The 62,625-nt window shown below is 41.3% G+C and overlaps 1 protein-coding gene across 1 annotated transcript; it reads left to right on the forward strand.

Moving 5' to 3' along the window:
• Nucleotides 1-19,648: 19,648 nt before the first annotated feature.
• LOC117547347 (heparan sulfate glucosamine 3-O-sulfotransferase 3A1-like) lies at nucleotides 19,649-50,188 on the forward strand. The gene is made up of 2 exons (XM_034217977.1): nucleotides 19,649-20,522; nucleotides 49,452-50,188. The coding sequence occupies exons 1-2, from the start codon at nucleotides 19,960-19,962 to the stop codon at nucleotides 50,071-50,073; spliced, it is 1,185 nt and encodes a 394-aa protein (XP_034073868.1). The 5' UTR covers nucleotides 19,649-19,959; the 3' UTR covers nucleotides 50,074-50,188.
• Nucleotides 50,189-62,625: the final 12,437 nt, after the last annotated feature.

Consider the following 62,625-nt stretch of genomic DNA (forward strand, 5'->3'; position numbering starts at 1 on the left):
CCTCAACACGAAACAAGCGGCAGCTCTGATGTGTGAGACAGAAAGAAAAGGGCAGGCCAATACACAAGTCACTGTACAAACTCAGCTGCAGGAGAGATACACATGTAGCGAAAGATCTGATGTTGAGCTTGGAATGAATAGCCTTAACAGAAGAAGGCTTTACTCTGTGGGCCTTTAACACATCCACAAGCACAAACAGGGCATGTTTTCCTCTTGCGAAGTGAATATAAATGATGATGGTGAGTTTTCAATCAACACTGGCGGCTGGATGGGGCAGAAAGCATTTGAGGGTTTTATCAGCGACGAGGGGCTAATTTGCACATGATTACGAAAGCACACAGTGCAAAGTCTCCGAGCGACACAAGAGATCCAGAGAGGGCAGAGACGCTGAAATTGAATAGGAGACGGACAAGTGGGGCGGACATGGAGACAACAGTCCTGCACTAAAGGACTTGAAGTGAAGTACCTTAAAGCAGCTATTGCTTACGTTCATTATGGCCGATTACTGTGATGGAGACACTCACAGAGGCCCCACTATTCTTAGGAATTTGAAGCTGATTTCACTTAGAAGGTAAATATTTATCTTCATGTAATCCTCGAATCATTAAAATGTCATTAGACAAGGATACAATATTGAGAATCAATACGGAGTTCATCGTCCATGGTAAGCACACTGCTGAACTCCTGAACCCTCATTATCCATAACCACTGAGATATCATTCTTCTCTGCGATCATTTACATATGCATCAGTGTTATTATTTCTATTATGGTTATGAGACCCCTGCCGCACATGCGTTCCATAGAGCACTTAGGGTAATTAGGTGTAAAGCTTTTTCTCTCAGTATTACATGGGGTTGCATATTACTGTGGTTTTCTCCCTCCTCGCTTCCCCGTTGAAAAAGAACAATGCATTTCATCGCGTATGCTGATTTAACCTGCCTCCAGTGAATCCTTGGGTTTTAATACCATCTCTCCAGGCTCGCAGATATGAGAGGAGAGGAGACAGGATGACTGATTGAAACAGAGACGAAGAAAAACTAGCAAGAGAGGGCAAAGAAAAGTGGCCACTACAAGTTTGAAAAAAGCGCACGCATCTCTCTGAGCTCTCGGCTGTATTGCATACAACTGAAAGTCGCCCAACTCTGATGTCCCTTAATCTTCCTTTGTAGCTAGATGGAGAGTAAAATGCCCTAATCTACTGTACACCACTAATCCGTACAATATTTAACATAGCAGCACACAAGCTAAATAGAGCAATAAAGGACAGCAACCTCCCTTTGCTGTAAAAGTTAAAGTAGGCCAACCATAAATCCTAAAGTCTCCACACTTATAGCAGGGGGGAAAAAACACACCAGGGAGCCTGATCTGACACTGAAGCTCGCTGATGTGCTACAAAATAGTTTACATTAGAAAACATGGGGTTTCATTTAGCCAGATAAGCTCAGTTCAGAGGTCTTTGCGTGGGGCTCAGGCTCCCTTTGCTGTCAGTACAAAGCCGAGCTCAGAGGAGGAGGAGAAGAAGAGGGGGGACAGGAGAGGAAGAAAAAAAAGGGAGACAGCCTCTAATTAGCTATGCAAATCCCAAACACTGGCGGATTGAGTTTTAAAATGAAATTGGTCCTTTGGATCTTCTCAGCTTCTTCTTTTTTTAATCTCTGCCAATGTGACCAGTTAAGCAGGGATGGCTAGGAACGGTGAGGATGGAGAGGTTCCTTATTAGAATCAGGCCGGATATAAGACCCTAGTGAGCAGTTATCCATACATACACATACACATCACATACACACAAACACACCACACACCCACACAACACACACACACACACACACACACACACACACACACACACACACACACCACCACACACACCCCACACCAACACACACACACCCACACACACACACACACACACACACACACACACACACACACACACCACCACACACACACACACACACACAACACACACACACACACACACACACACACACACACACACACACACACACACACACACACACACACACACACACACACACTTACACAACTTACGGCTAAACACTGAGCTGTCGGGAAATAGAGGTGTCATCAGTTTTCTGTCCATTACAGCTCAGTGTTCCCATGAGGATCCTACCCAGGGGTCTAAAACTGTTTACTGCTTGCTTCTGCAGGAAAACACAGAGATACAGAAGTGTGTATGGCTTAGTCTCTTGAAGCAATCCGAGCAAAAAGTAGGACATCAACGTGGTAGATGTGGCATTTGACAGTATAGTTCTATGTGTTTGCTTTTGCTGATTTCAGAATGCAAGAACGCTCACCAAAAGGATCTTACCTCAAACCTTTATATTATATTTTGACCAGACCGAAGCATGATCTCAGTTTTTGTACAGCACAACGCATATTTCCATTATGCAAGCTGTATCTAACAACCTAATTTCACCGTAAAAACGTGTTCTCCTTAGCCAAGAAGTTATTAACCTCAAACTGTGTGGCTGAAATCCTAGCAGTGGCTGTGGTGAGTGTTTAGGGTCCTCAAGGGCCAGGGGTTAGTATTAAACCATGTAACAAGCCAGAATGTGGCTGTACATTAATACAAAAAAAACTGGCCAACTCAATTTTCTCCCTTTGCGTCTAATCCTTAATACATTAGGGTTCTGTCTGAGCAACAAGCCTCACTTTGTAATAAAAAAAGCTTAAATCCCGGCGGTTTTGAAAGAGCACGTTGTTGCTCTCTCATAAAAGCTTGGATGTAATTGGACCAGTGCGTGTCCTAACCCCAACAGATCAAAGGTTAGCAAAGCAGGTACTCATTTAGCATGACGGGGGATTAGCAGGCTCAATACACTGGTTTGGCACAGAATATGTGTGTGGATCAAAGTGATGTCCTAATGCATGCGTGACTTGTAATTAGGTTTTCGAGTGGAGAGGAGAAAAGAGGAGAGGAAAGGAGATGAGAGAGAGTGAGGAGAGGCACTCGGGTTCTGACATTGATGAGTTAGAGCTGTGCATGACACAAGGCAGCCCAAGTGGAAAGCCTTCAGGTTTGTTTAGGGAGAGCTGACATCCCGAGGAGTTGCCGTATTGCAGCATTTGGAGATGTTCCATCTGTCTACACCACTGCACACTCATGCTAGTAATAAAGATTGATTTAAGTGTAATGTAAACTGTTATATCCTGAGGGCACAATGTAAACAAGAGCTACAAAGAAAATATATGCATAGTGTAAATAGTACGCCTCGATCATAACACTCAAATGTGCACTAAAACACAGTTTTCCCACCCCAACATGTTTGTTTTACAGTGTGGTGAAAAAAGGGGCTCCAATTCTATTATATGTGGCTATTAAACAATTTAACTGTTGGCGGTTTGTGCTCCACATAATAAGAATACTTGGTGTGACTCTATAACATAACGTTTAAACAAAACATACTCCATATGAGAATGTTGAGCTAATTATATGATTGAAGTTTATAACAACCTGGATCTTATTTTCATAATTTGGACCATTATTTCTATTGGTTGTAATAACATTTTATTCAACAAGATAATTGCTATGATCTGAGAACATAGCGACATTGCTAAAAATAAGTCAGATGTGACAATAAACATTAGCCATTAGAAGATCGAAGAAGTTCCAAACACACCCGCAGGTTAGTTGAATTTATTTGGAGAAGAAAATGAAGGGCGAACTGCACAATTATTCCCCAAACCGAGAGTTGTAAACATTTACCAGAGTTTGCATGTGGTCTTGTGCAACGTGGAAGCATGAAAATTGAAGGTGAATGATTTCATTCTCCAAACAATCTAATGTCAAGTTGCGGTGCTTGTGTGGTGCATTTTCACGTTTGTCCAGCGACTGTATCTCTTCTAAGTGGTAGCATGGATTAGATCTTCAAACTACCTCCGAAAGTAGTGGATTGGATTTGTAAAAAATGTATATGTTTCATTTTCTGGGCCGACTTTCTGAAATGAATCTGGAAAAAAGCCAAAAAACTGATTTGGGCCGGGAGTCTGAGCAAGATCCTACATCCATGCTAGTAGTTCTGTGAGGCTGTACTTGAATGCTAACATCTGCATGCTAACGTGCTAACAATTCAACACATCAAATGTTTATTATGTTCACCATCCTAGCTGAGTCTGTTAAGGCTTGTTGACCATTTATCATCCTTGAACACAAATTGTTTGCTCATAAAACAAATATGAGAAAATGAATGTGTTTTGGAATGATGATGGCGCTAGATGAGGAGTCAGAGGATAACCAACGTTTTTTAAATGTATCCAGTCTCTTGCAAGTGTAGCAATTTATTCAATAATTGTCGATACACTCAAAACACCATGGGACCTTGTATGCCATTACATAGCAATTCCACAACTGCAGCATGTGAGGCAGAATAATGTGTGTTGCTGTCTCTGTTGCTACTTGAGTGAATTACTTGTCAAAACAAGTTATAATCAAAGCTAAAAGCATCTCCTAAGTGGCACAACTGCAAAATGGAGTCGGCATGGCTTCATATGTCAAAATAATGTGTTCTACATTGTGTTCAACAGCAGCGCAGTAAACAGTACAAATGATGCACCCTCGCAGGAGAATATAGCATGAAGCAATTAGATGTTATAGTGCATCTCCAGCACGGTTAAAAGTATTTTTTTTACATCCTGAGGTGATAAACGACCATCCTAAAAAAAAAGAAGCCTTATCCTTCCGACTCGGTAAGTATATGGAAGAGCACATTTTCAAAGGCAAGACAGTAAATCAGCTGTGAAGACTGACAGCTGAGGATGTTGTGCGTGCACTGTACACGTATGCTCATGTGCAAAGGTTTATATTTGCTCTTATGTGATTGTGTATTCGTCCCAGGCCCGGAGTGGGTGTGGCGTCTATAAGGGCCGCAGACGAGACAGGGATTCATCCTGTCTGAATGCAGCTTATCACCGGACTGGCTGTCTCCCTAATGAGATACCAGCAACCCTGCATTTTAAATGTGGTGGACGGAAATCATGTGCATAAACAGAAGAATGAATAACCAATTATTTGTCTAGACGAGATCAAAGTCTCTCCATAACAATGTTTAAGTGATGACTGCCTCACTGTTTATCTGTTGATTTGCAGCCTTTTGAAGGTGAGTTAAAAACACCTAGACAGACATATATATGCACTGTTATTCTGTGCTAACACCACCAAGGTCCCCTTACAAAATGTGTTCTGATTAAATGAAACTGCATTGTCAATAATGTCTTAAGGGAAACACATAACAAATACAATTCTAACCTAAGTCATTGGAATATCAGATGAACTTCCACCAAGAGCCAAACCATGATGTTTTATTAAACCTAACCAAGTTTTGTTGCGTTTTTTGTCTTTGTTTCAATTTACATTCTTTATCCTTGTTCACTTGAAACGTCATTGAGAATGCACTTAAGTTGTATGGGAATGTAATGGAGACAAAGTTGGCTTTACTGCCTTTATTGCTACATATTTAGCATTTTTGTTGTCACTGATTGCATCAAGAAACAGGTGAGATCGATCACGTTGACATTACTCCAAGTTCCCTCACTCATTACAAAGGGAGAAAGCAGGACTACAAGCATTTGGAGTCCAATGAGCCATGTGCCCACACTGATGCCACGAATGCCCAAACCACGGTGACAATGAGCGACAGTCCACATTCAGAGGATCATCCCCATTAGCCCTCATTCTGCTCGTATCCATCTGCACATTCCTCTGTTGGCCGGGTGTCGAGGGGTGATAGGCTACGCTAAATATGATGCATTAGGTGCCAGTGAGTAAACAGAGGCTTGCAAATATGTTATTAGCGCCCCTACACAACAGCGTCTAATGGGGATCCAATAAAGAATAAAGGCTGCAGCATGTTGCAGTTTTTGCATTACTGACACTGAAGGGCATTCCTTCCAAAGACCAGGGGACTAAAAGAGGGACACTGCCAACTGCTGTGAGATGCCAGTTGATACAAAATGCCAAAAAGAGTGAAGAGCACTAATCCGCAATGCTTAAAGAGCGGAAAAATGTGTGTGTGTTTTTAAAGCTGATGTTTTTCCAGCCCATCTGGAGCCGTCATTGTCCTGTCTGTTGACCTCTGTCATGAAACGGGGGACTGTCTGCAACTGTGACGCAATGACAGCAGACATTACGTTTGAGTGACAACGGGGAGTGGATGCCAAAGCATGAAATAACAAAGTCCTCAACTTTGGATCACACTATATGGTTCTATATGAGATATAGAAATACATAGTTTAGGAAGTTTGTTGGATAATTTAAAAAATAGTCAATTATATTGTCCATGACATATTTTCGGGGTAGTTCAGGGGTAATGTCAGTTTTAATTTCACATAGTTTATGCAAAGGTAGACATTATATTAGCTCAACCTCTGGTGTTATTAAGCCTGGTCCCAGTCGAAAATATGTATGCACACCCATTGGCGCCATTAATCATCGGCTAACAAACACCAAGCTGTCCCAAATGCACCGGGCATGCAAGAGGCCTACGAAATGCCTCATCTAAACAGACTTTGACAGAAACTCCAGGATTTCCCAGGTGTTTGGGAGGCATGACATCACGGGAGGACACAATGAGGACTTTGAGAGGTGCCGGTGAGAACAGTCAGCAAAACAAGCTCGGCTCCATACATCAACAAAAAGGCCCCTTCTAAATAATATGGAAAGTGGAGATGAGAGCCAAAGTAGTTCACAAGCAGCTGAATCCAGTTAACGCCTGGAAAAAATTATAGAAACATTTGAAGAAGGGGGATGGGGGGGGGGGGGTGAACACCCCAATGTCTGACAATTTGGAGGGGTGTGTGTGTGTGTGGTGACAGCTGAGGGGGGTATGTATATTCAAAGAAACAACATTCTTTCTCACAGAGTGACTGTGTGTGGACATGGACTCCTAGCTTGTCTATTTTTTGATTCTGGGACTCTGGAAAACAACTGGGTATTTGTGTGCGAGCCGTAAGCTGTCAGCTTTACCTTATTAAAATGTCATTGACTCCTAAACTGCATATTTATGCAGTGTTAACCGGCGCCCGATGGCAGAGCATATAGTTTCGTTCTGGCTGGTAGGCTGAGTCAGACGGATTGTGTCACCCAGAGATAAGCTTTATTACACAATGTATGCACAGGGGCTGTTTGATTGATGCTACTCCATTATTATTATTATTATGTTCTGGCAAGGTAATATATTCCAGGCTTCCATAAAAGACCAGTTCTAAATTAGTTGTGTCAAATTGTGGAAGCAGAAGTGTTGGCTCTATCTCTCCTATCTGTACATCGAAATGAGGTTGTGCTGACATTGTGGTGGAGGGGGGCAGAGGAGATGTTCAGTGCATTTGCAAAAGCAGGAGGCCCTGGATTTGTTTCCCATTAAATTATAGCTTTTCAGTCTCTATGTTAAATAGACTTTGACACAGTTCTAGGGTATCAATTAAAAAGAGCAGGGGAAACAAACTGATGAAGTAAAACTAATCTGAAAAAAGAAATATCGACAGTAAAGCATCCTTGATATCCATGTTGCCTCTGCCAAGGCCAAAGGTGCATTAACATGTTCCTTGGACAGCATTTCTCGTTTTTTCCCGATTTTGGTGTGTTCAAGAACTTAGAAGCTAATGAGCGAGAGAGGGCAGTTTTTATTTAATTCTGAAATTTGAACATCTCTTAACATCCCGACAAATCGTAATGGATGGTACAGAGACCATTCACATCCAGGCTAAAGATTTGAGCAAGGAGCCTGGTCAGAATGAAGACAGAGGGTGCTTCTCAATGTCAAGGAAGGATCCTTCAGAGCCACTATTTCAAGGATGCTACGTCATCGAATCCCACCGAAGGACTGTTCCAATGTACAGGATCCTTGGAATTCTAGCGAGGACTGAATCCTTCGTTGCAGGAAATTTCGAGGCTGCTCATGTGTATCCTCGGCGGTCTTAAATTACCCACAAAATCTTTGGCGGAAAATGGCTGAATCCAGGCAGTACACATTTAAAATGTAAGTATGTTCAGTGGCGTAGTAAATGTGCACATGACTTGTGTTTAAAGTTTATAGTCAGTTTTTTTGCCCGTGTGAACGCAAACCGAACCTTCTGAAAAATGAAACAATGTAACAAACTGTCGTCTGGTGCGCACCAGAGAAGCAGACTATTAGGTTTGAATGAGACCTTAGAGCGTAAATAAATAATATAAAATAAATAATTTAAATGAACCTTGTTTTGACTTTGTGGTTTATGCTATAATGTGCACCAATATGTGTAAAAAAGGTTTGCAGACATCAAGTATGATATATGAATACCAATGTTATTATTGATTGGTGATGGTGATTTTATGATTTTCTTATGGCTGCTTATCCTCCAGGACTTTTTCAAGGCTGCAAATAGAAGGAGAACATTTTATGTTAGTTTAGTGGTTCTGTCCTGGAGAGATGATCATTTTACAAAATACAGTTACTTAAGTACTTCTTCGCAAATCAGTTATGAGTCTTCAAACAAATCGCGCTCAATTAAAGGCGGGCCCTTGCATATGACGCACACCTGCACACTTGCTAGCCGGTTCCATTCTTCGTTCTCCGAATGCTAGGAAGGATTCTTGCCTAGCCTCTGAATGACCTGACTCGAAAATACATACTTACCAAGGAAGCGTCCTCGACTTTGAGAAACGGCTAGAGAACCAGTTCTAGAACTCATTTCTTTCACCTACTCCTCTGAATCCAAGTGGTGTACCTGCTGCCGATGTTAGCTTGGAGCAAGTAGCAATTGCCTCTGCGCTCAACATGGAAACCGACTCTGCTGTAGTTCCATCTCTGCTCTCTTCTGTTACCACTGCTGATGAACCTCCTGCCATCACTGTCACCAGAGATGGTATGACATTCTGCCAGATTAAACCAGCGAAGCCGTCTACCCCAGAGACAGATTCTGACAAGATGTTATCCCTACAACCTCCTCTGATCAGTGTCACTGTTGCTACAGCACACCTCAATGAAAACACATTAACAAGTAAGAATCACACAGTGATAATATTAAACTAAGTGAGTGAGTATAATCAGGGGTGCACATAACTTTTTTGCCCTGGTTCTCAAAGGAGCACCTGGAGATGTTGCTTGGTGCTCATCCTTAAAGTGAAATAAACTGTAACTTTTGAGGGGGTCTGGACTTTATTTGCCAGACACACGGCACTAAACACACACACTGAGGTGAACACAGAACACACATGCAGAGGTGAACATAAGACAACATTAGCACGACCAGTAATCCTACAAGCTGTCATCACTACCCTTCTGACTGTTCTCCTCACTGTCTTCCTCTCTGTCAGACATGGTAGCTGGTGATGTAGGCCTACTACTTTCTCTCTGGTTGAGTCTGCGATTAGCTGCTTGCATCCACAAGTCAGCAGCTGGTTTTGGGTCGAAAGTCTCTGTTGTCATCTTAGACAAGTGGATGTAATCAAATAAGTATGTGAACATAACCAATAACCTACCATAGCCAATAACAAATGAATGTAACTTATTTTATTTGTGTTGTTCATTCATATCTTATTTTACCTTAACATTTATTTATTTATGCTTTTTTTTTTTAAATCTCCAGTTTTAAAGGATATTTTTGGTTACTGTCCTATAGTATATACATTGGAATGATTTCAAACCTGTTTATCCCAATAATTATAAAGGAGTGCCTTGGAAATATGTGTTTACATAAATTGTGACCAAACCGTTTGAACTTAGACTAAAGTGAACTATCTAAACACTCAGAGTACTTTACCTCACTGAGCTGTAGTTAACTTATCAGCCTCTCAGTCTGACTGGAGAGGACTCTCCCTCCACATCATTGTAGAAACATCTTCTTCTTATATCCGTTAGAGCAGCTAGCACGGCACCAGATTCTAATAACAACAGCGCTGGTACCGGTGCACCCTCCCTCTCTCCCTCGCTTTTTGGCTGTGAGCTACGGGCGCCAGATAAGCCAACATCCCCCATTTTCATCACTTACAGCGCCCATCGTACAGGGCAAATGAAACGTGTAACCGGGGTGAAAAGGGTGTTACATTTACTTAATTATGAATATTGTTACATCAAGGCCGAAAATTAGGATGAGCCCCAACGGTCAAAATGTTGTTTTCCCTCCCAGAGCTGCCAGCGCAGCACCTCCCCAGGTCTGGCGCCCTAGGCGAACATCTAGCCAGTGCTACGGGCCGGCCCTGAGTTCATATCATGGTTCATATGCAACTCGCAAATATCTTTCTCTCTCTCTCTCTCTCTCTCTCCTCTCTCCTCTATCCTCTATTTTCTCTTTTCTCTCTCCCTCTCTCAATGTTGGTACGCAAATGCGCTTTGTTTCAAATGACCCGGTGCTCTTTTTTTGGCGGAGGTGCGCATGCGCACCTGCGCACCAGTTATGTGCAGCCCTGAGTATAATACTTTTCTGTTACACAGAACGACAGCTTTTTAGGCAGTCTTAAACTGTTTGTTAATGTTGTAAGGATTAATCTTTATTAAGTTATAAAACAGAAGCTTTAACTGCAATTTAAACTTTGACAAACCAATGTGTGATAACAGTACCATTATATTGCTTGCTTCTTAAAATTAGCAACCCTAGCTTTAAGATTTAATGTGAAAACAGCAGTTCGATCCCACCCGCCCCCAGTCAACACGTCGATGTGGCCATATACTTAACCCAAAATTGTTCTGTACGCTTGTGCACGTTAATGAGTGTATGTAAGTTGCTTTGGTTGCAATATACAATGTATTTTAATGATAGAGTTGATGTTCTGATTCAAAGGTTATTTTACGGGAATTAAAGAAAAATGCTGTATCCACCCAATGATTATGATCGAGTTGTTGGCCCAAGCTTTACCCTTCAACCAAGTTTAATGAATATCGGGCCTGTAGTTTTCCGTAATTCTACTGACAAACAAACTAAGCCAAAAATATAACCCCCTTGGCATTCATAAAAAGCATTTTCAAAGCAATGGGACTTCTCATGCATCTGCATTCCCTGTCCTCATTACGTATCTAGGGGAGTTGACGCAACCTTGGCCAGGCTTTTTATTTTATCACTCTCTGTCAGCCTATGAGTGGTAAAAGTTGCGTTACAACACCATGTTTTATTCTCATTCTCCCTTCTTTGGCAGCTCATCAGAGTGAGAAGGGATCTCTTCTCTTTTGGTCTGATTTAAAGCTTTGTGGTAAGGTGTGTGTCGGGAATGTAACACTTTGACCAGGGTATGAATTGGAAGACACCTACACACGTACATACACAACATATTGGCGCTGTGTTTTTAGCCTATGTGGGTTGAGTGAGCAGTACGTTTGGGGTATAAAGGGGAACGCTCCAGGGAAACATCCACATACCTAACTATTAGCCCAGATGTGGATCTGTTTCGATGTCAGAGCAGTCACATCTGTCTGGGCTCTGCGATCAGTGTGTGTGGGTGTCTCCATGTGTGTATAAATGTGTCTGTGTGTGTCAGTTTCCCAGCAGATGTGGATGTGTATAAGTGTCTGTCTGTGTGCACACTATTTGTCTGCAGCCTCGCTGGTGCTGATGGATCTCAGTTAATGTTCTGCAGCACAGGGACTCTCATCCCTTAATAGCTTTAGCAGTTACACCCAGTGAAGGGTCCACCTGACTTCAGCAAGGCCCCGAGTAGTTACAATTCTAACAGTTGAGCAACGTTTATGGCTTTGATTGCCTTACTCTGCAGTGATTAACTTTAAGTGACTTTGTTGTAAAGATAGACATTTAAGACTCAGATGAAGGCTGTGCTAGACGTAACAACATAACAAGAGGTTCCAAAGCAGACAGAATTTAAAGCTTTGATCGATTATTACATTGAAGTTTAAACATTTACCAAAGGCGTCCTCAAACATTAGTGGAATTAAAAGCAATTGAGACACTTTACATCTTCTACTTGTTTTATAGTGGCTGTCCTCTTTAGTGTTTATTTGTTTCAAAAAATTGACCTTTCCCCTAAATGGGAATCATTGTTGGATTATATTGGGAAACTCTTCCAATTTCCAACCTGGGTTTTGTCAGTTCTTTTGGCGGTTTGTTGACAAAAAGTCATAATATCTGGCCTCTATTGTTATGATTTTTACTATTAATTAAAAAAATAACACTTCTACTGTTGTGAGCCCCAAAGCTTTATGGAATTGCAATATTAAATCGAGTTGAGTTACCGTCTGAAACAAAGATTTTAAAAACTGTAAAATCAGTCATTGTCTCTTAAATTCAAATTACCACATGCTTTTAAATGTTGAACACTCTTCTAAGCGGAATGATCTGTTGTGATGTCTTCTTAACACATAAAGTATTTTCTCCTTTGAAGATATTTTTGTCTGTAGTTGTATGTGTTAGTATGCAAATATATCATTTTCTTGTGAATTTTTAAAGGCACACGTCTCCAGGAATGTAAATGACGAAGCAGCGTCAAGTGTCTTCCTCAGTCTCTTGTCCTAACATGCAATTGAAGTCTGAGCTAGCTAATTGGCCCCACACTTAAAATACTGAAGCTAACCTTTACCTCAATACCTGTTTTTAGACTAACGAGTAGTCCTGATGCATGGTCAAATTACGTCTCTAGAGTTTTCATATCCAACATAACTAAAAGTCTGATATTTTATGAGCTTCTTCAAGGCGTAATACTGTAATAATTCTCGGCAGACAATTGCTATATTTTCCAAGTCAAAACAATCATTTTGAGGAAGAAGCAAAGTGGAAGCCTCATGCAAACACCAAATTGTCACTGCTTTTTGATTACGTGTCACAGCCAACAAGGTATCCACCAAGGAAGAAATTGAATTAGACTTCTGAAGTATCTGAAAAAGAGGTCCTTAAATGGCCGATAGCTCAAATAATTTTAGAGGCACCACTGGGCCCGGATCTGACATTAACAAATAGTCTTCATTACATATTTTCCATGTGACCTGGCGAGATCCTGTCTGATGCAAATATTTCCATGGAGGGGTGAAAGGTTATTGCTTAACCTACGTATGAATGATAAAAAAAAGCACCATTATCGGTAGTGAGAGATACAGAGTTTATTGTCCAATTGACAAAGAAAAATCACCTGCGGAACATCATTTCCTCCTCATCAACCCCGTTCTGTAATGTAATTTAAACTAGGAGTTCAATTAAATATTTATACATACCTTAACTTATATAATCAGATGTACTTTGTCATAATGATCAAATAGATGAATTGGAGTTTTTGTTTTAATCACTAAGATAAAGCTTTTAATAGACTTTGGACCCAGGAATTGATACGGTTGCCTGTTGCTATAGCAGTTATCAGCACTGCTAACAAATTGCTCAGGGTATTAGTCGTCCTCGTGCCTTTCGGGGCATCTGGTGACGACATCAGAAGAAACACAATCCCTTTAAGAATCACCTCAAACACACTCACAGACACGCTCTTGTTGCCAGTCTTTCCAGTTCTCATGACCTCTTTGACGGGAAGGATCAATCTCAGGTGTTTTCAGAGTGTGTGGTTTCTAGCCTGGGTGCACCTGAGCACAAAAAACACATCTTAAATCTGACAGCAATGAAAGGTTAGAGTTAATATCACTGCACATCTCCTAGATGGTCCCGGAGAAGATGGAATGTCTGTGGGGTAAAATGTAAGGAGATCAATTTCTTTCCTGACACTTCAACCGTCCATTTGTCATTAGCAATGGAGCCCTCAGAGGTAAGGCAATATCCGCCACATCCAGCACCGCAGTCTTGTCTATGGCTGCATCTCTGCTCATATACCCTTTAGGGAGTTCATTAATGTGGAGAAGGGTGGGCTAGGGTCTCCAAAAGCAGCCTCTCCTCATACATCACGCTGCACACCGTCCCGTTTCCCAACTCTGACAGCAGCTGCCCCTGTCGTCCTGCGCTTTGCTTTCACCGACAATTATTCTAACTATGCAGCCTAATCACACAAACTGAGGGTCTTGTTTGTCTTGGACGATGTTCCGTCTCTCACATGTCCATCAATGTGTGGAAGCCGGGGCTGAATTGCAACCTCTGTTAAGACCACACAGAGCTCATTTACAGACGGAGGTTTTTGAGGTGTCATGCCTGGGATTGATATCGTTTTCAAAGAAAACAGGTGAGGGGGACATCGTGATATTGCCGGTGTGTGATGTGAAATAACTCTGCAACAAAAAGGTTGATTTCACTGGGTCTGATAGCTATGATATCATCAAGCCCCAGTTGTGGTTTTGCAATATGCTTTAAAACCACAATATCCCATATTCAGTGCTACAGCTAGAATAATTTCCATATGGTCAGTGATACTGCATTTTGTCAGATATTTGACATGAAACATGGTCATTTGCCAAAATAAAGACTGTTGCATGTACTGCACTGCATCAGGCCGAGGCCACAGAAACGTCAAACGGTTATTGCATCCAGGCAGAAAAACACCTGATTCAGCGAATGATTGCTTTAATCGATTCTGCTTGGGCTCCATCATCCCATTACAGCAGTGAACAGCATGAAGATATCCTGGCCAGATTGGAGGCCCTAACCCTCAATCCCTCACAAATACAGGCTCAGTTAGCAACGTGTTTAATTCAAACTCACAGTTGGAGGATCTGTGCTTTGTGATTACCCTGCCCGGTGGCTAAAACAACCCACCGCCTAGCTGTCTTCTCTGGATGTACGAGCAGATATTTATCTGCAGGAAATGGCAGATCAGACTTCCACATATTGCTTTCTAATGAACACAGCACGCCATATCCAATGGGTCTCTAATGGGCTCACATGTGATGCATCATCTGGGCTGGTCGTTTGGACGCCAATATCAACTTGATATCACCCAACACTATCTCCACGGCTAGGCCTTGTCCCAGGCATGAAGCCGGGTCAAAAGGTCAACACAGTGTGCTTTTTTCCTGGACTTTGTGTGATGATGCCATCTCCTTTTCCTACAGCCTGGGTATAGGGGGCTGAGGGCTCTAGATGATAATGTGGAGTAAACACTAGTGTTAAAGGCCGCTCGAAATGTGTAAATACTCTGAGTGATGGGCTCCTTCCTGAGCAGAAGCTTCTGCCAAAGCGATTTTTTTACTAAAGAGATTTTTTATTTTAGTTTTAATTGGAAAGAAGAGACACCGTTCACCAATCAGGATATTGCAAAGTTTGAATCCAAATCTGTTGTTGTTTTTTTGCTTGGAGCAGGGCCAATGCCACCCCCACACTGTGACATACCATTTTATTTTGAATTTAAAACAACTTTTCAGGTGTTTTAAGTTTTGAATATTCATCTCTTATTGAAATAATCCAGAATTGTATTTCCATGGTAAAATTTGACGTTTTACTCCATACTTAAGCTAGACTCAACGTCACCATGACATTATTTTCCTTTTGCCAAGTGCATTTGGAGATTAATTTGGACAATTGTTCTCCTGTTTGCAATAAACCATAGCCAGCCATATGTGCCATTAACCTTTTTGTACCCACACCAGCTTGTCTTTAAACCTGATAACCGTCTGTTAGAGATGGACATTTAGCCACACAACCTTCCAACTGGAACAGCGCCTCCTTCCCTCCTTCCCCACGCACCCCACCAGCCTCTCTCATAATCAGCTGCATCCTGCTGCCTCTTGGAGGAAGGAATGTGACATAAAATGTTTACACACCACATGCTGTGGGACTCATTTCGGATACAACACAAGCTTTGGGATCAGACAGGAAGGTTGTTTAAACTTGATTTTATTCAAAGCTGTGTATGCATACATTAATTAAAGTTCTGTTTTTGGAGCATAACAAATGGCATCAGATTTTGTAAGATAATTTCAATAATTATAAGGTGAAGGCTTTCCCGTTTAAAATATGTATTAACTATATATAAACTTAATCATAACGCCGCAATTTAATTTTCCATTTAAAAGGCAGAAATCCATAATTGCGTGCCATCTCTTCCTCCTTTGCTTGCGGAAAACATGAGCAAACACAAATCTGGAGATAAGGCATTGATGAATGGAGTGTAATTGCCTGTGTGCTTGATTCAAATTGGTTTTATGTTGACATTGAGTCTATTTAGAGAAACAGCCCCACTTCAGATGAGCATTAATCTGATTAAGAGCACAATTTATTTGGGTTTCCGTGCTAAATAGAAACTCTTCCTGTTCAGCGCGCGGCCTGCCAATGAAGCAGAAGACCTCGATGAATAGCCAACAGCTGTGTATATAGAACGAGTACATTTCCTCTCGAAAAAAAACAGCCTGTTTCAGTAAAACATTGAGTCATTGCTCACACACTATTCACATGTGTGCAAGTACAGTATTTGAAATTCTGTGTTTTTTTCTTCTAAATAACAAATTGATTACCAAAAAGGGCTCTTTCTCTATAAAATATTGCATATAAATATATATTTTTTAAGTGTTACAGCTAGCTGGGTGGTAGGAATTGTGCTGCATGTCATGTGTTACCTAATAATACCTAATTAAGCTCTTGAGTGAGCAATGCCATTTCAATTTCACTCAAAAAGAAATGGTTTTAAGAGATGAGACTCCGGAGCCAAGGAGCTGCCCGGCTTTTGTGGAAATGTGCGACACTGATCTTAGTTTAGGCACGGAACATGTCGTAAATCACATCCATACAATTTCCACGTGTAAATCTTTTTACTAGCAGCATCTGTTTCCAGCCATGTTTGCCCCGTGGAGCATTGTACCTTTTTCTTTGGAACGATATTTCAATATCAAGCATACATTGGAGTCAGTCAATTTATAGGCCATTAAAAAAGGACAGTTGTCCAAAACTAAAAATGAGTAGTATCCTGAAAAAAAAACATATTTTATCGTAACAGATTTCAGGTTGAGAAACGTAAAGCCAATTATAATGGCAGTAAAGATGTCTCCTTCAAGCTGACAGCTCCCAAACCTCAGTTCATAAACCTGTCTCGGGAGTATGTGCATGGCTGAGACACGGTCTAACTACTTGGCCAGCGGGGCAATGGAAAATGTTCCTGCATGACTTTATTTTTCACTGTTGATGGTGCATTTGAGAGTAGTATGGTTTATACATTTCCATGAAACAACAATCAGATGCAGAAAATTCAGTCGTTTCTTATTTGGTTTCGCCTTGGCACCCGTTGGCTTTCCCATGGCCTGCCCTGAGAATGTGTTCAATATGCAAAGTAAATGCTAGATTATATTCAAAAGGATAATAAACAGTTTGTGTTTGTTCTCCCCTAAACATTTAAACACCCAACCCAGCATCCAAGATTCCAAAAAGGCTGCGTCAGGGTAACCATAGTGCTGCAATTTGGATAAACGGCGAAGATGAAAGCCGAATTACGTTTTTACATGCCTTCTAGACTGCTTGCACATTTTTCTGAAGGCACAAATGTCTGGGTTTGTAATTACACACTAAATGCTGGGTTTTTTCCGAGGAAGTATGTGTCGCTGCACAAACATTAAACCCTTCTGAAAATGGGTACGTTGCACAAAGCATGTCGCAAGATTTGGAGTACCTACTCAGTCGCCCTTGATGACAACAGAGCTATTAGAATAATCAACGGACACTTGGCACAAGTGTTATACGTCTATGATTGTCTCTCCTCACATTGTTTCATATCATTTGGAGGTCTCGAGGTTTCTTTTCAAAGTGAATGGAAAGTAAATAAATACCTTTACTCATGTACTATACTCAAGTACACTTTTGAGGTATTTGTGCTTTACTTCTATTCTTTGCTGTCTGTACTTCCCTTCCACTACATTAAAGAGGAAAATATACTCTTTTTTAATTAAAAAGTCATTTTGATTGGGTGATTTGATTAATTAGATTATATTTAATAGATTAAATTAAAAATAAATTAACCTTATTAGTTGGTATTAACAATTTGTACAGATTAAGCTACCCAACAGTATAGAAGTAAGAATATGATCTACTTAAAAGTAGCTCCATCTTGAAAAACACTAGATTAAAGTTACATAAAATAACTTTTGATAAAGTATATATTCCTGAAAATAGATATGTAATTAATTAGACTTCAAAAGAGGAGTTAGGATTTGCAGTATATCGTACTTGTTCTTATGGAGAGAATCTGAATACTTCCTCCACCATAATGCATTAAGAAAACAACTCAATAATGTTATATAATATAACACTCCACGTGGCTAATTTTGCGTAATGGGAACTTTGTATACTTTCCGTTAATTGTACTTTGAATGATGGACTTTAACTTGTAGCTGCATTTATTGTTTACTTGAGCATTTGAGTATTTCTTCCAAAACTGGGAAAAACTATCAATCGGAGAAGTAAAATAAAAAACCTGCTTTTTTCTGTGGAAGAAATATCTATTGCCCTGTCACGTTAAATCCTGTTTGACCCCTCAAATTCATCTTGTGACCTTTGTTGGGGGTCCGGACCAAGAGGGTGGGGACCTCTATGTAGTTACTACGCTGTCAGATTGTCCTTTTCATAACTGTTTAAATACATTAATTAATTAATAAAATGTGCTATAGGTATTCTAGTAACTTTTAGCATTACATTTGTCATGAAAAGAAAGAGACATGACTTCTTTAACATAATTATTCTCCCAGTATTTGTCTTTGATAAGAAGGAGAGTGAAGCCATTTGACCTCTATGAGGGAATGTTGGGTGCCATCACAGTCGGTTTGAGGGGGTCGAACATCTCTCCAGTGTCAGGGAGACAGAGAAAAGACACGGGGTGTGATTTGTTAAATGCGGGACACCCCCATGTATTGTTTCGACAACATGGGGGACATCTGGTGCTGGCAATACAGCCCAGTGTTGAGGTCTCCATCCTCTTTCTCAAGCAGTGAGCTGTGCAGCATTGAAGCACTGCCTGCACATTCTCATGCTAATACTCAAAAGGCAAGAGCAGATGTGAAACATTTGGTTCTGTTCTTGTTCACTTGTAAAGAAATAATGCACCCCGTTATCATTATTTCACTTTTTTTGTTCTTCTGCATGTCGTAAAAAGAGTCTGTGGTGGAGGGCATCTTCTTTGGTGGCCTAACTTCAGCTGCATGCGGAGAAACGGTCCCACGAGTGTTTTGAAGAACTGAGGGTAGATTTATTTTGGCATCCTTAAACAAGCTGCATTGGAAAAATGTTGGGACGATGCACCAAACAAACATATTTATAAAATTATCCTGGCAAGCTTGACAGCCGCTTCTGTCTGTTTGTAAACAGAGATGGTGTTTGTGTGTTTGGATGTTTTTTAACATGACCTTTTCAAGTTTCAGCAATCAATAACCTATTTTGTTGGATGGTTAAGTGTTTATTGTGTTTGATTATACTGTATATGTTAACTCTTTTGCACAAGTAATAGGAATTAAATAAATAAAAACGAAATGTTTATTTCAAGTAGAATTTCATTTAAATAAAGGATAAACTTAATAACGAAATATGTGTGTCTATATTGCAAGTTTGCAAATGTGCTTGTGTTATGTTACTTGTATATTATTGTATTTTCAAAAGTGTATCTTTGCAGCATTTATATCCACTTCACAACTTTATTTTTGTACATGGAAATTCCCTTTAATTCGCCTGAGATGTTGGGTGTATCAGTGTCTCCTCCCACCTGGAACATCATTGGCTCATGTCTGCTTTTCTCTTCATCTCATTGGCCGAGGAGGTGCCAGTCAAGCAACCTGACATGCGAGGCAAGTTTACAACTCTATACACGTGCGGGTGGTACATCAGGGCTGGTGGTGGCATCCTACAGACTAGAGAGCAAGGAAAGAAGAGAGAGTGTTACCTGAGTGCGTACATTGTTGCAGAAGTAACTGCGGGTGGTTATTTTTGGCTGCTCTTGGTCAGTCTGGGCGTCATCTTTCTCACCTGTGCTGCAGGTATAATTTGTTGTCTTTTTTGGAGGTGTTATCCACAGCACACCGTGGATGAAGAAGCCTCACTCCTCGGTTTCTTCATGGCAAGGAGAGTCAATATTGTGTGCCTAGCATGGCTGCGGCTCCTGCACCGACCTCCCAGGGACCGGTATGGCTTTTAGCCGCATCAGTAAACTGGACCCCCCTTGCCGAGGCATCTTCAGGAAAGCGGCGGTCATGCTGTGCACCCTCTTCACCTCCCTCTTCCTCCTGCACTGCCTCACCGCCCGCTGCAGCACCACTTCACCGGTTAAGGTGTCCTCCGGCCGGGCTGCGGGGCTCTTCGAGGACTTTAGGTCACTGAGGACTAAAAGACTTGCGTACCAGTGGACCCCCGGGTCGGAGCTTACGGGCTACGGGGTCGCCAGGCGCTCTTCACGGGTTCTCGCGGATGAGCGCTCGAGGCAGGTATCCGAACTGCCCGAGGAGGAGTCTTTCATCTTGCCGCCACCGGATTTAGTTGCTTCCCGGAAAGTGTCGCCGAGGTTCGCAGGTAAACTCAGTCCGCTCGGGGAGGGGAGCAAGAAACTGCCACAAGCTCTCATCATCGGGGTGAAGAAAGGAGGGACCCGGGCTCTGCTGGAGTTTCTCCGGGTTCATCCGGACATCAGAGCCGTGGGAGCGGAGCCGCACTTCTTCGACCGAAACTATGACAACGGACTGGAGTGGTACAGGTGAATAATTAATTAGGCTAATTCATAAGATTTGCTTTCAAAACCTAGTGAAAATCTGAATCTGCATAAAATAATATTCATAGGCTACTATCAAACTGAGGTACAATACTATGAAAATGCCTAAATGAATGAATGTCCCTCTTATAGGCTCAACTTCTGTATATTGTTATTAGTCATTAAATTGCCATGATGATAGATTGTGTTTATCCAACTTTTTATTATGCCTATACTACTCCATCACTGATAAAGATTAGTCTACACAACCCAGAAATCTTTATTTAACATCTCAACATCCAAAACTGCAGCTGGATAAAGCCTGTTGATTTATTGCTCTACATTAGGCCTGCTTTCATTAGATGTTATCAGGCAGCTCGTTCTGTTGTACATTTTAGGGTTGACTGCCTCTAAGTGGCTTTGGTCGGGCCATAGAGCAATCATGGTTTGTTGCTTGATTAGGCTGGGAAATAAGACAAGGATTAAAGTTTAAAAAAATCTAAACAAGTTTCAATTTACATTTTCTCAGCCGAAACATCAAAACATCAAACAATGCCCTCTAAAACTTTATACAACTACACGTGCTTGGAAAACTCAAACCGATTTTACCCTATTTTTTACATTTGTTAAATCCTACTTAATTTAGTTAAAATTAGGTTCATTGTAAAGAAAACTGTGCTAAATATTCAATCGGTACGTTTTTTTAGAAGTTTTTACAAGATGTATTTCCTTTTTGTTTAACCAACTCTTCAATTAAACCTAGACATAAATCATACTTTTTGCAATTCCTTTTTTATTATTGTTAATATGCAAATCAACAAGTTTTCCTTGCAAGTTACAAGAAGCCTAAATTAAGCTTCTAATCTAGAAAATTAAATAAATAAACGTAATGCTTAAATGTGCCGACCACTAAAGTTTAAAGAGGAATAATTTACTGCAGATAAATGTAGAGTAAATTGTGCCGAAATAGTAATTTGCAGCATTAAACACTTTATATCGCCTTTTTTTTTAACATATTTTAAGGTCAGAAGTTTACAGTTTTGTTCATCCTTTATTTCAGTATGGGCTTTTATAGCATCGTTTCCAGCCTCACCCAACAAAAGTGCAACTTTAGAGAAACTCTCATCCCACATAAACACACATTTATTTTCTGTCAAGGTCCCTATCCCCGTGTGGAGAAATATGCTGCATTTTCCTCGCTCAAGTCGAATTTGTGATTGATTTCATCTGTCACTGCGAGTGTGTGTGTGTGTGAGTGAGTGTTGTGTGTTCACATTTCCCCAGGCCTGTGGGGAATAATGGCTCTCCCTCTCAGTGGTTCTCTGTCTAATGGGGCATTGCCGACATTGCCGCTCTGTTATTAAGAAGGATTAGGGCCATAATGAAAGGTTACCTGAGTGTCTCAGGAGGTATAATTCACCTTTTGATTGAGTTAACACTACACACAGCATCCTCTAAAAGCCTGGAGACAAAACTTTTACTCTCACTCACTGACAACTCCCTCCAGACCCTTCTCGCTCACCCCCTCTCCTCCCCCGAACACTCTGGCTCTCTCCCATCTCCCACTCACACACCTCCCTCTTTGTGCCTCTCTGAGAGTGAACATTCTCTTTTCGCCATCACTCTTTCACACCCTTCTGTTTACCTATTCATCCATTGTGGGGTTTTATATCCATGAGGGTCCCATCTATCCCGAGGAGTTGCCAAGATTCTCTGGAATTTGGACCATGCCTCCAAGGACAGACCTTAGTGCCGGTTCCCCTTAATGCCGTCCATTTAAAACAGAAGGACCCTTGAATTGAAAAGAGGAATAAATAACTGTTGCAACAGCATGGCCCACTCTGCGGGAGTTCATCTCGTCACCTCTCCTCAACAACGTCTGAGAGTCTTCCTGTTGATGGTTTTTGTGGAAGCTTTTGAAGATGTTGGCTTGAGGTCATGTAAAAGGTATTTTTCTGTTTACTCTTTGAAAGCAGGAAATCAGTCTGATCAACCCCTTGTCATAAAATGGCCATAATCTTGGTTCCTCAAAGCAATATTAACTGTGCCAATGCCGAAGATTTCATGGCTGCACGAATGTTGAAAACAGACTATTTCTTTACATTTAAAATTGTCAAAACTTAAGAACAAACTCTCAACTGCTAAGTATAGCAGTATAGCCAGTATATTGCTGTCCTTCAAAATAAAATAAAAATTAAACTATCTTTTTGTGCAAAACAAGACCCGATATTCTGTGAATAATCACCAAGTCCAATTTGCTTGAGCTATGCGATTCCTTTCATTAGCTGCAGTGAATACTTAAAACGTAGAAGCTCCTGTCTCAGGAGACTCTTTGTTTATTGTCGAGGCCGATATGTGTCCCTCCGCATGAATCACTGGTCTCCATGTCCCTATGGGAATGTGTACTGCAACACCTCTAAGCTCTTTATGTGACGTGGCAACATCTCCCTACTTTTCCAGCTTTCTCAGTATTAAACTTGTCTGGCTTGTTATGGGAATTTCCATCAACTGCCCTAAAAACTCCACGGCGCACACCCAAAGCTATGATGCAAAAAGCTTTGATTTACTGAGGATAAAATGTCCCCGTTTGACAGAATGACTGTCAGAGCATGAAACATTGGAAGCTTTTTAACTTCTCTTTTATGTGGTCTAAGACTCCAAAGAGTTGGGTAAAAGTCTCTCTTCCCCCGTGCATTTCTTCAATTCTTGGTAACGACTTTATATTCCTTTTTATAATTTCGCTGTTGAGTTTTAAACTTAAAACATAATTTTAGCTCCGTGAATGTAATGTGTGTCTTGCTTTTCCTGCCCTTTTGCACAGAGACGTTGAGTAAATGTAAACCTTTTGTCAAACAGGAAACCAACACCCCGTCTGTCAGTGTTACATTTCACTGCACATTTCTCAGCAGTGTATCCGTATAATCACATACAACCTGTTAGGCTTTTGTTGTGGAAATGGACACTCGGAGTGAACAAGGAGGTCGCGCACAAACACTGTGAACTACAGCAGAGGTCCAGGCTATAGAGTGCTCAGTATTATGCTTTTGGCCTACTTGTGTTACTGAACACCCGGCTTTCACCTGTCTAGACCCAACCGCAGTTCCTGTTTGATGTCTGCAGACCGGTTGGATTAGGCTTCGCCAGATCCCTTAATGGGTTAATTATCCTTCATAAAAACATGCGTGACCCGTTAAACACAAGGGCAAAGTGCCACCAAGTCCGCCACACGCAACTTCGTCTAGATGCAAACCAAACACAAGGAATAATCAAACACACACACACACGCACAACCACGATCTTTGTGTTCCCTACAGTCTACATAGACCTTAAACAGACACAAAACAATCCAGGAAATCAATAGGTGTATGGCAGCTTATATATCAGCAAATATTTTGTGTAAAGTTAATCACTTGGTGTATCCATGTCAGCGCCTCTTTACTTATTTTCCTAGATGTATTTGATACTTAAAACCATGCTTAACTAGAAAAGCAGAGACGTCGCATTGAATTAAGGGTTTCCCTCTTTATAAAACTTGCGTTGTTTGGAAGAAAGTTCTGTAATGGTAATAAAAACTCTTGATCATAAAAGTAGTGACCCAGTGAGGATTTATGTTAGAAAGCGGCAATGTCGGTCTAATGTGTATTTCCTGATTTGTAATTCTGTGCCGTACAGCGTGTGTGGAACAGTCCGAGTGGCAGGACGGCTCCAAACAGTGAATCTAGATTACTTATTTCTCTAACTGAAATATAAAAAATGAAGATCCAGATGTAAATGTACAGGATAATTATGTAATAATAAAAAATCTTCATTACTTATTAGCATTTGTCCTACTTCAGGCTACCCAGTAAAGATTGTTGACCCAACTTCATTAGGAAGTACTTAGCAATTAAGGAAATAAAGACACGTTTGTGCTGACGGTGAAAAGCTGTTGAATTCTCTTTGAAATGAGGGCGACTTGCTGTTTCTCTGTTGGCTGTGTTCGGAGTGTGCGGCAATTATTTGGGTGGCAGATTGAAACTCTGGCCTTGTTCGCTGCTGCCTGACTTGATTTCACTTGTCATTCAGAGTGTGGACAGTTTTAAGACTGGTGGAAAGCATGACACAATTCCAACAGGGAGTGGCTTGATGTTAATAGTGAATCATTTACTTAAGACTTCTTCAGTTATGTGTTTTTGTAGGACAATACGCTTGTTGTTGCAGTCGCTTTAAGGCAGCGTCCACACACTAAAGGCCTTTTCGGATAAACAACACAAATGCTAAATGCTTGCCTGTAAATATTATATGTCTGTGGTTTTTAATATGCAACGTAAAAATTAAAAGACTTGATATGTTATGTGTTGCCTTTTGTGAAGGTTGAAATTAGTTATAACGTTTCAGTCTATGGAGAGTCCGTCTAGTCATTTTACAGTCCTCATAAATGTAGGTGCAACCTAACATGTTCCGCACTACGGTGATGCCTTTATTTGCGCTACTAAAGCGCATTCAAATTTGCGTTTGTGGAAACAAATACGTAGCTCTTTTGTAGGATTTTCCTTCTGTGTCAAAGTATTAATACATAAAACAACTGTTAAAATATATCAAGGCGCAAGTTAATCTTTCCCAAAAAATCCCTGATGCATACATTCGTTTTCTTAAAATATAACCTGTTCACAAACACATTGGCAATTGTCTGAAAACTTAAACAAGCACTTAAGCTGTAACATATGTATTGTTTATTGTTGTGTGGCTGCACCAAGTTGTTGTGACGTGACCAAACCACACCAGCTGGAACAAGGGGCCATATTTAACTCTGTGTATACTATGTGTGCATATTTATGTAAGAATGCAAACCGAAAGCACCTCCAGTGTACTGTTGGCGCTCGCTGATGCCCTTGGATGTAACTCGGCCTGGAATAAATGATGACATGTTCCTTGTCAGAACGTTCCTTCGAGCTTTACATACAAATATAGAGTTCAAAATAGTTTTCCCAACCTGCTCCCTTTGCACCACATTTTCTACCAACTCCACATCAGCCAAAATGTAATTATTTAAATTGAAAATGTTTAGTTATGTATCTTTGTGGGCAAAAACGTATAGTGTATCATTTTGGACTTTTATGTGAGGCTTTGCAAGGAGCCATTTGGATTCCTAGAGAAAGATCTTGGCGTGGTATTTTTGAGGTAACATTCTAAATTAGTTAAACGTCATGAACAGGATGTGGGAATGGGACTTATTATGGAAGGGAGAGGTTTTATATACTATCCTGTATATAAAACCTGCAGGTCTACCTTCAAGTCCTTTCCAAAATAAACTATCTTTGGCATGGGAGCCTCAAAAGGAAGTGTTAAATAAATGTGTTACTTTAATTTATTTTTCAATAGAAAAGTAAACTAAAATGTATTTTTAATTATCATGATAATAAAAAAAATGGACCTACAGTATGTGATGTACAAAAGCATTTGATAGTGTTTTTTACAGGTTGTTTGGCAGTGGATCTGTTTTCTAGATTCTAGTACATCTGTTTTAATGGAGAGGCAGGTGGAGTAGAGGACCGGCAGAGGAGGGTGGAGGGGTCATGGTTGGGGTTGTAGAGAGCACGACCAGCGGACGAAACGTGATCACCAGAGACCTCCAGAGCATGAGCTCCGAGCTGCCTTTGGATCGTGAAAGTGATTATCAGGAAGTGTAATTGTAAAAGCGGGACGCTCACCTCTTGCTGAAGGCATGCAACCCACCCATGACTGTAGCCCCCCCTCCTTGCCAACTCCTTGACCTCCGCCACCCCCACCGACATCTTTGCATGCCCTTAGCAGCTGACCCTAGGAGGCCCCATGCAGGGGAGGCAGATAGAAGCAAGGGGACTATCCAAAGTAGTGCCTGTCAGCAGCTGCCCTCTGGCATCCTGGGAATCTGCCCCCCGATGGGTGAGTGAGGACAGGCAGCAGGTGCAGGGTGCTCTGCAGACACCACCTGGACCTGCACCAGACGCTCACACCTGATGGATTCACCTGGCACACCTAAAGTAAGAGCCGTTTGTTGACTTCCTAGCTAGCTGGTTACTTTCATGCACATATTTCAAGGATCAGGAACCCAGGAAGCTTTGATGAACATGTGCAGAAAGAGAGTGTGATTGATCACGGTGAGGAGGGTCACCGAGAGGGCTGCCACAGAATGTGCCACCCTCAGAGTTCCCAATGCCAGCAGATGGTACTGTTACATTAAGATCGGGTTACATTGTTTCTAGGATTCTGTTGTTTGTTCACTTTTAGGTTTTTGTGTACACTAGTGAGCAACCCGTTTGACCCCGTCGTATCTTAAGCCCCTTCAGCTCAGCAGCTGTGTGTCCTTTTTATGAGGTATTAGCCCTTACATTATGAAGCGTTTATGGGATTCATATTTCAGATGGAGTATTTGAGGTCACTTTTTCTTGTCCTTGGGCTGAACAGAAATACATTGCTTTGTGAAGCTACGACGCATCGTAATTGTTCCTATCGTCTTGTCCTTTCTCTCAAGACATTTGATCTTTTTCAAGACATTAGCTTTAGGCCTGCAGCACTTTATTCTGGTGATATACCCAACGCCCTTTGCTAGTTTAGTGGTTTTCAGGCAATGCCCATGAATGTCAGTAATGTTTATTTTCCCTGAACTCCATGGAAACCTGCCAGGTAATGTGTTCTAACATCACAGCAGTTCTGCCTTCAGGCACTTTACAAGCAACACGACTAATGAAAAAAGAAAGAATCATGTTTGCAATTTTCTTCCTATGCTGTATTTCTGCTCCTTTATGTTTTATTCTTGGCACTCCAAGGTTGATGGAAGTTAAGTGTTATCCTTTCACAAACAAAGAGAGACTGTAACCCTATCATTTGGCACCGGAGAGTCAAGGGGCTTTAGCCTAGACTGTGTTTCAGTTGTCTCTTCGTGGAAGCGAACTAAACAAACCGCAAACAACTTCCAGAATTCATGCATTTGCCAAAGCTCTTTAGCATCGCAGGAACGTGAATCCAAACCCATGTTATTTGGGCACTGAAGGGCTTGGTAAATGATGCATGGATGGAGCATGTACGTGTTACAGCCCTCAGTGGTGCGGATTGGCAGGGCAAACCAACGCCTCAGCGTGATGGATCTCTCTTTCCCATCTCAGAGGCAACAGCTTTATCACAGGACAGGGAGACCTCCATATTTTCCACCAGAGAAAACCGGTCAGACAGACAGAGCTATGGAAAGCCTGGGAACCAATAAAAAGAAGGAAGCCTTCTCCTCTTGGGTCCTCCCTTTTCCAACTGTAATGTTTTCTCTAAAATGCCTTTGCTCTTCTGGCACACATGTCCGTCCTGTATTTCAATTCCCTGTAAAATTAAAAAACATTCAAGTGTTTACTACTCACGAAGTTGGAGGTTTATCTTTGCAGCTCTGAACTCACGGTCACTCAGCAGGAAAGTCTTTTCAAGAGTCTTTTTTATTTTTCAGCTTACTGGCCAAACACTGGATTGTCTCCCTCTGTGCTTAAAGGCATGGCCTCTGACACACTTGCCATGTGTGTTATCTGCAGCTGCCTGTGTGGTGATAGGATGGCACCAAACATCCGTTTTCTCTTGTTCCATCGGGACCGAGCCTGTGCCAGTCGCCTTGGCAGGGTCTGTCTTGCAGGCAGGGCAGAGGCTACAGCAGACGGCACCTCAGGCACAACCTCTTTTTGACTGCCTCTGTCTCCATGCTGCAAAACATAGAATTAAACTGTAGCTAAGCTCGAGGCGCAACTATGTGTGTGTGTGGCTCTTGGAGTCCATCTGAAATAAGGGATTGGCATTTTTTTTGGCACGGCCGATAAAGAGGCCAACACAATATTTCCTTCAGATGTCATATTGGAGCTTTCAGCACTTCTACATCCAGTTTATTCTGTATATCCCTGCTAGAGGACGAACAAAGAGTTGCATGGTAGTGATGAGGGAAATAAAACATGCTGAAGATTAGGGTTTGGCAGTAGTATAAACCATGACCAGAAATCTTGCACAATTTAAAAAAAATTAAAAAAAACCTAATAATGGAGGTGGTGAATAGAGCGGGAATGACAGAGTGGCATTTAAGCTGCCTCGAGAGCTGTTTTATTCACACAGAAGCCCAGCAGATCCATTGCATGTGCGGTTTTAAAAAGCTACCTGCTTCCTCAAGTCCAAATCCAGCTGTTCAAACAAACGCTTTACATACGGTCTATTGTATTTTATATTTGAAAGGTTTCACGGCACAAAAGAGCCATTCACTGGATTCTATGACAGGGTTTTTCTCCACAAGTGATCAATTAAAATGTATCACAAATCTTCTATGAACTCATACAGAGTGCAGGTCTATTTCTCATAAGTCAAACAAGGGCATTACAATCTCAGCTGCTTTTTAATTTTCTCTAACATTCTATTAATTTGGAGAAAAGATGGCAAACAGCTTTTGCTAACTACCTCCGAATGCCAGGCTGCTTGATTAAAGAGAGAAATCTGTTGGAAAATGAAATTGCCACCCCAGACCCGCTTATTGATAGATGGAGTGCAACAGCACGGCCTGCGCCTTTTTACATAAAGATGGAAGAGGGTGATAAAGGGTCTGTGTAGCGCACGGGCCGTGATTGATTTGCCCACAGAGGAGTGCAGGGAAGCCACCCAGTAATTCAATGAATCTTAACCTGAACACTAGTAATTGCTACTGTAACTAGGTCTGACTGTGCATTAGACAGGAGGGAGATGGCTGTCAGAGAAACATGTCCAGCTAATAGAAGCAGGAAGGAACATCCTCCATGCTCTGGAGTTGCACAAAAAGGGTTCCTTCTTTCACTATTATCCTTTCTCCCAAAGATGAGGATTTGCATGTTAATGAGAGGAGCAGGGGAACAGATTTCCTCAGTTATGGACCAGCAAGGAAGAAGTGAGAGATGAATCATGGCAGGGAAATTACCGATTCAAAATCTTGGAGAAGCTTTTCACTGCTGTAAAGAAGACACATTCTCGCAAAGGTTATGTAATCATCTCGGAAGAAAATGTCAATTTGAACGAATACGCTTGTCTCTTATATCTGTCTAGGAAATGTTAAGCTAGCAGCTTAGCTTAGCATGAAGACTGGAGACGCATAACCAGTTTTATTGCACATACAAGGAATGTGTCTTTTTGTTTTGGTGCATAACAATAAATACATTTGAAAAGTAAAAATCTATAAAATATGAAACAAATAAAAATATATTTAAAAAGTATATATTTTCTTAAAGGTCCCATGTCATGGCCATTTCTACTGATCATAATTCCATTGTTGAGGTCTACTAGAATATATTTACATTGTTCAATTTTCCAAACTCACATTGGTTTCTCATACAGCATCTCTGTATAGTATGTGTATTCACTCTCTGTCCTAAACGGCTTGTTGGAGCTCCTGCCCCCCCCCCCCCCCTCCCCTCCTCCTCCCTATGAGCCCACTGTGCTCTGATGTGTGTTTGTGTTACAATGGCGTTTGTTAGCAACCAGGAAATGACACCAGTAATGACAAACAGATGAGAATACTGCGTGGGGTCTGGGTGCCGCGTTGAAGGGACGTTGCGGGACTCGCTGCTCGGCCCTTTGAGGATCGAGGAGCGGACAGTGTGAGCTAGGATTACTGGTGGCGTTTCCTGGTTGCTGCGTGGGGTCTGCGAGACACGGCAAAACTCAGCTCTGTGTGTGTGTGTGTGTGTGTGTGTGTGTGTGTGTGTGTGTGTGTGTGTGTGTGTGTGTGTGTGTGTGTGTGTGTGTGTGTGTGTGTGTGTGTGTGTGTGTGTGTGTGTGTGTGTGTGTGTGTGTGTGTGTGTGTGTGTGTGTGTGTGTGTGTGTGTGTGTGTGTGTGTGTGTGTGTGTGTGTGTGTGTGTGTGTGTGTGTGTGTGTGTGTGTGTGTGTGTGTGTGTGTGTGTGTGATCGACACACACACTCGATCATCGTTACGTCACTTGGTACCAGGAAGAGAAATCTCCAACGAGCAGCATAGACAGGTCTTTTCTGTGTTAGAGTTGTACTCGCTACAGGGTGTACTTTGAAGGTTTGACTCTGCAGACCGTTTACATGCCGGAAAAGCATGACATGGGACCTTTAAGTGGAAGAGCTGTACAGTTTGTGCAACAATATGAAATAAACGATCAAGGGATTGGCAAAAGTTCCAAATATTATGTATAGATTGCAAAGGATGTGGTCATTATTGCTAATAATGTAGTCTCTACAAAAATGAAATAGTGTAAAATGGCAACTTTTTGGGAGGATTATGTGCGTAACTATTTCTTCTGCATTAGATTTTATGTTGAAGAAGCAAGATAAAAAATGTCAATAAGTGACTTTAAAAGGTTCTGTAGATGTTGTTGCATTTGCACAGAGACAGGTGTCCCACTGATTCCAGGCTAATGCTAAGCTAAGTTAAAACCACCGTGTTCTGCAGCTTCATAATTATATTTACGCACATGCAATGGCAATAAACTAACTCCTGCTAAGAAAGCAAATAAGCATTGTGCTCAGAGGCTAAACTGGGGCTGAAAGCCACATTTCCTAATTCTCAGCTTCACATTGTGCCAGTCTGCACCGCTCTTCACCACACAGACACGAGTGGAGTCTTTATTGGCTTAAATGAACTGCCCAGGTCATTGTTTGTCTGTTCCTTTGTGTCCAGCACCTATTGAACTCTCCAACAAATGATTTTAGGATTGTCAGAAATCCTGTGATCCCACCCTGAGATATTGATCCTATTGTTTCCTGCAATAGCACAACAGTGGTTTGAAGGTGTTAACTCCAAAGACACAGGAAGACAAGCCTTCTTTATGGGCAGGTTTAATGTGTCCTCTGGCAACTGGACACCTCGAGAACAGCGAATAAATCAGGTTTACAATCAAATCTATTTTTCTTACCCTCGAATGTCCCGTTCTTTAGCCAAAGCTATTTCTTCTCATGAGAAATAGCGTCCTGCCCGCTGCTACACATCAGTTCCTGTCGCTGATTCTGAGCTGGATCACCAAGCTCAGAATGAAGTGCCAACATTTATGAAAAACTGGCCCCGTTATACCAATGTTTAATTTTTGCGTTATTGCAGTACATTTTATTTACGCAGCTGGCTAGTTGTGGGTCAACCATGGTCAGTTTGGTCTAAGGGTGTAACAACATTGTGGACCCTCTGGGACTTGACATGAGCCCAAAGTCATTTTAACCGTCAAACATGTGGTGGGGCTGCGGCTCATTATCTCATTATGTTGTCAGGGCGATTGTTTATTCTGACATCTTCCTCTCACACGGTCACAACCTCCCCGACAGTCATATCATCAATAGGGCCAGGAAGCCAGGCACCAGCATGGACAGATGTACAACATATAGCATTCAAAGTCCTCTCTAACAAGACAAGTTGCATGTTCTTTATCCACTGCAGCTCCCACCTCCGCCTCCTCCAACACACCCCCATCAATTATTAATCCAGCCAATTAGCAGGGCTGCATTATTCACCAGGAAGCTGTGATCACGTCCATTAACTTCACTGCCTCATTGTGGCTCTCCCATGCGGCCCTAGCATAGCCCACAGTCCCTTATACACTGTGTTCATATTTGACCACCAAACCGTTTCCAGCACATTTATTTTTAGCTGATGCTCATACTATGTATGTATGTATGTATGTATGTATGTAGTCACCTATTCAACAACTTCCTTCCACAAAAATGAGACAAAAGCAAAAAATAATCCATAGAAATAAAAACTATGGGGAAATCTCAAATTTAACGTAATAATCTGGAGTATTTTCTTCAACTGCGTAATTGAGGTGGGAAATATATAATCTCATTATCACCTTGTTGGCTTTCACACAAACAAAACGAATAGTGAAATGACTAAAATGAGTCTCTAACTATTTATTTTTGACAAAAGACAAGGAACAAAACTAGATTTAAATCCGGCACAGGTTCTTAACAATGAAAATATTAAAATAAATCATGTTGCTCTCAGTGGCTGTGAACAGGAAGTCATGTGTTTGCCGCCCTCCCCCTCTTTCCCATAGCTCTACGAACAGAGCGCTGGTCCCGATTGCTTGTCACTGGGATTTATGGAGCCTCCTATCTCTGAACAAAATCACTTCCTGTTTTCCCTGTGTTTACCGGACACACAGGCGGGCAGCCGCACATTTGATAAAAAGTGATTTATTTTCATTTGCTTATCTGCTTAATTGATGTCCCCCAGGCCTCCCTGACAGCCCTAATTTCATTACACAAACAATTTAGAGAAGTTTGATTAACACAAATGAGAGTTTAGGGCCCCCGACCGGTTTACATGCTCCTACACATTAAGAGTCATGCTTTCTTCACACCGACCCTTTGCACCACAGTCATTTATAACCACTGCCTATCGCAATTGAAGGTAGCTAGAAAAACATTTTAATTATCACTCTATTCATCAATAAAATGTTCTTGCACCATTTGAATTTAATTTAGAAATGCACTCTTCATGTGTGTTAATCATCATACAGTAATATACCCCACGTTTCACACAGCTTTAGTTCACTGCAATGAGCTGATTTAAACCCCTTCCTTCAACCAAATTCTCATTATGGCCATTGAGACGCAACAGTATTGATTTTGTTGTTGAGGATTCACCTCGAGCATTGATTTATGGCCCTTAGGAGACAACTGTGTGTAATTAGGCTCATATTGTCAAGGGTTCACCCCACTATCGCCTCAGCTGTAGTGGCTCATTGATTATTCTGTGCGTTGTTTGCTCGCTAATGGTGAGGCCTTAACACACACATATGCACCGGAATGCACACACACACACATGCACAGACTCGGTGGCTGTCGTGGGCAGGTCTGTTTCTGACATACCATTTATTACATCATAATATTTTCCACTCAGGCCAGCAGCGGCGGCAGTGAATACTCTGCTTCACCGCCCTGTTTTTCGCTCTTATGTTCCTTCTCTCTTTCTTGTATCCAACTGGCTTTTAAACAGAGCTTGCTGTGGTGAGGCGTAAATCCAGCAGGAGGGATTTCCCCCCCCCCTCACCCACAACGCTTTTACTTCTGGCAATCCAGGGCCAGTGCGCGTATCTAGCTCTCCCCGATGAACTCTTGGATGCACACTATAGCAAAATGGCCTTTTTTAGAAGAGCTCTTTCAAATCTCTAGGTGCAAGTTCAAAAAGACACACTCAAAAAGACTTCAGAAATGTATGTTTGCACTCCACATATCAAGGACTCTGGCTGACAAATGCTCGCACTCTACTTTAAAAAAAAAAATTACATTCAGGTTTTCACTGGAGGAAGAACTCAAGCTAGTTGTTTTCCAACACGTTTTCCGGCCTGTACCATTTATAGGTTTACAGTCGCAGTACAGGCCCTTAATGTAAATGTGATTGACATTGGGTTCATAATGTCCCCTATTCAACTGTCATGAATATGAATGGCACTAATATGCATTTAGTTTTGGTTTGCTTCTTTTCTCCCTAAACGTGTTCTCGAACGATTGTGCACACCCATCCCCTCCTCGTCACTGTCTTTACACTATTTATCTGTTTTTTTAATTGTGATTTGGACGGACTGTATTTATTCACGCCGTAGCCTCTATCTGTATGTGAGGCACATCCGTCATTCAAGCCTGGTAGAGTTTGACTCAATAACAGCGCAAATATCCAGCCATTATCTCTCCGCAGAGTACTCCCTCAATGTTAATGTGTTTTTAGGACGATTACATCAATATGAAATATTGAAAAATAACCCGCTGATTGATAACATGAATCATCAAGCCTGTGTCCCCTCCCCCCCTGAACACCTCATTTACCATTTTTGTGGCAACATGCCGGGGAACTGCCTACATGCCATCAAATACTCGCTTGAGATGGAGTTATGGCGCTGGCTTAGTAATCAGATGGGCTTTGGCGAGAATTAGAACATTCGTTATTGGACCGATACGAGCAAACAGCTGCATGAGCCATGCCTCTGTAATGCCATACATAAATACACCGCAGACCTGCTCGTAAAAGAATGAAGTGCAGCATCCCTCATGGAGATAACTGTTAATCTATAGCTGTTAAAGTGTAAGAGCATTTCAGTCGGTCTTCTCGCTCAGCTCCAAGGCTTTACATTTGGAGGTAAAGTATTAAACTGCAGCATCGGTTCTGCAAAAGATCCAATTCAATCGGATATCATGGCAGTGGGAAAGTATCTGGCGTTATCCTGCTCATGGTTTCTCTACCTTCTTCTCTGACAGTATTAGGGCTGAGCAATATAGTTGAAATCCTTCTCATGGTATTAATTCCTGGCTAATGTATGCAAAATCCCATTTAAACTGATCAAAGATTTGTAGTCTACGCACAGGACCAAACTATTCACTTGTTGAACCAACATTTTGTAAAACGAGTGGTTAAAAGTGGTTTAAGACCAGTGAATGCCATATAACTACAATGTTTTCAGTTGAAATCAGGCCGTTAATATTTGGCCCATGTCACCAAGCTCCTCCCTATGTATTTTGTGTTTATTGTGTCAAAATAAAGGCAAACTTTCATTTAAAAAAGCAATATTTTGATCACAGCTTACTTTGAATCATTACATTTAGAATTTGTTTAATATTAACATTGTAAGATAATGCAATATTTCACGAAAGAAATACCAAACATACCCTTGTTTAGCTTCTCAACTGTGAATATGCAGTTTTTTAAAATATATTTTGTTAAAGCAAAAGTATTTCTTTGTATTCACTATATAAATAAACGGTGACATTAGCTATTAGCTTAGCACTGTTTTATGACATGTTTTGGGAAAACTAATGAAACAATTTATTGAGAAATAATTAATGGATACAGAAAATGTTCATAGTTACAGCCCTAGAAAAGCAAGAAAGAAATGATATGAATTTATTGGACAGTAAAACTCACAATAATATCAAAATGAAGAATATTGGAACAGGCGTTTAAGGGGTGGGAAGCCATTAGGTATTTACAACCGTGCTGCTTTACTAGCAGCTCTTAGCGGTTAGCCAGGGTACCGGCATGAGGTTAAAAAAAACAAAAACATAACCAAATCTAATATTTCATATGATTTAAAAAGTCACTTATTTGCGTTGGTCTGGTCTCAAACTCACTCTCAGGCTTTAGCTGAGCGCCTTTTTTAACAGGGAGAAAAATAAACCTCCACTACACTACACACATTGTCCTAACCTCGACAATGAGGCTCTGCCCTGTAATTACATTCTATTTCTAAAACCATCCGTCTTTGCTCACAGAGAGCTGACAGGCTAAAACATTAGCACGTTGTCAGCGGCTCCTCAGACGCCGCATTTCTCCGAACACTTCATATTATCTCACTCCCTGAATCCGGCTGCCCAGATGGGGTTACCTCCCTGCAGTCTGGGGAGGAAGAGGAGGTGTTTTCCTGCTGCGACGGCCAGTTCAGCTCCACCGACATGGGGCCTCCTGGCTTCTCACTGGGGGTCTGTTGAATTCTGGGTCACAGCCCAGCCCCAGGCAACCGCTGGCTCCGCTCTAGCCATTCTGTGCCGGTTTAGCCCCTGTGACATTGTGGGTAATTTCTCACCTTTTCTTTCAGCGACAACCTGTTCTCCATCCGCTCCACCTCACTGGCACTGCTTACAATCACCCGTGCAACTGGTGCTGATAGCATGCCGTTGTTGTCACACACCTCAACATCACCTGTTCGTTATGCACGGCACTGCTGCCTCGACAGAAACGACCTGCAGCAAGTTCCATTATCCCCGGGCTATTTATTTAATGGATAATGCAAGGGACGCAAAATGGAAATCACGCATTCGACCATGTCTTTAACCCCGGATCCTCCCTGCCCGCCTTTCCCCGAACTGCATTCATTCTCATCTCCGGTGAGCATAAATCATTTTGGTAACTTGTTATTACCAAGGTCATTATTAATTCTCCAGGAAGCAAAAAAATAATCCATCAAATATTTAAAGCTCCTACAGTACGTGTGAGTACAGGAACATCATTTTCATGTGTCTCAATCTAAGAACCAAAAAGAGATTGAGCGAGCCCGTTTGTAATGAGTTTACGTCAAAAGAAGCGATAAGAGGGAGCATGCTAATCTCTGCCCCTCTGCTTCTTCCGCGGTGGCAGGGTGGCGCGGAAAACGTGCGAGCTCGCTAGTGTGCTCTGCCGTGTCTTGGCACCCAGATGAGGAAAGCGATGCGATGGTGCCAGGTGCTTTGTATTCTGAGCCTGGGAGTAAAAGGATGGAGGGAGCAAGCAGTAGGGAGAAAGTAAAATACGAAAAAGGCTGTAGACAGAGAGGAAGAGAGCATGGAGACAGTGTAATCACTTTTACACTCCCCGATACTGCTGTCCTCCTGACGCTTCACTCTTATCCCCAGCCCCCTCTCCCAATATCTCACACTGTCTATGTGCCTTTCTCTGCTTTCCCTTTTTACTCAGCCTAAGCAGAAACTTGAGCTCTCTGGTTTTGTATGTATTGAAAATGTGCAGCAGTGTTTTTGCTATCTTGTTAACTATTTGTTCAGCTAGGTAAGCTTACACTCTTGACTTCTCGTGCTCCTAAAACTGGTTAACTGTCAAATATTTGGCTTTCATTATGTCACAGCTATCGAGTTACACGTGGAAATGATGTTTTACTGCCTCTTGCCCTCTGCTGCTTATAGGTCCTGAGACAAAGTACTGTAACAAAGTAGAAAGTGTAATGCAATTCAACATGATGGCAGCTGAAACGGACACCGCTGCGAGGTAGTCTCAGAGTCAAAATAGAATAATGTTCCGAGTTCACAGCGAGGAAATGTGCCAAGCCTGTCTGTTGGCTAAGATACTACCTGACTAATTTTGGCTTCTCTATATGCTCATATTTGTACAGGACAATGACTCCCTTTCAGAAGTTGTTCTATTTTAGAAAATCCCAGGCGGTTTACAGTCAGAGCTTTCAGATGTTCGCCAACAAGACTCTCAACCTGTCAAGTTCTCACTTTAATTGTGCGTGTAGTACAGTACGGCATGATTTTGAGTCCACCGTTTTAAATAAGTACATTGATATGCTTACCTGTGCTGCGGATCTGAGATCGAAAAACATTAAAGCAGATTCTCTGAAGATTTCGGTTTTGAGGATGACATCAACTCCACAAGCTTTCAGTCTCTTTGAGATGTGCAAACTCAAATGTATATTGTAGCAGCAACCACACTGACACGGTATAGTCATTACAGCTCTTTCTTTGCTCACTCTTCTAGATTGAACCTCAAATATCTATTTTTCGAGGTTTTGTTTTTGCAGTATTTCTAACAAAAAAAATGATTTGCAGCCTAATCTTAACTGTAAAGATACACAACAGGGAAAACGTCTTAAATGCTGATCCCTATAGGTCACCATGACTCTTACATTTTTACAGGAGCTCCCCACTGGATGCTAGTTGACCGTTCTGGTGAAACATAGCAAGTCCTACTGCTATGCCTCTTACAGTATAATGGGAAACAGATGCAGCCAAAAACCTTTGAGGATTAAAAGTGGCTCCGAATTTAAAATAAGCTCTGATTTATCATTGCCACCCCTGTCTCTTGGTATTAATTGCAGCATAGGTTAATGGAGCAGCAGAATTATACAGGTTTTAATTTAAGATGATAACAGACATGTCTCCGCATGATTAATACTGTAATATATTGCATTTTCTGAGTGTGGCCATACTTCTAAACACACTTCTGCATTTTAGAGGATTCCCAAAAGAAGACCAAATGCTTTCTGTGTATATGACAAGACGTGCTCTTCAGTCTACTCGTGTTTCCTTGCGCAGATAAAGAAATCTTCATCTCTGATTTAACAAGACTAGGTTTAATAAGCTGCCTATCTGAATACATATTAGATCATAGAGGAAGAGCCAAGGGATAGAGCAAAGCTGAAACAACACAATGATGGAAAAAACACCACCATGTTCTCGTGGGGTTGTTCAATGATTGAAGATCCCAAAAAATCTTTAAGGAAAAGATGAAAGTGCAGCACACAAAAGTACACGATAGGCTGAGCGTTCTGAAGTTTTTCACCCCAATAAAAAGAGAAAGTGTTTGCTGGTGAAATCAATATCACCACACTGCGCTGAGGAAATGTTCAAGAAATGCTCATGCCAGTGTCTCTCAGTGTACAATGAGAGGAGGGGGAAGGGATGGTCTTTTTGCCAGGCCATCATTTTGTTTTCGTGAAGGGATCTGAAATGAGGCTTTAGCAATCGGACTTTAGCCTCAATATTTTTAAATCGCAAGCTTTTCCGCCTTTTTTTCTGAGCTCTAATATTTGAATTGCTTCTTCTCAGCCACAAAAGCAGCGGAGGCACACAGGCGGGATCTGTGCCAGCAGAAATGTGGCTCATAACAGATATCTTTTTAACAACAGTCTATGTGGCATATCCAGCAGACTAAATTGTTTATGTTGAATGTTTCAGCAGCTTGGAAATCACCATAGTAATGGTCCCAAAGACAAAAGCCCTAGCCCTTTTGTCATGGGTAATTAACGCAAAGCAGTCCTCTCAAATCCTTCCATTTGGCTTTGAACAAATTAACATTTAATTTTGCTCTCATGCATTTGACACAGGGTTTTTTCATTTTCATTTTTTTTGTATTCAAATCAGGCTTGAATGTAGAATTTAAATACCCATTGAAATGGTTTCCGTTTGAGGCAAGTGGTTCTTTATTTCTCCAGATTATTTCAATTGCTATAAACTATAGAGTAAAGATTAGTAGGGCTATGGAAGTAGACCACTTGTAATGTCCTAACGTAGCCACCTTCAGTAAATTAGCGAACAATCAAGAAACAAAATACCTTGAAAACATGCTTTGGTAGTAAGACTAAGTTAAGGTGTCTTATCACCAAAAGCTGTTGAGAACCTAAAAACTGACTTAGCAGAAAGAAAAAATAGCACTGAGCTGTTGCCAAAGCCGATCCCACTGAAGTGTCATCTCCACAAGCTCCGTCTGAAACTCCATGTAACTCTGAACAATTGGGTCAAAGAAATATGAAAAAGTAATGCAGGCGCTGAGTCTGAGAACTCCGACATACACCCCATGTGATACGGAGCTACTGTTTGGGTTATAATTAGTGGTTTTAGAAAATTGGTTTAATGGAACATGAATCACCAAATCCAGAATATAACCTCATTTCTGTTGGCTTGCTTTCAGTTCATGTGGGTTTTTAACTCTCCGGGCAATAATCAGTTTAGCGTCTCCATTAATTCGGACACACGCTCAATGTGTTTTGCACCTGTCATGTAATTGCATCAATCCATTTAGAAATCCAGGTGTTAATACACCAAGGAAGCATTGGGGATAGATTACAATTCAATTGCTCACACCACCTGGGGTGCCGCGAAAAATAGAATTATTTCTCCAAGCCACATCTGTATTTTTATACTTCACTCAAATCACTGTATCACTAACAATGTTACAGATAATTGAGAGAAAATAAACATCCTCAGGTTATAGGAGACCTATATAGACCAGAGAATAAAGGGTTTAAAATTATTATTAGAGCTGGCAGGCATTTTGTACTTGAGGCAACCGTAGTTCTTCAGCCACAGTAACAAGTTGGATTTAGAGACGTCAGTGTGTTGCTATTACCTGCGTTTAAGACTGACATTTCTCATCAACCATTGGATGGCTTCCAATGAAATGATCTACTCAAAATCATGGTCCCCAGAGGATGAAGCATACGATTTTGATTATCACCTTACTACCTCAAGCGCCAGCATGAATGACATTGATGGTTATAAGAGTCATTTCTCGACAACTATCAGATGGATTGCTTAAGTTTTTTTGCAGACATTCATTCATTCATAGGATAAGTTACAATTACAATGGTGATTACTTAAAGTTGACCTATCATGCTATATTTGAAACATATATTGTAGGGCCATACCTATACAAAACATGTCTGTGAAGTTTTTTTTTCAAAATACCAAACAGTTCACCCATTGTAGCCTTCCCTCATACTGCTCAAACCCCTCTTTTGAAGCCCTGTTAGAGAAATGCAGATCTTGGGTCCTTAACTTGAAAAAAAGAAAGAAGAGGAGGCGGAGCTAATGCCTGATCAGAATTCTACCGGAGATAAAAGTTCAATTCTGTAAAATCTGTATCCGCTCGTTGTACCCCCGTTTTTAAAAGATTTGGGTACGGAGGAAAAGAGAGAGGGTTTTATTTTCTGACGCTGCGTGAGTTCCCCGACGCACCGGGGACACATATGTACAGTGGGGCAAAAAAGTATTTAGTCATACACCAATTGTGCAAGTTCTCCCACTTAAAAAGATGAGAGAGGCCTGTAATTTTCATCCTAGGTATACCTCAACTATGAGAGACAGAATGGGGGGAAAGCATCCAGGAAATCACATTGTAGGATTTTTAATGAATTAATTGGTAAATTCCTCTGTAAAATAAGTATTTGGTCACCTACAAACAAACAACATTTCTGGCTCTCACAGACCTGTAACTTCTTCTTTAAGAGCCTCCTCTGTCATCCACTTGTTAACTGTATTAATGGCACCTGTTTGAACTCGTTATCAGTATAAAAGACACCTGTCCACAACCTCAAACAGTCACACTCCAAACTCCACTATGGCCAAGACTAAAGAGCTGTCAAAGGACACCAGAAACAAAATTGTAGACCTGCACCAGGCTGGGAAGACTGAATCTGCAATAGGTAAGTAGCTTGGTGTGAAGAAATCAACTGTGGGAGCAATTATTAGAAAATGGAAGACATACAAGACCACTGATAATCTCCCTCGATCTGGGGCTCCACGCAAGATCTCACCCCGTGGGGTCAAAATGATCACAAGAACGGTGAGCAAAAATCCCAGAACCACACGGGGGGACCTAGTCAATGACCTGCAGAGAGCTGGGACCAAAGTAACAAAGGCTACCATCAGTAACACACTACGCCGCCAGGGACTCAAATCCTGCAGTGCCAGACGTGTCCCCCTGCTTAAGCCAGTACATGTCCAGGCCCGTCTGAAGTTTAGTAGAGAGCATTTAGATGATCCAGAAGAGGATTGGGAGAATGTCATATGGTCAGATGAAACCAAAATAGAACTTTTTGGTAAAAACTCAACTAGACGTGTTTGGGTCTTTCAGCATGACAATGATCCCAAACACACCACCCGGGCAACAAAGGAGTGGCTTCGTAAGAAGCATTTCAAGGTCCTGGAGTGGCCTAGCCAGTCTACAGATCTCAACCCCATAGAAAATCTTTGGAGGGAGTTGAAAGTCTGTGTTGCCCAGCGACAGCCCCAAAACATCACTGCTCTAGAGGAGATCTGCATGGAGGAATGGGCCAAAATACCAGCAACAGTGTGTGAAAACCTTGTGAAGACTTACAGAAAACGTTTGACCTCTGTCATTGCCAACAAAGGGTATATAACAAAGTATTGAGATGAACTTTTGTTATTGACCAAATACTTATTTTCCACCATAATTTGCAAATAAATTCTTTAAAAATCAGACAGTGATTTTCTGGATTATTTTTTTTTTTTCTCATTTTGTCTCTCATATTTGAGGTATACCTAGGATGAAAATTACAGGCCTCTCTCATCTTTTTAAGTGGGAGAACTTGCACAGTTGGTGGCTGACTAAACACTTTGTTGCCCCACTGTATGTATAAAAGACATCACAAAGTGCATTTTGCATGATAGGTCCCCTTTAAAGTATTATCTAGCGCTATTATAATGGTACATTTAAAATTATTTATTACCTTTGTACCTGAAAAAAAGCCTTGTTTAGGGCAAATGAAGAGGGTGAACCCATTGTCAGAATGATGCTTTAAAAGAAAAAACTCATATAAAATGCATATGGGATATTTCTGTCTGTTTTCTGTCTTCTATCTATTTGAGTGCCCTCTGCCTCTCTGCCCCTCATCACTCTCACCCATCTCGCCCCCTTTACGCTCCACACCTCACCCCCTTGTCCTCTCTGCTGATACGCAGTCTGGATCTGAAAGTGAGCGTCCTCTCCTTGATGTCTAAAAGGTCTCGGTTGGCTCGAATGCTTCCTGAAGCATCCCTCAGTCACTCTTCCACCACAGTTAGAGGGGCTGAATCATTCACAAGCGCGTTACCATAAAGATAAAGCTTCTTTTTCCACCCTTACGCAATAAACCGGGGACTTCCACTCAGCACCAAGGAAGAAAGAAGTATTCGGTTAAAAACACTGCTGATAAATGTATAAGAACATACTGTAAAGCTAACTCTATAAATTATTTACTGAATCGCATAATGGTAGTTGTATGGAAAGGAAAAAAAGTGAGGAAAAAGTAACACTCAGTGGTAAGTGTCCAGCGGGGAGATTTATTTATACAAGAAAACAAACTATGTTTTTACTACCATATTCGTGTACACCATTTATAATGTCTTTGTTTTTTCTTTCGAGACATTCTTTATAAGATCTCTAATCTTTAAGTGTGTATGAAAAAAAAAATGAACAAGTGTAACCAGACATTTCCACAGAGATACATCGTTTTTCAAGTGTGTTTGAGTGCTTCCATTCATCAGATAAAAGCCCTTGTGGCTAAATGTAAAGACACATTTCCAGTGTTGCCTTTTTCTAATCCACTTTCATGTTGTAGATTAACTTTACTTTATTGTTTTCCCTCCATTTGGGCTCAGAGAGGACTCCACATTTGATCCTCCTTAAAGTTTCCTACTTGTCTCTGTATTTCAATATCACTTGGAAGTGGTTAACAAAGTTGTTCTTTTAATGAAACTGAGGTTTAACTTTAAACAAGTTTTCCGAATTCACTCTAATTTCCTGCCAGACACAAGCACCACTAGCTTTTCAAACATATTCACATCCTTTCCTAATTTGAAACGCTCCCAATCAGCAATCTGACAATGAATTTCCTGTTATTTTAAAACTGACATTTTCTAAGTTTTTCATCCGCAGTGACATTGTTATCTTATGTGTCCCCTGTGTCGTACAGGGTTACTTTCCTTTCCTACTTACTCTTTATCAAAACCTTGTCATTTCCCAGAGGCAAACAGCAGACCCTGTCCTCCCATGTTGTTTTCCAAGAAGAGAGAACTTTCTTATCTTGTAATTGTACTTCTCAAAATTGCTTCCTACCCCCTACAGTTCCCATGTACCACCCTGATTTCACTCGTTCCTTCAAGAGCCCACCTTGGATAATTTCTACTTAACTCAAAGTGTAAATTGCTTAAAAACTTCATTTATGAAAAATAACTGGTTCTTAACGAAGCGTAAGGTTTTTGTTAGCCAATGTCCCTATATGACCTATTCAACTTTATCAGTTGCTTCACTTTAAAGCTACTTATGACTTGGGAGTGATTTATGGGAAGAAGTCCTTAACCCCAAAACAGTTTGGTTCACAAGAGGATTTTGTGATTATAAGCCTTACTAATAATAACTTGTTTCACAAAAATAAGTTCCTGTCCTGTTAAACCAAGTTGTGCATAAATGTAAGTCGTTTTAAGTAAATAAATTGGCTCAGAATCTATTGGTATGAAGAAAATATAGTTATCATATACCAAGGGCAGCCAAGAGCAAATCCTGCACACTGTTCGCCCCTAATTTTATTTTCAACCATCCTGACAACAGAAAAGTCAAGACACTCAATTGTGTAATGGAAGCTGTGCGATACAGACAGCAGTAATCCTGTGTAGCCATGTTGGAGGAGTACTTAACTGTCCGGGATGGGGTAGGATTTAGAGCCATAAAGTGCAGGTGTGCAGTCAAAGGTGACACAGTGCATGAGGATTCAGTGGAGGGGAAAAAAAGGTCAGTTTGTCTGATCCTGGAGGACTGAGACTGTCAGGGTCGTAAAACGGGCGATTATCCTGGCCGGGGCTGTCTGCTGCTGGGAAGCTCACACCTGTAATCCCTGAATTATAAATAGGTTGATCTCTCTGCATCCAGCCTCAGCGAAGGATGAAGCCATTGCACAGCCCATATTTAAACAATGTCATTAATGCCAAGGAAACATGTCATTTTGGCATTTAATAGTGTTTCCATAGGAATCCCAGAGTCCTTTGCAGAGGCTGTTACATCCCATGCATATGTTTCCTTTTTGCTTTAATGTTTGGCGGTGCTGTCTGGCAGAGCAGTAAAGCTCGGAGCTCAGAGGAGTGGGCTTTCACCTCACCGCACAGCAGCCATTACTCTAAATCACCCCCCCCCCCCCTCCCTTCTTCCTCCTCTCTGACCTCCGCTAGCATCCACTGACCTGGAAAATATTGTGTGAGTCCAAGCCACCGGGAGCGGCGCTGGCCTTTGCTTCGCCTGCAAACAGCAGAAATATTGAGCCAATTACAAGATTATTATCTGGTGGCGGTGGCAGGGGAACACTGTGGGAGTGTAGTTATGCCTGCCAGGGCTCCCTGCTGGACAAGGAAAAATGAATCAAAGGCGTGTGGGGGGGGGGAGGGAGAAGTGGACAGCTCTCATGCCCATTTGCTTCTATGTCTTTACAACTCCCGTCAATTGACAGACATTGGCCAAGCTCCAAACCGCCTTTCTAGAAGTAACACGGAGAAATGGCCCTTTCAGAGCTGATCATTTGTTAGTTTTATACTTATTTCCAATTCATATGTCATGTTGTGATGTTATGCATACAGTAAATAAGACCTTAAGAAATGTTTTGGCATGTTTCAGGCAGACATAAGTCACAGCCTGTATACGAGGGCAAAGTCGAGTTGGTGTGCGAATAAAATTCATTCAGTAGGGAAACGAAAGCATTGATGCGTCAGGCCCTTTATTTAAAAGTGGTTACTTTTGTAAAGCCTACAAAGGACGCATTGAGGGATGATCTGCACATTACCTTGTACATTGGATTATATTTTTTTAATAGGGAAAAGAGTTGCCTGAACGAGTCCTGGAATCATTCTCCAGATAGTTAGTTCCATATGAGAGAAATTACGTCATTTACAACATGTGTTATGTTCTGTCATGTACACAAGCTGTTTGTTAATATATACTAAACATCTTAGTCATTCTAAATACTTTTTAAATGTGTGCCAAAGCAGTGCATTTGATTTAAAGGAAGGCGAGGGTATGTGCGCAGTGTTCTCTCTCGGGTTGGAGTCTGCGTCTCGTTTCATGAGTGGATCCCGCTGCCCTGTTTCACGCACCAGTGTGCTCAGGGAGTCGTATTCTACATGATGAAGACATCAAAGCAGGGTCTGGAACTGCAGTAAATATCAAGCACTTGGACGGTTTGTCATCTGTTACATCACCTTCCCTGCCAATAACGTTTCATTAGAAAGCACGGCATGCTTCTGCTGCAGAATGGAAAGAAATACCACATTACAGTTCACTGACTGTAAAAGTGCAAATTGTGTTTCTTACTCCATTGCCCAACTGGAACTTGGAAAAGTTGAGGATTCTTTACTTCTAAAACAGTTGTGGACATTATTCCCAGAACATTTTATCTACAATATGATTTGTCTGGAAAAAATGCAAAAAACATGAAATGGTTCCAACTCGACTCACATTTGATGATTTGCTTAAAATGTCCAAAATCCTAAAACCAGATCAAAAGAAGTACTTTTTCAAAAACCTCTGAGAGCTCCGGCAACAAAACTGAAAATCCAAGTCAATACAATGGGACACGGTTAAGCTTGGTAACCAAGATGACCTCTGTTTTCTGTTTAATGTTATTGTAAATGTTATATCTCTGGGGTTTTTCGTCTTTTGCTTTGATCAAATGAACAAGTCAACGTCACTTTTGGCTCTGAGGACTTATGGTTGGATGATATGGTTGGGGCTTTTCATCGTGAGTTCAACAAAGTTATAGAACCTAAATTGTTGGTATGCTTATCTTAACAATACAGAATACAAAATCAGCAAATATAACGTGCAGGGCAAGTATGAATGTTTTTATTTCATTTAACAAAAAAAACAACTTAATAGTGTGTCATCAGACTGCACTTGACTAAGCTTAAAACCACAATGCCAAGTAAAAGGTTACCCAGAGAGCTTGAAGGCTGGTTCCATGAGTGAAAAACAATGTTCTTATCCACCTTCGATTTGGATCCGCTCCAAAATCGAATGAGTCTTCCTTGGCCCTTACTATAACCCTTCAACTGAGTTAACAAAACACCAGCCACTAGTTTTCCAGTTCTGACAAACCAATCGCCAACCAACCAACAAGCAAAACAGAAACCATTTACATCAACCTGGCTACATACGTGCTTTACGACTCATGACCATCCTTATCCTTGGACTAACAAACATGGCTGTCTTCATGTTGCACACCATACCACATACCTCAGTGACCCTGAAAATCCCCTCCGAGTGCCCTCGCTCCAACACACCACCGCTGTGAGTGCCGACCACAGAACAAGCTCGACGCACGCCATCAAATATGGATGCTTTCTTTAGTACAGGCTCATTGCTTTTTTATAAAACAATAATGTTCTCTTTTGTACATAAAGTCTCCGGTACTATAAGGGATGTTTCTGAAGTAGCTTCCAAATCAGCATGTTGTCAGCATTGTCAGGATGAAGCTCTGCATGAATTTGTCTCTGTGTTAAAGTCAGCTTAGCATTGTCCTCCCAGGTGGGGTTTGTCTTAAAGCACCATTATAACAGCCTCACTCTGGACTGTTTGTGCAACGGGGCAGCGCTAATGTGACAGGAAAGGAGCCTTGTCCATGTTGCTCTTAAGACAACTGTAGGATAGCTCGTAGATACTGAGAGGACTCTGGAGGTCAGGTGATGGTCAATGTTCGAGACATCAGTGCGCCCATGCTACCGCTATTCCTGTTATCGACCGCTTCCTGCGTGTCCCCCTTGTGCTGACCCCGTGATCCGTCCCTCACAGCGAAGATCCACTCAACACTGATGTGTTTTGACATTGGCCTGAAGGTATTGACTTATGGCTTTTAGATCTGTTTCACCTCATACGCTGAGCAGCTGTTTTCAAGCCCGGAACAACCGCAAGGAAAACTGTCAAACACACACTCATGCTGTCACCTCTAGACTTTTCAGCAGTTTAGGAATCTTCCTGTTTTTTGTTTTGTTGTCAGCAATCATTTGGAATTACAAATAAAAAAATGCTCCATATGTGTCCAAAAAATACACTGATGTTTGTTTTTGTCACACATCCATTCAATGAAAAGCCCAAAAGGATTTTTGAAGTTTTGCTGAGGAAAAGATAATGCCCTCGACAGATTTATAACACTGTAGTTTTAGGTAATTGCCTAAAATCACATTGACGCTCAAGTGACAAAGAGCTTTAGCAGATGTAGGATTTATCTTGGCGTCTTGAAGGAAAGAAGTGTGAGTCTGTTTAATGTTATTTCTTAAGGAAGTTCGCAGAAGGTTAGTTTAATTACATGGGGGGACAGAGCATGATTTCTTTTAACCATAACGACCATCATTCCCTGATATTTAACACAAATTGTAACCTTACCAAACCTAGCAATATAAGACCAGGTATAGCAAAGATCACTAATTCATTAGGGCGTCTAAAGAGCTTATTGGAGAAAAGCCGTTGACACAACCAGCCTTCAAATCCTTCATGACAGCTGATGTCTTTTGAGAATGCGCTCTGTTTGTATAGAGCTTGTCCTTAGCAAAGATCTCAGTGCCCTCCGTCTCATTTTGCTGTGTATGTTAAACGGAGCATGATTGTTACCAGCCTTTTTCTGCAAGGCGGAAAAACTGTAGCCCATCACATCAGAACAAGACGCTGTACTTTGATCACACATCGTACTTGCCACAGCATGGTCCTGTAAACAACCGACTGAAGTGTTGAGCACTCTTCAGTCACTTCAGATGACCTTCTTCCTTTAAGGTCTCAGTAGTTCTGTCACGGGTAGCAAACTGCGTGCACCCTGGGAGTTTCCTGGGTCACTTTGCCAGCACCAGTCCTCGCTTTAAGGAGCACCAGCCTAGCAGATAAATAATTAACAACTGCATTCTGTACTTTGGTGAATTTTAAAGCTGTATTCTGCAGGGGCTCTAAATGGCAGAGGGGGGGGGGCGCGTTAATCATTCATGGACTGCTTTTACCCGCTTTGCTTAAGGTTGCTGTCCTGAAAGCAGCTGGGCAGAAGGAAAGTGGAGAAAAGGGAGAAAGAGAGGAAGGATGGCGTGGACAAATGGAAAAGGACTCAAACATGAGGAAATACTGCCAAAAAACATGTAGAATCTCAGGTTATGTTTGGTTGAACTTTGTTGTTTTCTAAATATTTGAGGTAGGATTAATTTCAAAGAGCTTTAGGATACTCATATATATATATATATATATATATATATATATTTGAATATATTTACACTTTGTCCTTGGTTGTTTTGTAACACCTACAACAGAGGAAATCACTAAATTGCATTTAAAATAAACACAAAGTTACCACTAGGACATTTCTTACAATCCACAAGGGGGAATTGTAATATTAAAACACATGTTTCTGATGTTTCCACCATATGTTGCGAAAAGTGAAAGACAAGAAGATGATTATGCTGGAGGAGCCGTTCAGCTCAAATATCAATATTTAATAAGCAGCACTACCATAGAACGGGTATAGGGATTGACATTTTCTTTTCGCGCCATATGAGTGTCAAGAATACCCCCTTTCAAATGCACCCGGGGGAATCCCCTTCTTGATTTCATAACCCCTCAGGCTACATTAAGGAACACTGGAGGTAGCATCTGCATACTATCACCAGGAGAATGTATTTTACATCCTGAACGCGGTGCTGCGCCAAAAACTGCAAATCAACATGCGGTCCCACCTCTTGGCATCTAATTGAGCATAAAGAAAAGGACACCTGATCGGGATCAAATAAATAAACTCCTGCAAACGGACTGTTTCCACTGTTATTCTGGATTGATTGGATTCTACGTTTTTGATGACTTTGCCAGAGTTAGTCCATTTGTAATGTTTATTGTAGTAAGAGCGGTGGTACAACTGTGACGGTCGACAGTGATTCAGTCGGGTCAAACAAATATCTCATTCCTGTTTCCATTTTTCTCTTCCCAGAGAGCTGATGCCCAAGACTCTGGAGGGCCAGATCACCATGGAGAAAACCCCCAGCTACTTTGTGACCAGAGAGGCTCCGGCCAGGATATCCGCCATGTCCCGGGACACCAAGCTGATCGTGGTGGTGAGGGACCCCGTCACCAGGGCCATCTCGGACTACACACAGACTCTGTCCAAGAAGCCGGACATTCCCTCTTTCGAGAGCCTCACCTTCAAAAACAGGACTACGGGGCTCATCGACACCTCGTGGAGCGCCATCCAGATCGGCATCTACGCCAAGCACCTGGACAACTGGCTGCACTACTTCCCCATGGAGCAGATCCTGTTTGTGAGCGGCGAGCGTCTGATCAGCGACCCGGCCGGAGAGCTGGGCCGCGTGCAGGACTTCCTGGGGCTCAAGAGGATCATCACTGACAAACACTTTTACTTCAACCAGACCAAGGGTTTCCCGTGCCTCAAGAAGGCAGAGGGCAGCAGCAAACCCCACTGCCTGGGCAAAACCAAAGGGCGGACCCACCCCAACATTGACCCTGAGGTGGTGCAGAGGCTACGGGACTTCTACAGGCCCTTCAACATGAAGTTCTACCAGATGACGGGGCGATTCTTTGGCTGGGAGGACTGAATGTGTTTTTCTCTGAAGGTTGGGGTATTCAGGAGCACTCTAGGGGGGGTCGTATAAGAGAATGCATTTGTAATATTTCAAGAAATAGTCATAAACATGGCTACAAATTAAAAAAGTTTATAATTTAAAATGAAAGTTTGGTTTTTAGGGAATAACTCAACCCTCTGTTGTACAAATCATGTGTTTTAAAGCAAATAAAGTATTTATGGAGAGCAATGCTAAAATATCCACATCTTATATTATCTATACATCACATTCTGGAAGTTATATTCTCAAAACCTAACCTTTTCGCATAAACATTTTAACTTAATTCTGATAAGATTATGACTTTTTTATTTTTTTATTTAATTGTACAACATAGCTCTTATAATATATACATTTATGTGATCAATACATATAATATATTTGAGAATATAATAACCCGAATGTTACAGAAAGTATTGGATTAATCTTAAAAGTCAATGAAAAATTGCCAACATTTTATAAAAAAAATTCTCAAAATATTATGACTTTATTCTCAGAATATTTGTACCCTGAAAGTGTTCCTACTAATCCGTCCTCAGTGCTAGCTCTAAGCAATATGTGGCTGTTACAGGAGAGAAATAAGCCCCATTTCCCTCCGTGGCACCCCAGATATGCAATATTTCACTGTTACATTTTTCATCTACAGAGCTGCCTCTAATCCACAATCATGGAGATGTTTTTCTTCTATGAGCATATTGAGTTGTTGAAGGATTTGCGTCATATCTCCCTGCACTATCTGACGTTTTTTTGCCAGTGTGAAGTCCTTGGCTGTGACTCGGAAATATTGTATGCAGTGCTTCTTTAAGAAGACGTGTGAAATCAGTGTGTCCAGGGGCTTTTGATAAAAGCCGTGATCGAATGCCATATTTTAAACATACATAGCTGCTTTTCAAAAATGTAACATTTTTCTAGCAAAATAAGAATATGAAAAGATAAAAATATATGTATTTTTGAAATGTATTTATTCAAGAAGTACACAAGCAGTATGTACGTGTTATAAATAACTCCTCAGTGATTATTTGCTTTTTTGTTATTATGCTCCCCATGCCTTTTGAGGGTTTTCCTTGTTTTATACTAAAAACACGTTATCCTCATTTCAATTTCAGGTCATCCTGTTTAATATATATTTACCATACAGTGTGGGAACGCTTGTCTCCACTTAGCTTCCTGTGCCAGAGCTGCGAGTTTGTTATTTCAAGCATCGTCTCCCCACCTTCTCTTAATGAAGTTACAGGCAAAGATAGCACTCGCTGTTATTCAAGCAACAGTGAGTCTGATGGAGGGAAAAGACCTCCTTCCCGCACTGTAACTCAAATTTCCTCAACATGCCTCCTTGTGAATTGAATACACTTGATGTCACTGGCTTCCTTGCCTCCAGGCGAATTGTGTGGCAGTCTTTGAAAACGAACAATGACCGAGTTGTGTTCCTAATTTCTGCCTACTTGTATTGTGAGCCACTTTCTGTAAGCAGATGTGCCTCTAAAGACACAACATGATTTTGTGTTTTGGTGTGAGCATCAGAAAAGAACTTAATATAGATCTTGGGGGGGGGGGGTTATATTACCAATCTAATTGTGCTGTTCTGACTGTTTTCTTAAAGTTGTTAAGATTTTGAAGGCACTCCTTGAATAAAAAATGTCATACGTAAACATTTTTGTCCACTGGCCTTTTTTTATTCATTGATATTTTGAAAAGATTCTTGCATTCTGGAAGCCTTATTTCAGGTCTCTTGGCAGCTTTTGGGGGGGGACAATGTCAAGAAAGTAATAGTAGTATTATCTTGCTAATATGTGTATTCAAACAAAAAGAGCAGAATGTATGCAATACATAACATACTTGTGCTGGGGTATTAATATTGTATGTTCTGATACATAACACTATACGTTTGAATCACACTCTCTACGATCGACTGGACACATCATGACAAATGAAAACATTTCCTGGATCAACTTTTGGTACATTGACGCTTCGAATACATTTGTGTTCAAACAACATGGAGGTTTTTCTGAATGTTGACAAAGAAATCATAACATTTTAGTTGTTAAAAGTATAGAGTGGCGAAGTCCCTCCCTTTCCGGGGGACCTCCATGGGACCTTATTTCGGAAAAATCATGTATTGAAGTCAATGGAGAGAGAAAGATTATCTTTTGATTCCGTTTGAATTATGTAAAGAATTACACATATGATGTTTGTCAATTTAAAAGATAATTTGGCAAGTCAAAAAAATGTAAATGTGTCGTAAAACTGTGAAGTAACAAAAAAAATTGTGTGAAGCGCTCAATGAACTACAACTCTGGTCTTGCATACGTCACCAACACCAAGATGGCCGTTACGTTAGCACCATAGACTGTGTATATATAAAGCAGGGGCGGCGCCAGGGGGGTGCTGAAGCACCCCCCAGGATTGCCAAAGCACCCCCTAAGCACCCCCAAGAAATATGTTTGTTTTTTTTTTTTCGAAAATTATTATTATTATTTTTATTAAATTAAATTAGAAATATTATTGATTACATCAATGCATATGTGAAACAAACACATTTTTGACCAAAAACATAAAGCCAACACAGGTGATATGATTAGGCCAATGGTCAGCACCCATTCGATTTTTTTGTGACACTTGATTGACTTCCTGTTAGCTAGAGCGCCAAATGATTTGCTAACAGCAAAGTGAAAAATTGATCGTTTTTTAGTTCTTAAACGACCACGTGTGGACACTCAATCAAAACCAACTGAAAGCGAGAGGGATTCTGCACATAATAGGCCTCGTGAGTACAAGTAGCTTACTTCTGGGTCTCTGTGTTTCATTCAAGCCCTGCTCTGTGTGTCTGTGTCTGTGTCTGTGTGTGTGTGTGTGTGTGTGTGTGTGTGTGTGTGTGTGTGTGTGTGTGTGTGTGTGTGTGTGTGTGTGTGTGTGTGTGTGTGTGTGTGTGTGTGTGTGTGTGTGTGTGTGTGTGTGTGTGTGGCACGAGCCATTTTGTGTGCGTGCGTGCGCGAGCGAGAGAGCTCGCCTCGCGCACCAGTGGGTATCTACCGGAGATCGTTGTGGTTAGCATCTGGTGCTAGCTAGCCAAGCTAATGGATATAAGGAGCTTTTTCAACAACAAGGTGGAGGGAGAACTCTCTCCTGTCAGACGGAGAGTCTCAGGTAACCTCAACTCAGGTGAAGTAAAGGACTCTCTCAGTGTTTAGATAGTTGACTTTAGTCTAGTTATCTCAGTGGGTCTCAAACGGTTTGTTTTAAAAGGGGAGTGATTTGTAAAATATCTATAAAGAAATAGAAAATCTGTTGACAGTTCTGTTTCGTATGGGTGTTGAGATGTATCCATAGATCTCTTAATGTTGCTCTCAAAGTGCACCAGATTGATGCTTTTAACTTAAATATGTAACAAAAAATCTTCCCGGGAGAGCTAGCCGCCGGACCCCCCTAGAGGAGGTGAGGACCCTCCTAGAGGAGGTGAGGTCCGCTCCCCACTTGTAAAAATAGCACTTTACCCGTGCCTATATGCCGTGAGCTGATTATCGAGCCTTCATTGTAACAGTCGCGGGTGCACTGTGTGTGTGTGTGTGTGTGGGGAGTGTTGCAGTAGAAAATTCAACTGTAGCGCTGGTACATTAATGGGAAACCCTAAATGTTTGAGCACCCTCTATGAAACGTCAAGCTACCCCACAGCACCCCCTAGAGAAAATCTCTGGCGCCGCCACTGATATAAAGGTTAGCATATTTCACCTCTTTCTTTCAGAATGAAGTGAAAAGTATTAAAAGAGGTGAAAATCACTACAAGTATGGGCATGTTGAGAACTGTACATACACAAAAGGGGAGTTATTCGTTCCGTAAGAGCCAGAATGCGGGACCGGCTATACAAGGTTTCAGTGAGTAACACGAGTGTAATGTGTAACGTTAATGTACGCGACTCTGGGATGTGTAGTCTTTCTAGTTGCGTATTTTTCATAGTCTTATATTTCAACAGTTTTAAGACAAACTGAATTTTGTTACATGGAAATGATTTTTTAAGATTGACAAACATCATATGTGTAATTCATGGCACAATTCAAACGGGATCGAAAGATAAGTTCTCTCTCCATTGACTTCAATACATAATTTTTCAGAAATAAGGTCCCATGGGGCGGAAGTAGATGGGCGTGACTTCGCCACTTTATAGGGAACAAAACTAAATTGTTAGATTAAGGAAAATATCCTAGTTTGGTTTGTGTTTGTGACACCAAAACCAATGGGCGCTTTTTATACTTCGGCATCTGACTTCCTCCTTTGCTCTGTTTCGTAATTACTATGGCCACTAGAGGTGTGTCACTATTAATTTGTTCTTTGAACAACCATGTGAATGTGGCATGCTGAATTTTCTAGTAGTAGGCTACAGTACCCATCCAATGTGTTGATGACATCTGTAGAGGTGGTTATAGTATAAACAGATAGCTTAAAATAGCAAACACGCCTATCGATGTACAGAATAACTGTTTTCCTAATGTAATAGAGTAGGCCTACATACAGGATATCAACCACAGTTTATATGCCTGAAGCGACAAACTGTCAGTGTCTCTTTGTGTTACTTTTCGTTTGAATGTTTTTATTCCCCAAACACAATTTCCCTTTTCTCCCCATCTCCCATCGTTCCTTCCCTCCCACTCTGCACCTGTATGTTTTTCTTTGCCCAAAGAATCTCTCGGCTTCTTACCTCCCGCAGCCTGCTGACTGATTTGAGAAATTGCTCTGACAGGCCCTTAGTAGATGAACCACGATGAGAGGAGGGAACCTGTTGAAAGTCGTCAAATTTCTGAAGCGTATTCATGCTGATGTTGTGACTTTAACAGAGTCGTGGGAGCCGAGTGAAGGGGAGACTGATGTCCATTTGTTGACTCGTCCAATTTGCCTGTTATTCCTTTTCTGAGTGGGTCAGCGGGGGCCTCTCCGGCGACGGTTCCTCACAGTAATAAACAGAGACAGTTTTCATCCTCCTGCTCAAGTCTCTGAGGGGCAGCTAAGTATGAAAGAGAAAATGAAACTGCAACATCTGCTGCGAAACGGCACACAGACCACCACTGTCACACAGCATTCAGCTCAATATCAATGGCAGGGACCCGGAGAGAACCCGAAAGTCTGTCTATTGAAAAACAGCTGACCGCATGTGGTGTTTTTTTTAAGAGGGTGGGGCGAGCTGCTGCAGAGAGACAGGCATTTCTGGTAGACTCGCAAATCCCTTTGATCCAGCTTTTTTCTTTCTTCTTATATTCCCCCTGCTTTTACTCATTCCATCAATATGGCACCAATCTACCTCACAAACACACATGTATAGACCCCAGGAGCACCTGTGTGGAGTCACCTGTGCACAATTAGCTAGCACCCCTCCCCCTTTAAATTTCAACGAAGCCACCAAAACCTCCACTCATCCAGACCCCTTTCTCCTTACACGCAATTCTGAGCCTGTTTTTGCACACACAGGCGTTACAGGAGCGTGGCAAAATATGGGTGGGCTGTTCAATAACAAGCCTCAGCGCTTTATAAAAACAAGTGTGTGTGTGTGTGTGAGCTTGCATGTGAAGTGCCAGGAGCATTACAGGCCATGCAAAATTATAAAGTGAGGGGATCAGAGAAGTTGCTTTGAAGAAAAAGGCAACATTCGTGCACACCCACAGTATTGTAGCATCTTGTATTACTTATAGATACATGCATAGGTGTCATTTACGCTGGGGATTCTGGGAAATGCCCCAATTACTTTTTTAATTGTTGATTTTGTCCTTTTTCAAAAGCATAATTTGCCAAAAAAATGTAAAAAAACTAGTCGTGGTAATTATGTTATCTGAACAACTCTAAAATGATAGCACAAATATCTCAAAATACGTATTCTCTTCTTTTCTTGTCTCTTTTCCTTTTCCTCCTTTTTGTCTTATTTTTTTAATTGTCTTTATTATCTTGTAAATACCTTGTTTTTTGGAGATACTTTTGGTATCTATGGATGACGATTGGGGCCCATGTGAAAAATATGTTAAGATCCAAGAAAAAAAAGTCAAAATTCTACAATTAATTTGAAAATTGTGGCCCTAATCCTCCGTATATATCAACTATGAAAAATGACAATTACAAAATATGATGGACAAAAATGACAATCTACAATCACTTAAAACTAATCCCTCTCATTACATTGCCTCAAAGTGAAAAGGACCACTTGTAAATATTCTGACCCCTATGTCCCCACCACTTTTCAACATAGTGACGCCCTTGGATGGCAGACAGGGCTGTAAACTGTGTCACATGCGGTATATGGAATTGCCCGCACACACGAACACGGTCACCACCCATTCGTGCCCCGCGGAGGGACATGGAGGGGATCAGACCTCTGTTTTCTCTGGATCCAACAGCAGAAGCCCTTAATCCTCGGCCAAGTCTGAGCAAATATCTCCGGCAGGCACGCTCCACACACAGCCTTAATCAAAACAGCCAAGGGGGGGGGACCATTTGATTTTTTAAGTTTCTTTTATCTATCATTGACTGAGAGTCAAAGCAGAGTGTTATCTGGTGAGCTCTCGACAGATGTCACCAAGAAACCTGTGTCAAACTCAGCCTCCAGGCCAATAAACACACATTAATCATCCAGCTTCACCACTTTGATGCCTTACACTGGTTGCAATAGGGAAAGAAAGAGTTCTTCTGCAGCCAAGGTTTCTATATTTCATTTTTCATAATTTTCTTCATTGTGACAGGACAGAGATGCGGGCTGCAAACAATATAAACGCAGAAAGAAATGTTTAGCTACGCTGCAGCGAAATTGTTGGTTTTATGTTTAAAGACATTCCCATGAAAATGACCAATTGTTTGTTCGTGATGAAAAGGCATTTCACCAGTGGATTGCATGCTAGTAATAAAGCGAGACAGCTCTTTGAACTGTCACTTCTGTGCCCTGAGTTTAGCAGACGACACACAAAATTATCAATTAAGATTGTCTGGGAGCAGGACTCCTTCCAGACATGTGTGTTTTGACTTGGACTTTCACGCATCTCTCATTAAGAGAACTTTCCTTCATTCAAACGAGCTGCTGCTTTTCAAAGGGTGATAATTTATCCTGACACATGAGTAAAGATGTGTTCATGTTAAGCTCAAATTGTCCGTCTCCCGGATGAAAAGCAGGGTGACAGAACTCTAAACAAGACGGCCAGATCGTCTGAGGGGTTAAAGCCAAGCGTTCCCAAGGGAGGAGAAGTTTGCCCTGTTAGTGGAAGGCTCTGTCAGCGCCACCACTCAGCACTGGAACGTTTTAGTCTCACAACCAGGCACAGATACTGGTGTAGGGGTCATTTGGGTTGTGTGCATATGTCTGCGCTTGAACACAGCCCTTATTTTGGTTCAGGAACCCATATACCAAGGGTTACTTCGATACAAAGTGTAATATACGGCACAATTAGCTCATTATGTACGGGTTAAATGTACAATGTGGAATTTTTTGCCATTAAGGGGCTCTTGATCAAAACAATAGCAAAAGACGGAGTTTTGTTGCATCCTGAAGTACTGGAGAGAAGTAGGTTTGTCACTGCATTCGGCTACGATTTTTTTTTTTTATTGTTGATCGTTCAGAACTATTTTACCGGGAGCAAGTCCAATCCTGTCCAAAAAGCACTTAAAATGTATGAAATGAAACCAGAACTTAAAAAAGGAAAACACTAAAACCATAAAAGTCCCTATAGGCATTTTAATTTTATAATTAAGCCAATTATAGACCTATTTCTAATCTTCCGTTCCTCTCAAAAATTCTTGAGAAAGCGGTCGCAAAACAGTTGTGTGATTACTTAAAAAACAATGATTTATTTGAAGATTTTCAGTCTGGCTTTAGAACACATCATAGCACAGAGACAGCTCTGGTTAAAGTCACAAATTACATTATAATAGCCTCTGACAAGGGACGTGTCTCTATTCTTGTTTTGCTCGATCTCAGTGCTGCATTTGATACTATCAACCATGATATCTTATTGCAAAGACTAGAGCACTTAGTTGGCATACAGGGAACTGCTTTAGGCTGGTTTAGGTCCTATCTATCTGAACGCTCTCAGTTTGTACGTGTCAGTGATGAATCTTCCACGCAAACCAAAGTTAGCCATGGAGTGCCACAGGGCTCAGTGCTCGGACCTATTTTGTTCACTTTATATATGCTTCCGTTAGGCAATATTATAAGGAATCATTCTGTACATTTTCATTGTTATGCGGATGATACTCAACTATATTTATCAATCAAGCCTGATGAAATTAATCATCTAAATAAAATTCAAGACTGCCTTAAGGACTTAAAAACGTGGATGACCTTAAACTTTTTGATGTTAAACACGACCAAAACTGAAGTTATTGTACTTGGCCCGAAGAATCTACGAAACAAATTATCTAAGGATATACTAACTATGGATGGCATTAATTTGGCCTCCAGTGAGACTGTAAGGAATCTTGGTGTTATATTTGATCAGGATTTATCCTTTAACGCCCACATAAAATCAATTTCAAGGACCGCCTACTTCCATCTACGTAACATTGCAAAAATCAGGCATATCTTGCCTCAAAACGATGCAGAGAAACTAGTCCATGCATTTGTTACTTCAAGGCTGGATTATTGTAACTCTTTATTATCAGGGTGTACCAAGAAGTCAGTCAAGTCGCTACTAACCAGAGTTAGGAAAAGGGACCACATTACTCCTGTTCTGGCTGCCTTACACTGGCTCCCTATAGAACACAGGATAGAATTCAAAATTCTTCTTCTCGCCTACAAAGCCCTTAATGGGCAGGCGCCATCTTACCTTAAAGAACTCATTATACCCTACTGTCTTACTAGGGCATTGCGTTCCAAGAATGCAGGGTTGTTGGTTATTCCTAGAGTCTCTAAAAGTACAATGGGAGCCAGAGCCTTTTCTTATCAAGCTCCACATTTGTGGAATCAGCTTCCAGTTTGTGTTCGGGCGGCAGACACCCTATCCGTTTTTAAGAGTGCGCTTAAGACCTTCCTTTTTGATAAAGCTTATAGTTAGGGCTGATTAGATTCAGCCCCTAGTTTTGCTGATATAGGCTTAGTTTGTCGGGGGACATCTTACTTCTTCCTTCTCTTTGTCTATACCTATGTACTCTCATGTTCCGATTAACCCAGCTTCCCCAAATGTCTTTCTTTTTGGTGTCTATATACGCCGGGATCCGGAGACATGGATGATCCTGCGGTCCTGTGTCCTGCATCGCGAGCCCTGGATCTTGAGTCGTGGCTGTGGTCCTGGATCATAGGTCCTGGATGGATATCCTCGTGGATTCATCTTCTTATTATAGACACATGCATTTCCAAACATTTGGACTACCTATGTTGCAAATGTATTATCTTTTCAATTTACACACGGCATCTATTGCACGTCTGTCCGTCCTGGGAGAGGGATCCCTCCTCTGTTGCTCTCCCTGAGGTTTCTCCCATTTTTCCCTTTAAACTGTGGGTTTTCTCCGGAAGTTTTTCCTTGTACGATGTGAGGGTCTAAGGACAGAGGGTGTCGTTTTGTCATATTGATATTTTGTACAAACTGTAAAGTCCACTGAGACAAATGTAACATTTGTGATATTGGGCTATATAAATAAACATTGATTGATTAATTTTTAAATACCAAAATGTAACATATTATAACTTTTACATCTGAAGCCAGAGCCTAGAGGCAGCGTCGGCTTAGCTTATCTTATCTTGGCTGTACTTTTTTCCATTCTATTTTCCAGTGCAGTGTAGGAAAATGATAGCAATACTGCGTAAATTATTTTATTATCAGCCAAACAGGAACATGTACTGTTCGTGAATTATACTCCTTAGTTTTGTATTGGGTTGTGTATTATGAGTATTCCACACTGTGTACATTAGCATTAAAATAAGGTAGCAAAGGTGAAAATAGCTTTAGTTATTTTTCAATAGTACAATCGAGCAACATACAGTAACCAGAGACATGACAGGGACAGAGTTGGGTAAGAGTACTAGTTGTTTTAGAGGCAAATTAGCCTGTGTGGCTGAAAACAAATAGGTCTGAATAAATCATCACACACTTATTCCCATTCACTGCACAGTCTCTGTTTGTCTCATGAATAACTGAAATCCCACCTCTGTTTACCTCCCACTCATTACAGACAGTGGCCCATCATGCTCAAACACACACACACACACACACACACACACACACACACTAACCTCTTCACACTTTTGCTCTCATTCAGAAACCCCCGCTGACACTCAGACACATAAACTCAAACACTTCCAACAATGAACACACAGGAACATACGTTTATTTATCCCTCGACCTGCATTTTAACCCACAACCTTATGCATATATATATCTTTCTGTGGTATTGTTTGCACAGGAACAACACAAAAGTTCAAACACAGACACACACTGAGGCAAAAAGCAGCTTGTTAATAATGGATGCTGTCAGAGTGCCACAGTGAGCGGAGGGACAGCATGCAAAACACTACAGCAGAAAAGTCAAGCCTCCGACAAGCAATTATTTATCACCCAGGGCTGTAGAGGCAAAGTGTTACTGGAGGGAGCATTCGTGATGAACTCGCCTGGAGGAGAGTCTTTACGAGGTGTTACAGACGGATTCATTTTACCTTTCAGACTGTATATTTGAGTGGGAATGGATCATGGCACATGGGATTGACGAAAAGATAGATAGGAAATCTGAGATTTTGGTCAAAAGAGAATAATTTGTCCCTTTGGTCAACTGGATTCGATTTAGTCGGTTGATTTCCAACCTGCTTTTGGAGTAGGGTTGTTAATACTAAGCACCCTATGACATATAACACTGAGTGTTTATCTAGCGTCACTACACCTAACTTGGGGGGTTTCTCCACTCCTTCACTTAAGTTAAGGTTAGTCTTGCTCTGACAAATGAGAGTGCCTTGGAGGTCATTGTATGAAGTATGGGCTCTGGCTGCTACCAACAGAGGCCCTAGCACTCATAAATATGACAGGTATGGCAGTTTGTTATTTTTTTTCCTAAGGTGTTTTGCCAGAGAGGTTCAGGTGTAATCAGGTGATGGATTTGTTTCTGGGGACACAACGGTAATCAGCGAGGTTGTGCGGAGGATCATTTACACGTGCTGTCGAGTGTTTCACCACACACTGACTGCTCTAAGGTATGTTAGAGTGTGATGTATTGCTGCCCACAATGTAGCCTGGCCTTTCAAAAACAGTCATAAACTTTGTGGACTTTCCTTAACATGGTGTTCTTTTCTCAGCGTGTTTTGTGGTCATGCTGCTATATGGTATTTAACCTTTATTTAACAAAGAAAACCTAAAGGGGATAGAAAATGGATTTTCAAAGTGTATCCCGGCTGCAAATAAACATTGAGTTACAGACTGACAGTGACACATTTGGATCTAAATCGTATGAGATTGAAAAAGAGATTGAAAGAAAGGATTCAAGTTCCAGAAGTAGAAGGTAGTGGGGACTTTAATGCCGTATGAGTTCTCAAAGAGAGCAAGTAGTTGCAGCAGCCAACTTTGTTTATTGACTGTTTGTTAGACCTACAATTCTTGCCCGATTCTCATTACATTTGGTGAACGGGTGTGTCATAGGCCAACGAAGAACCCATTTCGTAGATCTTAATCACTGTAACGAAATATGCCTTATTTTTCACTTATGGAAATGGCCTTGGTGGAGGTCTGCCCTCTACCTGTACCTTTCTAGTTTCCAAAGGTGATGGTGCATCTCTTGGATTACCGCAGAAATCACTAGTCATAATTGTACTGGTGTCTTAGGTTCCCTGAGTTATACACCAGAAACAGAGCAATACACCAAATATGGACTTTCCATTCTAGGCCAGTTAACGACAACTATTGTTGTAGTTACTGTAGCGGCAAACTTGTTTCATCATCAACTTTCTCTATTTGGCTACAAGCTAAGATTAGAGAGGTTCTGCCCATTTAAACTTCAGCTCATCAGCATTGCCAGGCAGATGGCTAGCATGAACCTCCATGCCTTATGAATTTACTGGTGAAGCTCACCATTGGCAGGCCTAAAGAAGCGCCTGCCAACGCCAGGTGTTATTGAGCAAATGGTACATGCAGCCTTCTCCAGGCCAACAGTGAGAGTTAACTCTGAGAAAGAGTGCATTGAGTAAATAATTGGACTTTCCAAATAGGGAAAAACTACAGTCAAAGATTGTGAGACCCTAAACAAAAAGACAGCCTAAACCCCCAAGTCTAAAACGCTATAATATTGGCACCCACATGAGGCTGCATTAAGTTTCCACAGCAATTTGTGTTCCCTGACAGAGAGCAATGTGTGCATGACTACACTGTACAGTAAGGGTAAGAAAGGGATACCGTTGGCATTTGCATCTGTATCGGTGTGTGTATGCAGCATGTGTGTCAGGTAAGTGATCCAGGTGGATGGCAGCAGAGGGGCTCGGGTGTCCCGTTTCAGGCAGCAGCTGGTGAGCGAAGCCCGGTCGAGGTCACCCTCAGGGACCCTGCCCCCTCGTCACTTACTCCCCAACTCCCCTCCACACTCGGCCTGTCATC

Source organism: Gymnodraco acuticeps, unplaced genomic scaffold (assembly GCF_902827175.1).
Source record: "Gymnodraco acuticeps unplaced genomic scaffold, fGymAcu1.1, whole genome shotgun sequence".
Classification (NCBI taxonomy): Eukaryota; Metazoa; Chordata; class Actinopteri; order Perciformes; family Bathydraconidae; genus Gymnodraco; species Gymnodraco acuticeps.

Excerpts from the sequence above, each read along its gene's own strand:
- LOC117547347 (XM_034217977.1), top strand. The coding sequence starts at position 19,960 with ATGGCTTTTAGCCGCATCAGTAAACTGGACCCCCCTTGCCGAGGCATC. Across the intron at positions 20,523-49,451 it reads AACGGACTGGAGTGGTACAG|AGAGCTGATGCCCAAGACTC; the intron begins GTGAATAATTAA and ends TTCTCTTCCCAG.